Here is a 69,395-nt window from a genome sequence, read left to right as displayed (position 1 = left end):
CGGCTCCGCTTCTTGGGAGAAAACGCCTCCCAATCTGTGGCTTGCGATGGCTCCCAGACAGCGTCCCTTCCTCTGGCCTCTCTCCGCTCCCGAGAGCAACCGGGGCCGAAGCCCCTCCGTCGCCCAGCCGCGGGTGCCGTGGGGCAGTGCTGGGCTCCGCTCCGCGCTGCTCCCTCTCCTTTCCCACCCTCTGCCAGTGAGAACTTTGTTACGCGGAGACGGAGGGTGAGAGAGAAGCGGCGGGCAGGGTTTGTCGTTTCTGCCCGCTGATCCCCTCCCCTGTCGCCACGACTTCTGCTGTTTGAAGGGCTGCTTGTACCCTCAACTCTGGGAAGCGTATGGAAGGGGCCGCCTGACTGTTCCCTGATCAGGGAACTGCTGCGCAGCCCCAGGCACAGATCTGGCCGCCGGGGAGGGATTCAGTGTCAGGGCAGAGGAAATGGTGTGCCGGGGGGAATGACTGATACCCAGCTTCTTACCTGTGCTACGCAGATTAATATATCAATTATGTGAAGAGAAAAAGGAAAAATCAATGAAAAGTCATTTAAAAAGAACAGTTGGAGAGTTGATGAGCAGCTTCTGGAACAAGTGGGATCCTCCCGGAGCAGGACTAGAGCAGTGACAGCAATGTGGGGGGAGAGGGATGCAGTAGTTTAATGTGCAGGATGACGAGAGAGAGACTGTCTTGCCTGAATTCCCTGTGGCCTGTTAGATCTACCTGAATGGCTGCTATTGAGGCCTATATGTGCCTGACATGCAGGGGCAGAGAAGATGGGGCAGGGGCAGGGGGGGCAGGATGGGAGCTGGTGAGGTGTCGGAGACTGTCTGAGTTTGTGCATGCCCCCTTGCTCCAGACAGCTACTGGAGCTTGGAGACCTTCCCTGATTTGTGAACTTTTGGGTTCAAGGGGATCAAGAAGTGGGAATGGGAAGAGTCGAGCCAACAACCAAGACTCTGGGGAGAAGGGCTAGGTTGGGAGGAACTCCAGTGAGCTGGGACTGGTCCTCAGGTGCCATAGACATGTATCTGAGAGCTGGGGTTGTGGGCCAGGGAAGTAGAGAGGTTTTTGCCTATAGCTAATCTGGATTGCCCAAAACCAAAACTTTTCAGAACTTTTGAATCCTTTACCAGTGGAAGAGATCAGTAGGTGGGAAGGGAAGTAAAAGGGGGCTGTGGTTGTGCTGCTGATGGGGTTGTTCCTGGGGTGAGTAGGACTTTAAATAAAGCTGAGGAAGTGAGAAGATGGGGTTTCTTTCTTGTTTTTGCAGGTTGTTTGACTTGGATCCTGACCTGTTGCCCCTTTTCCAGTACAACTGCAAGCAGTTTGCCAGTCCTCAGGAGTGCCTCTCTGCCCCTGAGTTCCTGGATCACATCAGGAAGGTGAGAGAGGTGCTATGGCATGGCTGGAGCACAGTCTCCATGGAGGAGGAAGCCCTTAGGCAATGACTCGAGACTGTGGTGTGTCTTACCAGGGAATGCATGGGAAGTTTCCTCCTGAGACAGTAACTGCAGAAGGCACTACTGCCAGGACAAAGTGTCCTACAATAGTGGGGAAGGGATGAGGATGCGGGTTGTGGTGGCTAAGAAGCACCATGCTGATTTTCATGCCCGTGTCTGAGAGTGAATTGCCTCCTGTGAAAGCTGGAAGCCTCCTCCTTCTACCTGAGTGAGATGCCTCAAGGAGCTCACTTCTGTCCGGACAAGGACCGAAGCCCTCTGCTTGGCCACATGCTGACCAGGAGTTGGCACAGAGCTGGGCAGTGGGCAAGGCTTGCATGGACCCATTAATGTGGAGAGGCTCTTGGTGCAGCTGCAGAGCCAGAAGGCCCACAGCATCTCTGAGAGAGCCTCTGAGCACAGCCTTGGCTTGCAGATGCCTTCATAAACTGCCTGGTTCCATCTTAAACCACTTTGGTGCCTTGCTTGCCTTCCTCGTAAGAGGCTGTTTCAGGACTGTGCTCCTCTGATAGCTGCAAGCTTTTTATTGCTTTCCAGCCTCTGTTTGTTGGCAAAGTTAAGTCCATTTTTACTTCTATTATTGCTTTGAGCCGACATAGCTATTTGCTCTTGTTGGAGATAAATTCTCTGCTGAAATTATAGGGCAGAATTCTATTACCCCTTGGCTTTGCCAAGATAACCATGCCCTGGCTTTAATCTCTTCTTCTAATTTTGTATGTCTGTTCCCTTCATCCTTCATTGCATTTCTCTGTCCTGTTTCCATTTGGTTCTTGATGCTCCTGGGAGACCATGTGGTATGTGCTTTACCAACCCAGGTCAAGAGACCTGGCTGTACTATCAACCTCATCTCTTCAAATACCTTGGCAGATCTTAGAATCAGAGCGGCCTTATTCACAATTGCACTATCTTGGTAACTCCTAGTTGGAAACTCCAGTCCTAGCAACTTCCCATACAGTTGTCCTGGGGTCCTAGCAGTTGTAATGACTGCATCAGCATTAGGTCTTAGCCTGCAACTGCTCTGCTATAGGGCTCTTTACCCTCTCTAGGACAGGGTGGTTAGCAGTGCTGCTTGCTGTGCACCTCTGGCAGTGTCCCATGGCAGGATGTGGTGTGTGCTGCTGCCAGCATGCCTCACTGATTTGACACACGGATCACAGTAGAGCAAAGGAAAGCTCAGAGGGCATCTGCTGGGCTGGGAGCGGGTCAGGCTGACGAGGGTGAAGTAGAAGAGTCAGACTGTTCCTCTTGCTGTCAATGCCATTCTGCCTTTCTGCTCCTGCACCAGGTCATGCTGGTGATTGATGCTGCTGTGAGCCACCTGGAGAACTTGTCTTGCCTGGAAGAGTATCTCTGCAACCTTGGCAAGAAGCACCAGGCAGTTGGTGTGAAGACCGAGTCTTTCTCGGTGAGGTGTCCTCTCTTGTTCTGTTGCAGCTGTGTTTGTGCACCCCTGCCTGCAGCCCTTGGCTGTCCCCATCCTTATCCTGGGTTCAACTGGCTGGAGAGAAAGCTGGTGGCTCAGGGCATCCCGCCCAAGGTGCTGATAACCGTGTAGTGATATTTGCCCAATGAGGGAAACCCTTGAGATCCCCTCATTTTCTGTCCTTCCCCAGTAAGCCCAGGGAGAAAGGACAGATGGGTGCATGGCATTTCCACTGAAGAGGACCATGATTTGGGGCACTGCGGTCTCTCCTGTGATACAGGGCTTCAGGCTCAGCCTTTGCCCTGGATCTCTGCATCAAATGCTCTGGGCAAACCTTGCCACATCTGGAAAAGGGAGCATCCACTTCTCTATATCTGCACTGAGATGGGGTTGCTGCACCCCAGCCCCTTCTTCCTCCATGGCAGTAAGACCTGAGCATCTTACATATTAAACCCTTGCTTACTCCTCTCCTGCCAACAAACATGGACAGAAATGCTGGATAATTCAGCAGGGAACGGCAGGTTGAAGAAAAGGTTTCTAACCAACACATGGCTCACTCCTGATACTGCTAGTTTTTGTCCTCTTCAGAGGGAGCAGGACGCCTTTTGTTTGTGGCACCAGCCCTGCCCTCAGTGTGTGGGTGCCCCTGCATGGGGTTACTCATAGCTCTGTGAGGGACAGTGCCCTGTGGAGAAGCCTGAGAGGCATCAAGGCAGGCCCTAAGCATCCAGCCTGGGATCTGACCCGCTCTCCTGACATCAGGACATGGCTCAGCTCTGCTGCTTCACTGCTATGCCAAGGGGTGGGGCCGTCTACTTGCATGTGGAAGCCGTGGAGGATGGATGTGTCCCTCTCCCCTGGTGTTGCATGTGTGGTGTCAGCCCTTGCTCCCTGCCTTGCCCTCCCCAGTCACCCAGTGTGTGGGATGAGGGCCTGCATAGGACAGGGAAGGGGATGACATGGACTGGCTCTGGGTCCCCTTTGAGCTGCCTGGTACTGCTAGTGGAGGAGGAGCAGGTGCCCTGCAATGGGAGAAGTCAAAAAAGGTGGTGAAGTGAGACAAGGGACTGCATGTCATCCCCTGCTGCTGAGCTTGACACCTCCCTCTTTGGTTTGCAGACTGTTGGTGAGTCCTTGCTGTACATGCTGGAGAAATGCCTTGGCACTGCCTTCAGCCCAGAGGTGCAGGAGGCTTGGAGCAAACTCTACAGTGCTGTGGTGAAAGCCATGCAGCGCGGCTGGGACACCCACCCAGAAGGGGACTAGATCTTGCCAGCCATCCCCATCCCTGACCATGCAGCAGTCCTGAGCACAGGGAGCACTCACACCACACTCTCTGCCTCTCCCCACCTGTCTCTCTCTGTGCACCAGCCCATTGCTGTCTCCACTAGTCACATGTGCTTTGGGGCTCTCACAGTGATTCAGCCTTGCTTCAACACATCTCTGCCTTTGCCAAGGGCTGGCAGCGTACGTCCCTGAAGTGAGGCCTGGGTGTGCAGCAGCACAGGTATGCCACTCTGCCCCAAGTTCCTTTGGGCTAGTTGGAGCACCAACACCCATGTACCTACTCTGGTTTTTAGCTGGCTCGTCTTCCTTCCTCTGACTACCCACCCTAGTTAGGTGACACCTGGCATAGGCCTCTTGGGCTTATTTGCCCGAGGTCCTATTTGCTGTGCCTGTACTTGCCAGGTCTGGCACTGCTTGCTCCTCCTGCACTGCTGTGTCTGGTCCAGCTGTGGCAGTGATGGATTTGGCTCCCTCCAGGGGCAGGGGCAGAGGCAGCAGAGGTGAGGGCTGGTCACAACATGAGGCTTTTCCCCCTTTCCCTTCACCAACACATCACTAACAGATGGTTAATCCTGGTGCTCTCTTCAGTCTTGCCTCTGCCCTAGATGGGATCCATGGTTTTCCCTGTGTCAGGTTGGCCACAACTCAGTAGGTTTCCTAGGGATGATTCAAGCAGTGGTGTCACATTAGTCTGGGCTGCCAGCTGAAAGGCTTTGTGTTGGTTTGGCCAGTTGGTTTAACCTTAGAGCCACCTGAAATGCAGCAGCAGTGTCTGTTTACTGCTTTGTGTTGAGGAGAATAAAATAAATACAAGGCAAAGATGTCTTAAAATAAAAATGAAGGTTGCAATCATGTCATGGCAACAGCTTCCAGAAATTCTGGCTCTTGGCCAGAGGAAGCATAGCTGGAATCTTTCTGCTGATGCTGTCAGAACCTGGAGTGCTTCCCAGCTGCACACAGTACCCATGTGCAGAGTTCCTCACAGGAATGAGAAGATGGCATCTGCCAGAAGAAATCCCAGAAAATGTCTGAGAAGCAGTACCTGAGGACTCTGGGGGAAGCTGAGCTTGAGCACTTTAAGGCAGTGTTCATCTTTATGTGGAAGTCACTGTGGAACAGGCAGAACCATGTTTCTAGCCATCACTAGCCCCAGAGCAAGTACATGGAGCAATTTTTCAGTTACAGGGGTATGGACAGGAGGAGTCTGGTGTTGAGGGCTGAGATGGTCCTGTTCTGGACACACATTCCTCCAATACTCAGATATCCTCCAGGATGGGGCAGGAGAAGGCTCCCAAGCCCATGCCATGGAGGGAATGATGGGTCTCTGATTTCCTGATACCAGGCCTGATGGTAGCCATGGACTTCCAGCAAGCAAAGAGCCTTCCAGCTGTGTTTGGTAGGCAAACTGAGAGGTGTTGTAGATCAGGCAGTGAACATCCCCATGTTCATTGTTCTCCCCATGGTACCATGTTCTGCTTCTGCAGTGCTACAGTGTGGTGCTGTGCATTCTGGCCTCTGGCTCTCTCCATCTGCTGGATGAGGCGAAGTCCTCCCCATTCTTGCACCCAGCAATGAGGGATGGAGGACCCAGGCCTGGAGGGAGGCACTAGCTGTGATGGCATGATATGGGGCAGGAGGGTTTGGGAATGCGAATGTCCTCTTTGCAACCCTGTTCTGGGGCATCAGCCTTCAGCATCATGGGAGTGTGACACCTTCTGGCTCTGTGTGACAAGTAGGCAGCTGTGTGATGGATGGGGTGTAGGTGTTACTGCCTCAAACCATCCCTGCCCCCTCTAGCTTTCCCAGCTCCTTGACTTCTCCTTTTCTGTGCCACGTTTTGTGTAACTCCCAAGAGAACTGAACTAGTTTGTGTGCCTCTTATACCCAGCTGTACTGTTTAATAAAGAACAAGAGTGTATCTTAGCCCTTTCTGATGCCTTATGTTTATTTTAATATAAAAGGCCCAAGCAGGCCAGAAAAGGAGTATGACAGCGGGGTTTACTGGTTTCTTGTTGGCTCTAGCTTTGGAGATACTAGTCACTGGGAACACTTGTGTAGTGCAGCTAAACTAACGTGAGAAGGCATCCAGCAGCAAATGCCTGTTGGAAGTTTTTGTGCATGGTAATTGAATGGGTGGGCAGCGGAGGGGCTAGCAGAGACATCCTGCTACTGATTACTCATTGCCCTTCAAATATAACAGCCTCTAATGGAATTAGAATCTTAAGCAATCAGCCTAAAAATCCCTTTTCTGTTGTTCAGCTGCTGCTTTTGTTTTTTGGCATAGCATCGGCTCACCTGGTGTTGGTCACCGGCTGCTGGTTGCCAACAGCAGCAGAGCATGGCCTCACAGTGAATTCCTGCCTTCTCCATGCAGCATCCACCCTGCCAGCTGGACTGCAGAGCTGCCCCATCAGCCTTGCCCAGGGAGCAGCTGGTGAGGATGCAGAAGGTCCTGTCTCCTCCTTCTTGGGCATGTTCCAGCTTTGACATGGTGGGTTTCCAGCCCTGGGAGAGTTCGGCACTTGATGCTGAAGAGCAGTGCCTAGAGTGGGGAAGCCAGCTCAGGGTCTGTAATAGCATCTCGTAAAGGCTGCAAATCCCAGCCCTGGCACAGGAAACAAGGGTGAACAACCTGGGAAAGGCATGCTGCTCTGCCTTGGGGAATGTTTAGGATGGGGCTTGTTCCACGGGGCAATGTGTGAGGGGCTGTGATGGGCAAGGAGAGCAGCAGAGACCTTAATGCAAAGAAATCCCCCCTTTGGGCCACTGCTAAAATAAGTTTTCCAGCTCTTCCTGGCCTTGGAGCACAGCTGCCAGCCTCAGGGCTGGTAGTGGGACCCCAACTCCGGTGCTGCAGGGAAGGGCCAGGGCAGCAGCCTCCAACAGCAGCATCATCTTTGACTGCCTGCAGCAGCATAGCTGTTTGCCACAGCTCCCACAGACTGCCCCTTTGCTTTGGCTGCTGCCTGGTGGGGATGCTCCTGTCATTGCCCACGACCAGCTGGCACAGTGGGAGACTCCATGCAATTGATTGGCCCTGGCTGTGAGGGACTTCTGAGTGTGCAGGCTGCAATCAGGCAGTGGGTTTCTGAGGGCCGGCATGGCACAGGTGTAGCATGATGGGGCTCACAAAGCCTCCTTAGGCTGTGATGAGCTTCCCCAGTGGAAGGGCTGGGAAAGCCATGAGCCAGAGGCAACTACAGCCCTCGCTCACAGCCAGAGCTCCTGCCCCAGTGTTTAGCCCTGTTTATCACTCATTATAAACAAGGGGGGGCCTCTGTAGGGGTGTGTGGACTGGGATTTTAAATTTTCCAGTTTTTCACCTGAAGGAAAGCCCTAACCATGCCTTCTGCCTTTCTGCCTTTCTGCCTTCTGCCCTGTGCCATAAGCCAGAGTGGCCAGGCAGGGCTCACCTTGGAGGAGCTGTGGAGGAGCCAGCAGGAGGGACCTGCTGAAACCAGAGGCAAATCATTCAAGCAGGAATTCAGGTTTAAAGAGCAAGTTTTGGGAGGGATGAGGGGAGTAAAAGAGTACTGTCTGCTCGAAATCTAGAGAAAGACTCCAAAAATGTTGTTCGCTCCCTACCATGGGACTTGCTGGTGGGCAGTTCACCTTTGGGACCATCTGACCCAGATGGGATGGGTCCCTGCTGCTCCTGCTCCTTGATGTGGTCCCAGAGGGGTTCCAGGCCACCCTCCTGCTACCTTCAGGCAGTGTCTGCACCTTTGCTGGTGTTCTGAGCCAGCCCTGCCAATGGAGAGAGTGCTGACAGAAGGTGTGCAGGGAACGCACATGACTGTCCCAGGGCTGCACCCCATCCCCAATGTAGGGATGGTGCCAAGGGCTGTGCCAGTCCATCTGATAGGGTACAGTGAGATGCTCTCCTGCTCCTGTGACTTTGCTGTTTCTGTCCACTTGTTGGGGTTTGTTTCTGTGGGGGCCATGGTGAGTGGCAAGGTGTCTCGAGGTGGGGTGTCCAAGAAGTTTCCTTGCCACTGAACCCTCTGCAGAACATCCCAAGGCAAGGCCAAAAGCAGTCCACAGGTGGGAAAAGGGGATGGAGTACTTCTGCAGGCTCCACTGGAGAGGGTTCCCCCTATACTGGTGCCAGAAAAGACAGGTTGGGGTGATGACGCCAGGCAGCAGCTGGGTGAAGTCGTTTTATTCAAGGCACGGTCATAGCAATAAATCACAAGAAGGTACAGACCTCTGGCACATTCCTACAGTGGGGCAGCCAAGGGCAATCAGACCAGCAGCCTGAGCTCCTGAGGACACAGTGCCACTCACAGGCACTTGCTTCCACCCTCAGAGAGGCCACCAGCATCCCCCTGCCCTGTTTGGGGCTGCCCCTGGAGCGGGCAGTGGCTGAGCTGTGGGCAGCCATGGGGGCATGTGGGCAGGAAGCCACCAAACCCCTGGGATACTTTTTGGGGTTGGGAGGGAGCAGCTGAGCTCAAGACTCACCCGAGGCAACTGCTTGGGTAGATAGTGTGCTGCAGCCACTGCCCTAGCATGCAGGAGCATGGGTGGGACTGGGGCCATGGGGTTGCCAGCCGGCTGGGCCGAGACCCACCAGCATCACAGGAATGTCCCAGGGTCCACTTGAGTCCAACTGAAACCCACAACTCGCTTCTGGGCTGTCTTTTAAATCCCCCCCCGCCCAGATCTGGCACACTATGCCCCCCCCACCAGTGGCACCACTAATACTGAGCAGTGCCATAGCTGAGCACCTGCCTTCACACAGCAGCACTCACCATTCCGGCAGCCCCAGTGCCGGCAGAGCTGCACTATCCTCCCTTCCCCACTCCAGGATGGTGGCAACTTGAGTTGCTCTGAAGCTAGCAGAAGAATCAAGGACAGGAAAATCAGCCCTGAGGCCTAAGAAGGGCTGAGCAAGGAGCCAGCACGCCCAGGTGGGCTATGATGGGAGAGGGACTGAGCAGGCTGAGGATAAGCCCTCGTCCCCCAGCGGCCACCACAGATACTCTGGCCGAGCTGGAAAACTCCAGGGATGCTGTCTGGGCAGGAATTGGTGCTTACACTAACCACAGCAGGACTCACACTCGAGAGGCAGTGTGGCTGCTGGGGGAGCATCCCACAGCTGTGGCTTGTGGGTGAGGGCAGGCAGGATGTGGTGGACCAGGAGGACCTGGAAGTCTGGGTCCTGCTAGCACTCACCCTGCTTTTCTGTTGCAACAGGACAGAGCCATGCTGGGTGTCATGGGCAGCCCCAGGGAGAGCATGAGCACGAGGGGGATACTGGCAGGGGAGAGGAATGACAAGGAGCTGCTCTTGTAGCCATCAAACAGACTTGTCCCTTGACCTCCCACTTCTCCCCCCAAGAGCCCAAGGGTGTAGGCATAGTGTAGCGAGATGGAAGGATGGGGTGAGAAGTTGAGAAAGAGCTGGGCTTGCATTTGATGCCTACCTTGGGGCAGGGCCACTGGTGCTCAGGCAGATGTAGGAGCTGCCCTGGGCACTCACCTCCTCCACCAATGCACACGCATGTCAGCAGTCTCTGCTTTAATGGGCAAAGCAGGGGGCTTTGAGATGGCTGCCTGAGCAGTGGGTGGGTGGGGTGGGATGCAAGGGTTAGAGGTGGCCGTCCTCTGCCACTGAGGACCCACAGGACCATGTGGTGGTGGGCACATTCGTCTGTGCTGTCTGGGCTGCTTCCTTCTCAAAGAGGGGCAAGGGCCTTCCTCCTGCCCCCAAAAGCATGGCCTCTCAGAGAGACCCTCTCCCTATACTGCTGCACCCCCTCTTCCCCACTGTGGGCTGGAAGAGGCAGGTGGTGACAGGGGGACATTAGGGGGCTCAGCCAGTCCAGGCAGCAGAAGGACCAGCAGAGCCTCCTGCCACCTCCCATGCAATAGGTCTCCCCCTCACATCAGTCCTGTCACCCCCTGTGCCATCAGAGAGATGGCCCCCACCAGTGCTGGGAAGGCTCCTTCCTGCCCCATGGCACATCCTCCATTCTCAGCACGGTTGGTCCTCAGCCGGCACCATGGATGTTCACTGGTAGCGAGCCTGGCTCTCCATCACAGGGCCGCTTCTGTACTCGCCCTCCACTGTCTCCAGCTCTGTCTCAAAGCTCTGCAGCCCCCCATCCTCCCCATCCTCTCCTGGCTCCAGATGGTTGCCCATGGTGCCATAGGACTGGTGTGCCGGAGAGGCCGCTGGCGTCAGGCTCAGCTCAGGCTCCTGCAGGACAGTGGCCACAAAAAGCTGCCCCGGGGGGCAGTGGGCCATCAGGATGCAGAGGAGCAAAGGCAGGAGTCAAAGCAGGGCTGGGGAGGGGTACTCACATTGGAGTTAGGGGTAGAGGAAACACTGCTCCGCTCCACGTCATTGAAGCTGCCCTCAGACTGGTCAGACATCTGAGGAGAGGGAGGCCAGGAGGAAATGGTGCTTTGGGAGTCCCAGCTTTGGCTGGGGACAGCCAAGTGCTGCCTCAGACTCCCCATGGCAAATGAACCCCAGAGATGCAAGGAGAGGATGCAGTGGGGTGAAGGAACAACGTGGGCAGCTGCCTGCACTCACCTGGTAGCTGGAGGGTTTCCGTGGCTGCAACTTCTTCAGGCAGAGGCCAAAGAAGGAGAAGATGATGCAGGAGAGGAGGACCACAAAGGTAAAGAGGGTGACAGGCCGGGTGGGACCTGGAGCACAGAGACACTGGGGCAGCACACGAGCCTCCAAGAACCTGCTACATGTCCAGCTGAGCCCCTGGCTGATGCCTGCTTTGTGTCTCACAATATCTTTGCCCCCTACCCAAAACACTAGCTGACACCTCCCTCAGATGCCAGGTCTCCACACCACACCACCTTCCCCCTTCCCATGCCAAACTCAGGGGTGACACCAGTGGCTTGCCATCCCCAAGCATGACCCTCAGCAGTGGCAGGGTGCAGCCCCGAGCTCTCCCTACCGAGGCGCAGGACAGAGAAGAAGAGCAGCCAGAACATGCAGAGGATGGGGGCCACCACGACCTGGCTGATGGCGGCCACGTGGAGGCGCTGGTTCAGCTTGGTGGGGATGTACACGTAGTAAATGTTGTACCGGTCAACCATGTGCTTGAGCAGCATGTAGAGCAACCCTGGTGGGACAAGAGGGGCCATTTGGGAGGAGGGCAATGGGGACAGCCAGGTCGCAGGGAGAGCAGAGCAGGCCCTGGGGATGATGCCCAAGAGTGCCCTCCTGTACCATGCAGGAAGCTTGCACTCCCATGCCCCTGCTGGTGGTTGGGACAGGCTGTTCTTGGTGTGGCTGGGACCATGGGCATGGGATCACACTCACCGAAGGGGACGATGATGGGGCAGGTGATGCTGTAGGTCATGACAACAGAGAAGATACAGGAGGTCCAGGCATACTCTAGTCCAAACTGGAACTGGTAGGCTTGGCTCTGGGGCACAACCAACAGAGTCATTACTGCCTCTGCAAAGGCTTCACCTGCCTTTGCACCCTGGCTCACAGGATTGCCTCATCCCCATTAGCACCCAAGGGGAATCCTGAAGAAGTCCCCACAAGCATCTCCACAGGACCATGACAGCCTGAGTTTGCAGCAAGCGTGTCTTGCTGTGCTGGGGGTTGTGCAGGCTCAGATGTGACCAGAACCACATACCCGTTTGACATGGAGCCGTTCGGGCTCAGACTTGGCAAAGCAGAGGCGGGCAGTGTAGACAAGGAGGCCTGGGATGCGCAGCAGCTCCATAGCTGTCCCAATCAGGCTGGAGGTGACCACATAGTTTACAAAGAAAGCGCCGTTGTCTGGGAGGAAAACACACCTGTCCCAGGGACAGACAGTGTGAGAGAATGCTCAGGCAGGCAGCCAGGAGAGCTGCTGGGGGCTGACAACAGGTGCTCCCGCTTGCCTGGGAAGTTTGGGAGCTTCCTGCTACTCACTGGAACTTGATTTCGGCTTCGTCCAGAAAGTGGGTGTCGAAGAGCCAGCGGAAAAACAGGTCCAAGCTGGAGTGGAGAGAAGAGGAGCAGCTCAGAAAGAGGGGGAGCTGCAGAGCAATGTAGGGGACACACAGTGGGTATGTGCTTTCCCCTGCCCTGAAGGGCAAGACCCTCTGGACCCTACACTGCCAGAACAGCCCCTTCTGCCACACAAAACCACTGTGGAGTGGGTGCTTGCCTCCTGGACAGCCAGGAGCTGTAGCTGGGGCTATGTAAATACCTGACCAGGTCCTTTCAGGGTCTGCTGAAGGGCTGGCCCCAAGCAGCAGCTCACCACCACCAGCACCCTTGGGTCAGCCGTGGCAAACTGGCAAGCTACTCTATGCCGCTCCTCCACAGGGAAGCTCTGTCTGTGACCAGCTATGATCAGCTTGGCAGTGCTAAAAGGTGTTTTTCTCCCCAGAGACTGCTGTGTCCCAGTGGCAGTGGGACTATAGCCCTTTGGGGCTGGCTTGCAGGGCTGAGGGGCCTGGGTGTGATCCTGGTAGCTAGGGAGCATGGAAAGCAGCATGGCAGGGTGGCCTGTACCTGCTCAGACCCAGCGAGGGCAGGATGATAACCATGAACACCAGGAAGAAGAAGCACTTGTGCATGGTGATCTGATTTTCACTTGACCTGCAGAGAGGGGAGAGAAGAAAAGAACATTGTACTTTTCTGAGGAAAAAGCAGCTGTGGGGCAAGGGGCTGGGCTGGGTCTTGCTCTTCACCAAGGAGCTACTCCCAGCCCCAGAAAGGCATGTGTATTTGTTCTGTGCATCTACTGGGGCCTTGAAAAGCATCTCCCAGGCCAGGGGGTGTCACCATGAGGAATCTGGTGTAGCGAAAGCTCTTGTATTCCAGCCTCTCACCTCCTTCGTCCTTGCCCTCTCCCACCATCCTTGCTAGGGTAGACACCCGACAAGAGGCAGATGGGTGTATAGAATGGGTCCAGGAGCCCCTGTTTCCCCCAGGAAAAGGAAGGGAGCTCGTGACAAAGCACCTGCAAGGACTTTTTAGACCAGGCACAAAGGTTGGGGCCAGTAGGGGGTCAAGACAGAAGAGAGCACATTGTAGGAGCTGGGCAGTTTCCTCTACTAGGAGACTTTCAGCACTCTGAAGCCTTGGAAGGTTGGAAGCATGCCTGGGATGTGGCAAACAAGTCAGCCTTGGAAGGCTGGAAGCATGCCCGGGATGTGGCAAACAAGTCAGGATCATGGCCCTGCTGCTGCCAGTCCACCATCACATCACACCTTTCACAAACTTCTTCAGATCCATCTTAAAACCATCTGCCTTTGACAGTAGACTGGAAGCGTTCAGGACTATGGGAAGGAAATGGCTCCTTTGGGCACAGACTTGGGTTTTTTCATGGAGAGAAACACCTATTGGGCTCTGATGGGGTCTGCTGCTCCACTGCCTGCCTCCCTGCAGGTTGGGTCCCCCTTCCACTGAGGTTCCTCCCATCTATGGCAGCCCTGGGGACCGTGGGGGCCAGCCTCGTTACCTTGTCCAGTGAGACTCGAAGAATGCTGAGTAGTAGACAAGGAAGGGCAGGAAGACAGAGAAAGCCCAGAGCAGCAGCGTGGGGAAGAACTGGGTGATGATTGGGTTCTGTAAGAGGAGAGATGCCAGACACCCCTCAGGAGTCCACCAGAGCACAGTCATGCTGGAGATAGCTCAGTGGGTCTCCTGGCACAGGATGGTGTGTGCAGCAGGCAGGCCCCCCCTGAGCAGGGGCATTTGTTTCAGGAGAGAAGAGCCTGAGGCCAGCCAAAGGCACTACAGCCATGCTCTGAGCTCCCGTGCCCACCCAAAAGCTCATAGGTCAATGAGCAAGAAGGAGATGTGCTGCTGGCAGCTCCTAACATCTCCTAGAACTCTTCTCAGACCTTTCCTCATGCATGGACAGCAACCTGCCCACCCTCATGGACACCAGTACCAAAACATGTTTGCACAGGTTCCTCAGGGCTCTGCCACTGGAAACACAAGGAGGGGATGGATGGCAACCAGAGGCATGACCACTCCTTGTCTCTCATCAATGCCCATCCCAGTGATGGCTTGTCTTCTTGGGCCAGTGTAGAGCTGGTACCCTATCCCTCTCACAGACAAGCCTGGAAATGGTGACCCTTTAGGAAAATTGGCATGGGGTGCCAAGGACTACCTTGAGGCTCTCCACAGGGTGTGTGACATTGAACATGTCCATAGTGTTGACAATGATGGCCGGCGTGGTGAGGAAGAAGAGAAGGACGAACAGGCAGATATTAAGGAGGATGAATCGCACCCACCAGGATGTGCCACGGACTGACAAATTCTCCCTGCGAGAGGAAAACATGAACTGGACATGATGTAGAAGAAAAGCCACATGTCCTGGGCCTCCCAACATAGCTTCACAAAGCTCTGCCTCCTGATATCCACACCAGCCATTCTGGCAGACACTGTTCTGAGCTCGCCCTCTTCCCCTCCCAATGCTGCTGTGCTGTCACCTGCAGAGCCCCCTGGACCAGAGAATAGCCACAGAGGAGGTCTGTACCACCAGGGGGCTTTGGAGTCAGGCTGGAGAAATTTGAGTCTGGCATCACCCCAAACTTCAGCTGGCTGAGCTCTGCCTTGGGGTGATGACCCCTGTCACTCCTGCTGACTTCTGCTATGGCAACAGGAGGGATTGTCAGCTCCTGCCACCCTGGGAAAGTGTTCTGTAGATACGGACACATATCTATATTCTTTCTTACAGCTAAATGGGCTCCCTACAGCTATGGGCATGGGCTCCTTATAGCTATGGGCATGGGTTCCCACCACATCTGCTCGCTCCCGCTTCCTCCCTCCCTCCGGCCACGGGGGTTCACCAGATGATATCGCTGGGTGCAGGGGCATAGCGAACACCCCAGTGGTGTGACTTGACCACGGTGGTGACAGAGGATTGCTGGGGGTGCTTGCGGCAGCGGATGTGGCTGTAGTCCTTCAAAATCCTGCAGGAGTAGGGAGCCAGGGGTCAGGTCTCAGTTCTTGTGAGAGCCTTCCCGCAGTCCCAACAGGGCGGCCATCTCTGCAGATGGCAGAGGCACAGAAGAGACAGACCCACTGCCTGGCTTTGGCTGGAAAAGCCGGCAAGATGCCCCAGTTTCCCAGCAGTGGTGGCCATCAGGCTGCGGGATATCCCCGTGTCTGTTGCATGAGGGGCACTCACACAGCTGTCATCCGCTCATCCTGGAAGGTGACGAAGGCCATGTCCAGCCGCTTGAGCGTGATGCGGTTGCGCTCAGCATTGAACTCATCTGTGAGCTTCTCCTCCAGCTCCCCATAGTACTGCTCAGCATCCACCTGCAGGAGCAGCCGGAGCTCTGCTGCGCTTGCCGAGCTAGGGCACAGGCAAGCTGCCACGCTCTGCCTTGCCTGTGGTACATGTGTGCTGCTTGCAGCCCTGCCCGTACCCTCCTACCTGCTCAAAGCCACAGAAGCGGCAGCAGAAGATGTGGGCGCAGGGGTGGGTTTTGATCATGATCTTCCCTTCTTTCTGTGCCTTGGTGGTGAAGTAAAGCCGCCCCTTCATTGCCTTGCGCCTGCCAGGAAGCCAGTAGGGGTGAAGGTCATGTGGGGAGTGGCAGACATACAAACAGAAACATAGCCTGGGGCCCCTGACATGGTGTACCACTCCCACCCACAGAGGCAATGTGGACGTGCAAGCACTCACCTCTCTGCATCCAGCTTCATCAGCTTGCGCACATCGAAGCAAAACTGGACATTGGTGATGGTGCAGCTGGGATAAGCCTCGCTGCAAGCACAGGGACATGTTGGCACCAGGAGCCAGGACATGAGGACAGCCCTTGCCACCTGCCTGCCACTCAGGCAGCGAGGCTGTGGCACACTGCTACTCACTGGAAATGCTTGATGATAAGGGAAGGGTCTGTGATCTCCTTGGGGATGTGGGTAACCATCAGTGTCCGGGCGACCTGGGTGAGGAGAAGGGGCAGAGGGGGTGGGTGTACAGGGGATCTGTGGGACACATCACTGCTATTCTGCTCATCCAGCAGCGAGCTGGAGCACTGACTGTCATCCCCAGGCCAGTCAGCACAGGACTCCTCAATGCCTCGTCCCAAACCCTGGGGGCATAGCCAGACAATGTCATACCCCAGACAGATGGAGACAGCAGAGCTTCAGTCTCAAGAGACAAGAGAGCAAGAGAGAGAGATCTGTCCCCAGGCTGTCAGACTTTCTCCAGAAGCTGGCAAAAATCAGATACACCTTTCCCTGCCTGCCCAGTCCCAGGCTGTTTCTAAAGCTCTCCCTACCTACTGGGACCAGCATTCGTGCAATGCAAAAAGTTGTCCATTAGTGCTGAAAAAGGCAAGGCTGGAAGAGGGGTGGTTGCTCACCTTCTCGTTCTCTCTGTATTCTAGGTGGACAGAGTGGTGAGCCATGCAAAGAATGGTGAGGATGAAATAGATGAGGGCGAAAATGCTGTGCAGCCACAGGAGACGGTCTCTGGAAGAGGGAAAGAGGGGATCAGAGAGAGCTGTGGTGAGCACATGGCATGGGACAAGCCTGGCACCCGGTACCTCACCCATGGCCACCCCTTTCACCCAGCAGGACCTCCCTGTGCCAGCTGTCAGACCCCTAACCCCAGGGACTAGAGGGGTAGCACCCAGTGTGTAGGCTGAGATACTACAGAGATGAGGCCATGCAGCCCCTGTGAGTGGCTGTGCTGTTCACATGGACCTCTGCCTGTCCCCAGCACGGGGCTGTGGTAAGTGCTGTGCCTGTGTGCTCCCAGCAATGCCCACCACAGCACCAGCACACACAGCTCCCCTGCATGTGGGAGCACCTACTGTGTTGGGATGTTGGCGATGGTTGTCCGGCCAAAGTGGGTGGGATTGTGTCCTGCAGAGGAAGAGGAGAAGCAGAAGGTTAAGGGAAATCAGTACAACGTGCATGTCCATGTTTGAAGTTAGTGGCTCTGGTCTTTGCTCCCTCCTTTTCCATCTCCCAGGTCCCCGCCAAGTCCTCACTGCCCTGAACTTCCCTGTCTCTTGTGTTCCTCTGTCCCCCAACTGATGGTGGGTTCATGCTCCCTTGAGGGCTTCTGACAGAGGGGTTCTTCTGCCTTTTGTCTCAGAGGCATAGTGCTTGCCCCAAGGCTGGGAAGCTTGTACAACACTCCTTCCGTAAGTAGGGAAGCACCTACCAAGGAGATCCCCTGAGAAGTTGACGGGCAGGATGACAGCCACGGAGAGCACACAGACCAGCATCAGCAAGACCAGGAGGTGCCGCTGGAAGGAGAGGTAGGTGGTGGCATCGATCCCACACTTGCTCTGAATCTCCTCGTCCCTGGGGAGAGGCAGGTGGGGATGAGTGCTGGTGGTTCCTCCCCACCACCTCCCACCACAGGAACTCTGACTGCTCCAGTCTCCAACAGCCCATACCAACTCATGGCATCCTGCCTATGGCACAAACGATTTAGGCACAGAAGGAATGAGGGACAGAAGCACCCTTTGGCTGCCATCCCATTACAGGACTGGTTCCTACCACAAGAGGTTGAAGCCCTTTTCTTTGGGATAGGATCTAGGGGCCAGGGGAAATGCGGAGATGAGCCCTCTGCTCTCTCTTCAGGGTGGATGTTTTAAGAGGGCTCTCCTCTGCCGCTGGTCCCAGCAGCTCCGGGTGATGGGCCACCACCTGTGGACACCAGCTTCCCAGGGGTGGGCAGCAGTGGGGCATGGCCTAATGCCAGGGACACACACTTACTTCATTTGGTAGATAGAAATGGCCATAATGCCAAGGACACACACTTACTTCATTTGGTAGATAGAAATGAGCCAGGAGCAGAATCCCTAGAAGGCAAAAGTCAGGATGAGATGAAGGCAACCAACCCCACCTCTCCAGCAAGGAGCTGGGGCACAACATATGCTAGAGACATACAGAGCTGATGCAGTGCCTATGGCCAGGGAGATAAGCAAATGGAGGCAGTGCCCAAGGCAGCTCAGCAATGCTCAGCTCAGTGGCAAAGGCAGCTGCCTTGGGAGGAGCAGGAAAAACACAGCCCAAAGAGCTGGTGGGAAGCTGAGCACAACCTCTCTTGAAGGTGATGAGAGCCCTGAGGGACCATGCAACCTTCCTGAAAGTGGTGATAAGAGAATTCCTGTGAGTGGGAGCTGGAGGTCTGCTGGGGCAGGAGTGTAGATGGACAAGGAAGTCTCCCTGCAAACATCAACCAACAGGTCATGGCTGTCAGGTGCATATTTTTGGCTGCAGAAGGATTTGCAGAGAAAGCTGAAGTCAAGCACTAACCCATTGTCCCAGGGGTGACTTCCTGGACCTCAGCTTCCTCTGAATATTAAGGAGCATCTCTGTAACAGGCTCCTGGCTCCCAGCAGCTCCCTTCTCTGCCCCTTTCCTGACAGTCCTTAACATGCAATGCACTTTTTTGACCACTACCAAGCGCTGAGCCAGCACTGCTGTAAAGTGATACTGGACAACCTAAGTTCTTGTGTAATAGCTTATTCCCTGTCACCATGTATGCAATATTAGGGGGTCTTCTCCCCTACACATTATTTTACGTTGTGCAAACACTAGCGTTCATGCAAGTTCAAGGTGCCTCTGCAGTCCTCCTGGTCACAGCCGTACCAAACAGCACTCAGCCATCTGGCCTCTTCACTTTACCACTTTCTGGAGGATTTATAGAATCATAGAATTGTAAGGCTGGAAAAGACCCCTAAAATCATTGAACTATTAACCAAGCACTGCCAAGTTCACCACTAAACCATGGCCCTAAGTGCCACATCTACACAGCCCTTAAATACCTCTAGGAATGGTGATTTCACTACTTCCCTGGGCAACCTGCTCCAGTATCAACCCTTTCAGTGAAGAATTTTTTACTAATATCCAATCTTAATGTACCCTGGTACAACTTGAAGCCATTTAGCTCACCTGTGTGGGTGAGCTTGCACTGGAACAGGTTGCCCAGAGAGGTTGTGGAGTCTCTTTCACTGGAGTTATTCAAGAACCGTCTTGATACAATCCTGTGCCATGTGCTCTAGGATGACCCTGCTTGAGTAGGGAGGTTGGACCAGATGGCTCACTTTGGTCCCTTCCAACCTTACCCATTCTGTGATTTTGTTATTCTGTACTTGCTTTCATGCTCTCTACAAACTTCTCCACAAAACTGCTCTTCTCCCCTCTTAGTGTACTTTACATCTAACCTGGCAGAGATGAGATTTTTCCTCATTTGTGAACAGTTCAACTTTTTAAAGGATGTCTTCTTACTTTTAATAATCTCCCTTAATCTGCTCCTTAGAGTGATGGCTTTCCCTGTGATCTTTCTCACTTATTTTTTGATGAGCAATATACATTTGCCTAGAGCATCTGTTACAGAGGCTTTAAACAGGCCTCCTGCCACCTGCAAGGGTCTTGTTTGTTTTGCTCCTTTCCTGCCTAGTTTTTTTTAATGTCATGACAATTTTTTTCATAGTCACGCCAGTGACTGACTTTTGAGCTTTTGCTCAAAAAAGAAAGAGGCAGTAAAGTGTGTCCATCTGTGTTTGTTTCCAGCAAAGCCTGGTATGTGCCTGGTGTGACAGAGAAACAAAAGGTTACTTTAAAGTCCCGGCATTCAACTGTGCTGGCAGAGGAGGAAATGTGGTGCAGGGGACTCTGTCCTGATGGTTGAGAAAGATCTCTGCAGGCATGCACCATGGCTTTGGCCATGCATCCAATTAGGTTCCCATAGCTGCAAGGATAGCCATGCAGCTGGGAGATGCTTGCCCTGATGGGGGCATCCCCTCAGAACTGCCATTCAAGACATATGCCTCAAAAGAATCCAGGACGAAAAAACCCTTCAGGTTCAATTTCTCCTATTTAACTTCTGACCTGGGTTTCTGATAAAGAACAGGACAGCCTGGGCCAGGACAAGCCCAGTCCAAGCTCCCACTGCCACAGCCACTGGCACTCACCACATCCTTGTTGTCGGCATCCAGGGGGCTGCTTTCTGACGGGGACTTCTCCTTCTCGCTCTGCTCTCCATAGAAAAGCGAGGTCAGACTTTGCAGTGAGGGGGGAAGAGGAGGGGTGAGGTAGAAGAGAAGCAACAGACAGGAGAAAATAAGCACCCTTGGAGAAGTTCTCTCCTAGGAGAGCAGCGCAGGAAATGCCTCCCCCCCTCCCTGCATCCTGCACTGGGGCTGGACCAGTGACTACAGCTGGGCTTGGGACAGAGGGGTTGCATCTTGCTGCCTCTGTGCTGACAAGTCTCCACAGCTTCTCTGTGGCCCTGACCCATGATGGGGTGGCTCACAGAGAATTAGCCTTAGCTCCAGCATAAGGGCCTGCTAAAACAGATATTTTCTATTCCACTGTTTTCTGACGTCTCAAACGGTTTTACAGTAAAAAGAAATGTAATCGAAACTTGCATTTTAATTCTTGATTGCCCTTTGATCTCCCCAGTGAAGGGAAACATCACCTGTCCATTGCCTGACTCAGCTCCAGAGTCCAAGGCCAAGAGGAACTGGAGAAGTGAGAAGGCAAGAGTGGGCCAGTGTTTGCTCTTGAGGGCTGCCCAGCCTTACAGAGACCCCACCTGTGTGCACCTGCCTGTGCAAAGAAAGATCCTTTGCTGCCCAGGGTGAGCCGTGCTCTGGCAGGCAGGCAGTTGTGGGAAGCACAGCCCACCTGGAAATCTCGTCTGGCCTCTACTTTTATTAGAACACTGCTAATTTTTGTGGGATTCTGCATCTGGCCCAAATGACAGGCCAGGCAAGTTGTAGGTACGTGAGAAACAGTATTATAGCTGTGTGTCTCCCTCTGCCCCCTCCCCCAGCCTGTCTTGCTCATCCCAAGAGAGTGGCAGGAGAAGAGGCAGTGGCTCATGCCCCACTAAATAGCAGCTGTTGGGCTTCTGTCCTTCCCAGGACAGTGCCCTCAGTGGCACCCAGAGCACTGTCACCAAATGCTACCAGCAAGAACGAATGAAAGCTCGTCCAGGCTTTCCCTATCTCCACAGCAGATGGTGCCTGTGTCTCCATGGGCAAGGACAGCCAGGCCATTCCCAGTGGGGAGGAGGGACAGGAACACCTGCTGAACTTCTCTGTGTGCCACCCTGCAGTGCTGGCCTTCCTTCCAGCTCTCTTGAAGAGAATGGAGCCATCACCCACACGGGCTTTGCATCCTCCTCACCTATCATTGTCCATCAGCAGCGCCAGGCGCCCATAGTCCCAAGCCGCTTTCCGAAGACAGGAGAAGACCAAAAGGAGAAGCTGAAAGAAGAAAGAGGAGACCCCATGGGACCTTCTCACATCCCTCCTTTTTGCTTTCTCACTCATGAGCCCAAGCTCGTGCAAACTCTTGCCTCAAGTCGAACTGTTCCTGCTCTGTGATCTCACCACTACTGCCCAAGTGCTCCCTGCTGCCCATCAATGATGTGGGCAAAACCTTTGGTCCCTTGCACTCACTCCCATTCCCTGAGTCAGCTGTATGCACCGGTGCATGGGCTGCACTTGTGTGTGGTTGACAGAGCACCCAGGGGCTGCAGTGCTGGTAGAAATGGCACCCTCCTGGCCCACTCACCAGCCAGAGGATGAAGTTGATGGCAAGCACAGTGGGCACTCCCCCGAAGGGCAGCCCTTCCAGGACGGTGCTGTGGGAGCGGGCACTGAAGCATTGCTCCTCTGTGCTGTTCACTGGGGCATCCAAGAAGATGAGCATATCCAGCGAGGTGGGGGTGGCACCATCAGGTGCCGGCTCCACTGAGTACACGCTCTCCATCAGCGCCATTGTGGGGTCTCACTCTGCAACACAGAGGCATGGTATGGATGGAGAAGCTTTTGCTTCATGGCTCTTCCAGGTCTCCTCCATCAAAGTCTGAGGAGTTCACTAAGAGTAGGGCAGAGAGAGGACTGGTTGGTGACCTTGGAGCATCCCCAGTCCCAGTCTCTCCCAGGGAGTGGCCGTGGGACACAGGGCAGGAGGTGATGCTGAAGAAATCTCACAGCTACTTCCTGCCCTTTCCCCACCCCCATGAAACCCCATGCTATTTGGTTGTCTTTGTCATACCTGAGACAGGTCTCTCACCACCTCTGCCCCTCAGTCCTGGAAGCTGGGTTGAGTCATGGCCACCCCAGTGCAGTCAGCAGGCAGGAATGAGGAGCTGAAGCATTTGCTTGAATTTCTGAGAAAAAGAGCAAAGATGATGTTAACAACTCAGCTGCTGGGCTGCACTTGCTTCTCTCCCCACAGCCAGAATATGTACTGCCTACGGAATATCCCTAAGCCCTCTGTCCTCCTCTAGCATCACAACCTCCCTTTCAGCTTTCCACCTGAGCAGAATTGCTCCTTCCAAGGTATCGTCTTCAGAAGAATTAGTTTCTCAAAACCCTAAATGCTAAGCTTCCCCCCCACCTTCCCCGGGAGCTGATACCACAGGCTACAGTCCTCACTGACAGAAGACACTTTAAGGCCATTAATGGCCAATACTGTAGCTTATTTCCAAAACCTGTCCTACTACCATGCTTTAGGTAGGCGAGGATCCTCTCCAAACATGCGGTGCCTGGGAACCCTGGGAACAAGCACCCTACAGCAGCCAACATGGCTGTTACTCATGGGGATGCCACAGACCTGCGTGCCAGGACACTGATGAACAGCCGCTGCACTCACCAGAAGGACGAGAGAAGAGGGAAGCAGCACAGCAAACACTAACAAACATGGGGTGGGGACAAGGGGGCCAGAGTCTCTTTTCCTCATATGCCTGTTGTGCCTCTGTGCCTTAGAGACCCCCCTGGGCACCTTCAGACAGCTGCTTCTGGTGCCTGGAGAGCTGTGCAGCCTTCAGAGGAGAACAACTATGTCTATGGTGACACCAAGCACAGTCTTTGGAGGCCTTGAGCTGCCAAATACAATTTTGAAGTTGTCCTGGCCCTGAGCAAGGGCTTTTATTGGATTACCTCCAAGGGGGTCCTTCTAACCGCAATTATTCTACATCCCGATTCTCAGGAACTTGTACTCCTGACAAGAACATCTTCTGGCATGCCTGAAGTTTATAAGGAGCTATATAAGTGCCTTGCCTTGCAGACATGCTGGGCACAGTATATTATGGCCAATGTATTGTGACCAGGGCAAAGGCCACATGAAAACTCAGAATGGTGTATTAACATGTACTCCTGTGAGCTTTGCATTCAAGCCACTGGGCATTCATTCCTCTCCTTCCTTTGTATCTATATTCCATCCACAACTGGGACCCTGCTGCAGTCCCCACAGTCACACAGACATGGGTGATCCCTGCTGGAAGATGCTCAAAGCCCACAAGGACAGGATTAAGAAATGGAGGACGATGCAAACAAAGACAGCTGGCACCTCCAGGGATTTGAAGATGTGAAATGTTTATGGCATTTTTTTCCACCAAGACCAAACAGCATCAACTCTTCTTCAGCACCAAAGAAAACCTGATTGAGAGGTCCTTGGGGAGCACAGAGATAGCACACACAAAATGTCTTGGCTTAGAAAGGGGATCTTCCTGAGCTCTACACAGATTTGCTTTTGTTGGGAAACATTTATTTCTGCCGCGTCAGTGTGACAGATGGGAGACTACAGTAGCACGTGATTTTATATACACTGCTGTAACCTCAGCCTCTCTCTCTTAGACCATACAGTTTGCTGCTTGAGGAGATTAGTCCTGCCCTAAAGCTCCTGAGAAACCCAGACACCCCTACCCCACAGTTGAGCAGAGCAGGCAGGCTGAGTGTGCTGAGGCAGGAGCTGACACAGGTTATATGCCTAAGAGACTGACTCTCTTTGATCTCCTCATCCAGGGAAAGAAAAGGTTGAGGAAGAAGGAGGTTTTCAAACACAAGAGTTGACAAAAAAAAAGGGTTCTGACAGTCTGGACACTGGGGATTCCCTAGGGATTCTCAATCCAAGCTCTCAAGAAGGTTGCAGAATTTAAGGACTACTCTTGGTGCCTGCAGTTTCCAAATTAAAGACAAAAAAGATGATGACTTCTTTATTTTTTTATTTTATTTTCTTAATTTCTAAAGCATAAATTTCATCCCAAAGAAAAATCTCCACTGGAAGTCTACGAGTGGCTGGGATGATTGGACCAAGGCTATGAGCCCAGAAGAGCCTGAGGCTCACCTTGCTCCAGGGTTAGGTTGGCATCTGGCTATCTGCAGTCCCTCCTACTGTGCATACGGTGCAGTGTCACCTGAGTCTTGGGCTTCAGTGTCTGCTACAGATCTGCCCATCCTGCCTACAGCATCTTCAGTTCTCCTCAGAGGTCCCTGGCCATATACACATTGATCTGGCCAGTCCATGGTGTCTGGAGACATCACAGCCCACGCTGGGACAGCTGAACATTGGTGTTACTCTCAAAAGAACTGCCAAGTCACCTGAGATATGCTGATACTTCTCTAAATGGCATCCCAGTAGACTTGGGGCTGAAGTACCATCACTGCACCCAGGTGTGAAGTGATGAATGGGCTGGCAAAGCCTCCCTGTGGTGCCCTCATTCATGTCCTGCCCCCCAGCCAAGGTTGGGAGTCCTGTACTTCAAGGGCCAGCATGGCCCCATCAGGATACAACCCCTGACAAGGGACCTCCAACACGAGGAGACCTGTGGGAAATGAGTGGGCTACTCTGGCAAATGGCAGCTGGCTTGCCTGCCTCCTGCTTGCCATCAGGCAACCACCTGGGCCACCAGGACTTCTGGCCAGGGTCTGCTCTTTGCTATGGAAATGCTCTCAATCTGTTCCTCGCAATGTGCATATCTCCCTTCCTCTCTCCCCTCCTCCTGTAAGCAGCAAAGCCATTGCCATCTGGCATTTTCAGCTGCTAAATAATTCACTGCCTTTTTGTTAACAAGGAGAGTGTGTCTTTGACCGACAGAGCTGTTAGACCTTCAGCAAATAAACAAGGAGACTCCTGGCAACTTCCAAGTCCCTTCTCTGCCACCACCGCTCCACCACCCAGCGGTAAGATCCTGAAGCTTGTTTCTAGGCACCGTTTTCACGCTTGTAGGAGGAACATCCTGTTGGAGGATGGCAGGGTGAGGGGGATTTTCACAGAGATCTGTACAAGTTGTCTTTCCCTATCAAGTGCTTGTTGCTATCCCCTTCCCCCAGTAGCAGATATTTTGCTCCTGGTGGCCAAAAGCAATGGGTTTCTCCTGGAGATGGTACGAGTATCTCCTGTTCCAAGCTCTCCTGCCTCAAAATTTCCCAAATGCAATCCTTCACCCTCCCAGCCCAACCAGTTCATGTCTCTCCACCTAGCACTGCTGTTTCAATATTAGGCTGCGGAGAGAAATTTCAGGAACAGAAGGTACCTGAAGACCCAGTCCAGCTCTTTCCCCTCTCTCTTAGGCACCTCCAAAGGAGCTCAAAGGAGCCATCATGTCATGTTTAGGCCTGTAACACAGTGTATCTCAGCTCCTCTGAGGCTGATGCCCTTTCCCTGGTCCCTTCAACCCCAGATAACCAGAGAAACTTACCTCCAAATACCCAAACCAGTACTTTTCTAGACCATTCGTTCCAGCTAAACTCACCTTTTATGGTGCTGCTCTTAGAAAAGTTTATACAAATTATACAGCTGCAGCATTACCATTAAAATAACTATCGGGAGCAACCAGCTAAAAGTAAATCATGTAGCTGCTCTAGGTTCAAAACATGCAGCAGAAACAGTGAGAGCAGATTTCTGCTCACGCGCACCAAGAACAGCTTGAGCTCAGACCTGTAGGACATGTTCAACTTCCCTCTGGTTGGACAGCTACATTTTTTGGTATACAGAGTTATAGATCACAGGAACACTGCAGTTCACGAAGTCACTGTGAAACCCCTAACCTAAATTTTCACACCACACATTTTGCAGTACGCAGGTGACAACACTCTGTGATAGTATCTGAAAGGTTCAACCAAACTCACAGCATTGCCAAAACAGTTCCTGTTCCCAGCTATGCCACTACTACTGTGCTTTTTCCGATCTTAAGGGCCAAAGGAGGAAATATGGTTGCAAATAACAGAGCTGGGTGGGTACCTTCACCTCCAGAAGGCGTCAGGACAGCTTCCCGTTAGCTGTGTATGAGGCAGTGCCTCTAGATGCCAACCACAGACAGGTGTCCCTCATCCGCCCTGTTCCGGAGAGCAACAGCAATGGACTAGTCAAGAAACACAAGAGTGGACAGGGATGCAGTTGGGAAAATGAAGCAATAACATAAAGCCAGAAATTGCAATATATGATCTATTCATTATAGGTCTTAGAGGAAAGATGCTAAAATAGGGTTAGCAAACATACAGAGCAATAGAGACAGGCACTCCTTCTTTCTTCTCTTCTTGATGGCTGTGAATGGACAATGAGTGTATGAGATTTGTCATCAAAACTGATTTGCTGGATAATTTCTATGACGCATTTTCAGTGTATAAGGTTTGCCTTGAATATTCAGTGCCCTCTTTGTTTTGTTGATATACCAGCATATGTTTATTCTCTCTGGTTGGGTGGGCACTAATCCAGAGAATCAGATTTCCAATTAAAAATAAGGCATGTCTTAATTGCGAATACAATTTTTCAAGATTTGTCTTTCCCTTGAAGCATCCTGCCAGCAAACTCATTTGCTAGGGGATTCACAGACAGCTGGAGTAGCAAAACATCAAAACAAAGTCTTAGGAGCACTGAGATGACTAAGCTGAGCTTTCCAGCATGCCTACACACACCCAGCCTCAGTGTCCCACTCTGGTAGGGAAAGGGTTAATGATTTTGGCTGGTGGGTGGGCAGCCAGAGCACAGGGCTGCTGATGGAGCAATCGGTGGCTGAACAAAACCAGCAGAAAAGCCAGGCTGAGGACCTAGACCATGCCTCCTAGAAAACAAGCGTCTGTGCTACCCGACTGCCTCTGCATCCTTCTTCCATCACAAGTCGATTTTGGCCAGGCTGCAGGAGGGGAAAACAAGGACCACTGTAACAGGGAGATCACGTTCACGCCTTGGTGTGCACAGAACCAGGCAGGGAGGCAAACCTCCAGTGTCCCACCCCGCGGGACTGCAGTGACCGACCTTGCAGGACTGCAGCGAGAGGGCAGGACACCTGAGCCACTGCCACTGACTCAGCACGGCTAACCAAGTACCTCAGGATGGGAAAAGGCTCATCAACATTCTGCACTGAGCTCAGCACACACCCCAGTAAAGACAAATACGGAGCACGGTGACCTCTTATTTCTGTAGCTCAGCGCATGGCAGAACAGGCCACATTTGTCTCTAAGAGAGATGAGCACAGAGGGGATGGGACCACAGACAGAGCCCTCCAAAACCCCACAGAAGTCCAAGGCTCCCTGATTCTCCCTTCACCCTTTCCTCTTAGACTCATGGCCTCCAGGTCCAAAAGGCAAAGAGAGGTTCTGGCTGCTCATGGCCTGTGAAGTGAGCACATGTGGGAAAGCAGCATCCCTGGGCACAGCTCTTTCCACCTGCTTCAGTATCCCCAGGAAAGGCACCTGTACAGGAGACCAACACCACTGTGGCAGCGCTCTACCTCCCCTGGGGCTGTGACCACAGAGACTGAAGCCAGACCCTGCTGGGGAGCCAAGGTGCTGGATGCAGAGAGATTGATGGCACAGACTATTGGGGTGTCCTGTGCAGGGCCAGAAGTAGGACTCAATGATCCTTGTGGATCCCTTCCAACTCAGCATATTCTATGATTCTATGACACCGACACTGGTGTGAATGCTGTGCCCACACCCTGCGAGGCCATGGCATAGACAATCCACCAGCAGAAGACCCCATCCCATCACCAGTAGGACATGGGACATACACCAGCCTGTTCTGTTAGCCTGCTGGAAACCAGATTCATCTTCCAAACAAGGAGAACCAAGAGCAGCAACATGGCTGGTGGGCAATAGAGGCTGGGGTTAGTAGGGTTTGGAGGCAAAGGACCACTCTGCAGCAACAGATGACTCCTAACAGGTATAAAACACCTGCTCAAAGACTACTTTTGTCATTGCCAATGAAGATATGATACTCAGAGAGGCCAGGAGGACTCGTTCTCATTGATCCCACTCCCTCCCCACCCATACCCACCACTCAATGAGTTCAATGAGTGTGCGTGCACGGCTGAGTGCATAAATCTGCTTAAAAATGGTGTAGATAAACTTCACCTCCACCAGAAAGCTCTGGCACTGCTCTCCCACTGAGAAGCACAAATGCCTGCCAGGCTCATTGCCAGCCGGGGCAGGAATGCAGGGGGAACAGCCAGCCCATGAGCCCACTCAGACCCTGGGGATGCAAAGCCCATGGCGAGGTTCTTCCCCTCAGTGGTGAGCCTGCCTTCGGCACTGCCACTCCTATCCCCAGTGCTTCACCATTCCCAACCTGTCCTGCCAACACTGTCCATATAAATAATGTAACCCATCAGGAGGCTGAGACTGATCCCATTTTGGGGAGCCAAGCAAGTTTTTCTCTGCTCAGGAGTCGTAGGTTGCCACTACCTTCAGGAAACCCTGTGCAGGGTCATGCTGCCCCAGGGACTCACCTGAAACCAATACAGCATTTGAGAGCCAAACCCTCCCCTGCCACGTCCCCCTGCAGTGGCTGCCACGTCACCTCCAGCTATCTGTTCTCCCCTTCTTGCCCAGCACCACCATGTAGAGTGGGGTTTTGGCACTTGGACAGATGAAGCTCCATAAGTTTTTGAAGGAGAAGACATTCCACTCCCCAGCCTCCCTTGAGACTGTGTAGGACAAAATTCTGGCCTTCCTCTGTGGTACCAAACAGCCACCTGCATAAGCCCCTTCTCCTGTGGGCCAGGCTGATTTGCTGCAGCGCTCCTCAGCACAAATATAAAGCCAAATCCCAGGCAACCGAGAGCAAACAGTGCTTACAGTGAGATCTACAGCCAGAGAGATTTGTTTAGGCCAGTGCGTGGGAGATGCTGTGCACAGAGCAGCTCTTCTCCAGCGCCTCCTCCACACATGTGCTAGCCAGCGGCTGCTGAAGCCAGCACACTGAGATTGGGAAGGAAGAATCGGAGCGGAATTTATTCGTTCCACCCCCAGCCATTTTTGCCACAATTGACTAAGCTGCCACTGCAGGCTGGCTCTTAACCCATGTTTGGTTTGCATTTCCCTCTCCTGCTGTGCACACAGTGTGCTGAGCCCCTCACACCACACTTTGTGTGTGCAAGGCACCAAGCAAACATGAGCTAACGGGGCTGCAAGCTCCTAGGGCAGGCGCCCGTCACTCATTCTGTATCGTGCACCCTTGTCCTCTGATAACACTTAAATCAACACTCTTCAGCACAAAGGATTACGTGGGCCAAGCGCAGCCCAAGCAGAGGGTGGGGAGCTGCCGGGCTGCTAATAAGCAATGGCTGGGAGCAGAAAGCCAGAAAAAGCAGCCTTATAATAAAGATGGGACAGACTTTTAAATAGGGCCTGTAGTGACATGGTTTTAAACTAAAAGAGGGTAGATTCAGACTAGACATAAGAAAGAAATTTTCTATGATGAGGATGGTGAAACACAGTCACAAGTTGCACACAGAGGTGGTAGATACTCCATCCCTGGAAACATTCAAGGTCAGGCTGGACAGGGCTGCGAGCAACCTGGTCTAGTTGAAGATGTCCCTGCTCATTGCAGGGGGGTTGGACAACATGACATTTAAAGGTCCCTTCCATCCTAAACTTTTGTATGATACTATGAAAAAGCCAGGGCTGACAGTGGGGGATGGAGACCCAGGTAGCTCACAAGTGGGAAAGGGGCAGGGTATCATCCTGGGGTTTCCAGTTAGCATACACACATGTGCATGCACTTCTATTCAGAAAAACAGTACTTCAGGAAAACACTAACCCTGGTACCACCACATTCCTGCTCCAAGCTGGGACGCTGCATGCTCTTCACAGTCCTTAGAGCAACCTCTGCTCTTGCAGTTAATTAATGATGACACATGCAGATGAGGACACCTCCCAGCCCCTGCCGCCTTTGTGACTGAGGGCCATGGCAGCTGGCCCTAGGGAAGGGTTTGAGTTTCCCTGCAAAGGGTATCTCTGGGCTGCTTATTGCTTGCCAGCTCCAAGACCACAGTATGTGCCCACATACAGCCAATCTCACAGAGGCAGCTTACATTTGGCCTTGAAGACTAGAGGAAAGCACCTCTCAGTACGGCTTCAACAGTGGTGGGATGGCTTCTTCTGCCACCCAGGTAACTGTTCTCACACAGAAGAGGATTTTAAGGCCTTTGTGAAGGAAAGTGCCACCTCCACTGGGAAAAACACTCCCTTGTGGAAACCTATATACAAACCAGGAGCAGCTGTGCCTTGGTCAGACCCTGAAGCTGTCACTGTGAGTCACAGGCATCTTTCACAGTGCCACAAGATGCTAGGAGCACTGTGGTCCCTGGAGATGGGGGAAAAGACAGGATGAGATAGGGAAAAAGCAGCTCTTTCCTGCCCAAGTCCCTTCCGTTGTTTGGGGAGCAGGGAGCTGTGGAAGGTAGAAAGGAGAGTGGGAGGTTCATATCCTGCCTTTTATAAAGCCACCCACTGCAGAGACTGCCAGCTGCAGGAGCAGCCAGCACAGCTATAGCCATCACTAGTGAGCAGAGGGAACTTCACCCGAGGGCAGAGGGAAGGAAATGGCAAGGAGGGGACTTGGATTGTGCATGAAAGGGACACAGATCGAGAAGCCCAATATCACACTGCTTGGGACAGGTGATTCTGGTGGCTTTGCACCCCAGTGTCCTGCCTGGCCAGGATGGCATGGGCCACTTGGGGATGGCAGAGACCTCACCACTGAGCTGGTGGAGAAAGCAGGTGCATTTCAAGCCCTTGCACAGCCACTCTCAGCTGCTGAGCTCCAGCCAGCCCTCCTCACAGCTCATGGCCACGAGCCTGTGGGGTGAGCATGGGCACATGGTGGGCTACCAGGGGTCTGGCACTCATGCTGCTGGGCCCAGCTCTGCTCCACTCCAGCCTGCTGCTCCCTGACAGTACTGGGACCTGGGAGTACTCTCCCACTGAGCACCCTCATCCCACAGCCTCCTAGGAGTCAGTGGGCAGTGTTATGTTGATCTGTCAATCCCCTTCTCCTGGGGCCAGCCATGTACCTTTCTCCACACTGCTCTGGGGGATGCCTTGGTGCCCAGCTACCACCAGCCTCTCCACCCTTCGCTCCTCCCCAGCTTCAAGCAGCCACAACATCTCCCACAGCTGATTCTGCTGCAGGAGCAAAAAAACACTCCTGCCCTGCCCAGCTCCCCTCTCTGCAAGCACAAAAGCTTCCTCCCGAGAGCAGTTCATTACAATGCTATATATATATACACATACACACACACAAAATACAATTTTAGAGCATCTGCAGAGCTAGAACATTTCTATTGCCTGTGCTTGGTGCCAGGAGAAGAGTGAGGTTTGGGCTGCAGCAGGAGACCATGAGCACACCACACACCAATCCTGGCCTTGACAAGGCTTTCCTCCCACCTCTGCCCAGCTTCCGAGCAGATTTGGGTAACACCATATGACTGGGATGAATCACGCCACCCGGGGAGCACGGGAGCTGGCAGCTCAGTGAAGGCTCTGGCACCAGCGAGTTGCACAAGCAGGGATGGCCCCAGAAGATGCTGTGTAAGTCGCATCCAGTCGTGCCAGAGGGATTAGCTCTCAGCACACTGGTTTGAGTCAACAGTGCATCAAAGGGAAGGGAAAGCCTTTGATGATGTACACAGGTGCCTGCAACAGGAGCACAAGGGGAGAAAGTGCTCCCCAAGGCCTGGCTTGGCCACCTTCCTCCCCTGGGGATTCATCCATAGGGGAACAATCAAATCACCACCTATTTCCCAGAGTGTAAGCAAATTTGGTCCTTTCAAAGAAGGAGAGAAGAGACTGAGCCCATCTCATAGTCTCAACACCAGATTGCAGTGCCTTTGCCTGAGCCATGGGCCAGCTGCCTGCCCTCCCACCAGATCCTGCCCCCATGCAGGGCAATCCTGGTGCTGCTTTTCACTGGGGCAGCAGAGGGAGCAGGCAGTCACTCTCCTCTGGTCACTGGGACACACATCCAGCCGCCTTTGCAGCCCACACAGCCTTTGGGGGAGATGAAAGCTGTTGCTGCTGCAGCCAAAGGAAGGTGGCTCTCCCAGGCACATGTGGAGCTGCAGACACATGGCTCTGCAAAGCACTGACGTTTCAGCCTCCTCCCAGTGCGATGGGTGCTCACATAAGGTGACAAGACAACTTGTCACCAACATTTCCATCACCCCTGGGGAATTCCCCTCGCTCCAGTCACGTACCTGCCGCAGGGCACAGCAGAGCCAAGCAGAACAGAGCAGACAGCCCATCACACCCACCAGCTTACTCCCATCTCCTCCATGGAGAGGACCTGGAGAGATGGCCCTGGAGCATCAGAGATAAGGGGGAAATCACAGGACTTTTGGGGCAAAGACTGGGGTTCAGGATCCCCCCCCATACACACATATCACGGGCAGGTGGCCCAGAACACAAGATGAGGGGGACACAGATGGTCAGGAGGCAGACTCTGTTGTGCCAGTGCTGGAGGCTGGCCCTGCCCGCATCTACCATGCTGCCTTCCTGCCCGGCTCTGGCTATGCCCACTGGCCAGCAGCTGCCCACAGCCAGCGCAAGGGGCATTGGGAGTAACAGATGTGATGAAGAAAAACACAAGAAATGGTTTCTTTCCCTTCAGGCAGAGAAGGAAGTGTCACATCTAGACATGTACAGCAGCCAGGCTGGGAAAGGGACAAGGCATTGGGAGGAGAGAAGCTGTGGGCTGGGAAGCACAGCATCGCCCAGAGGATGTGAGACAGATGGCAGATTTGGCAGCAGGGTGGTCACTGAGAGACCTGCAAGCTCTTTCTGCTGCAAGAGCAAGCAGAAACACAACACTGTGTGAGGGCTGTCAGCCCAGCCTGGCAGGTTTGCTGGGGGGGTCACATCCTTTCAAACGAGCCACATCCAACAGGCAGCATCAGACACTTCATGGGCAAGTCAACCTTGGGAAAAGGCTACCTAGGATTGGGGGGAAATGGGAGGGAAGGCAGAGAGATTGTCCTTGATTTCTCTTCACAAGCCTGCCTTCCCTGCACACAGGGCACACAGCCAGGCTGGCACTCAGGGAAGGGCTGAAAGCCCCTGCGCTGCTTTGCCCACTTGGCCAGCAGTGCAGGGTCCCCAGGCAGCCAGCCCCTGCCCTCCACATCATCACTGCTCACATGGAACAAAAAAGAAAGGGAAATTAAACACGAGGCACTGCAGCAGACAGCTGCAAAAGGAGCTTCCCCAAGTTCATGCCCCCTTCTCCTTCCAGGGCACTTTGGGCACAGCAGAGCCAGCAGCAGGAATGCAGCCGACTGAAGAGACCTGGGGACCCAGAAGGGATCAGTGTCCCAGCAACAGCCACTGCAAGCCTCTTCACAGCCCAGCAGCTATTGAGACCCCACCACAATTAGCAGGAATCAGACAGGCTCTATGTCCATTTCAGCAGAGATGCTTGGGGATGGAGCATTGATATGGAGGTGTTTGCAGAGTGGCTGGGTGTCCTGGCCCTGTCCCACTCAAGGCTCTGCTCAAGGAGGGAGAGAGCTACCATCCCGCTGACACAAACACTCTCCCCGCTTTCCATGTCTTGAACAAGGTGGGCCCTGAGGAGCAGAGAGTGTTCCCCAGCATGTTCAGGGAACATGCAGCCAGCCTCCAGCACTGTATGGTCATAGTTTCTATAAGTCCAATTACTAAAGTTTTGCATAGCGAGCTTTATCCAGCCCAATCAGAGAATGGTATTTGCAAAAACATCCATCCCCTGACTTTCCTGAAACAACTGAATGAAATCTGAAAGTCTTTAAAATACACCATTCTCAGGAGGTGACGCAGCCACTGCAGCTCTTATTATCAGTATTTGCTTTGTTGGGGCTTTTTTCTTGTTTTTAAAGAAGGAAGAGTTTGATGAAATTTCATGGAAGAAAACATAAGAAATTAAAAACTTAGATAAAATAATACTAAACTTGATGAAAATCTCCCAACAGAAAAATCCAATGAAGCTGCTTGATGAAAAGATTAGCAGCAGTAATATGAAAGGAAAAAGCAATAAAGAGGACTTGGAACCAGAACAAATAAAAGAATTATGACTCTTGGAAACATACATCTGACTTAAAAGTAATCAGATTTTGTCTGAACTAAAAACTTTTTAAATTAAAAGACAGCCAATTTAAAACTGGAAGTTCTTACAACCTACACGCTAAGACCTTAGATCCCTCTCACCAGTGAAAAATAAATCAGTAGAAATTCATGTAGTGTGTCCTTGGTGCCAGATCTGCTCATTGGGAGCTAAAGCCTGATGAACTGCAAAAATGGCTCTGACAGCATCAATCTTTTTTGAAAGCAGAGGGAAAAAAATGTTTCAATTAACTTAGTACATGGATTAGTTTAGTCAAAGTTCTGAAAAATTACTGCAGGTTAATGCAGGAGAGCTTGGTTCCCTTTCAAAGCCCAATGAAGATGAAGTGTGAGAGGATAACCTCTACTAGTTCTGAATTCCTAAATGCCAGAAATAATCAGGATATATCACTGGCTATATTTTACATCTCCTCTAATAAAATTCTCTTCTTATGATATGGTATTATAGTAATACAATATAGTATAGCAGTATAGTATTGTTAAATTCTTTACATATACAAATAATGTTTTCATAAACTTTTTCTCTTTTGTTTTGTAGATCCATACATTTTAAGCAGTTTTATTTAACCAATTAGAAACCACTTTTTAAGTGCTCGCTTTCTGCAATTTGAATTGGACTTCATTTTCCACTGAAATACAGCTGGACCAAATTTATAATAATGATGTGATATCTAATAAGAAATACAGCACTCACCATTTTGTAATGCAAGTAGTATAGACATTAAATATCTAAATAGCCATATATTATGCTGTAAACCCACTCACATAAGCATGGTGCAGCCTCCTGCTTAGCCCTAAGTACCACATCATACTCATCAGTGAGAATCAACTTGTCCTTAGCAAAAGAGCAAAAGTGTACAAGCATAGCGAGATTAAAAATAGGTATTTAGGTTTTGGCTTTCTGATCATTAATTTAAATTGTGACTTTAATACATCCATCCTACTCAGCAGAAGGTCAAGAGCCAAATGAGGCACAGATCAAACTTATTCTGAAGTCTATGAAGTTTGGTTTGTTTTTCTGCCCTCTTTGCCATTACACTTCCATATAGTTCTGCCCTCCCTGAGAAAAGTAGCCCAGAAACACAACGACTAGTGCATGTCACTAGCCTGGAGCCTGCAAACCCTGGGAGTCTCCTACTTGTGTAGCTCGCATACTCAGGGGAGCAAGGCAAACCTCAACTTCTGGTCATTTCTCCAATGCTGCCTTGGTGACTGAATTTGTCAGAAGACAGAACAAATAAGCACAGAAGTGTTGAGGCTGAAGAGAGATCATCTAGTCCAGCCTTCCTTCTCAAAGCAGGGTCGGCTAGAGGAAGTTCTGCAGGGCCATGTCAACGTAGGTTTTGAATATCTCCCAAGTATGGACACTCTGCTCCAAACCACAGCAATGCCAAGAAGACCATCCCAACCTGCTGTTGGAACCAGATCCACCAGCCAGGTGTGTCCTAAGCCCCATGTTACTAGGGGCTGTCCCAGTGCCAGCTGGGATCCCAGCTGCTCAGGTGCCCTGTGGCCACAGCCAGCCACTTCCATGCCTCACAAGTCACCCCTCAGCTTCCCAGCCCTCAAACAACCTCAGCACCTCAGCCTGTGCCACTTTCCTGATGTGTCATCCTAGTGTGGGTAACCTTGCTGCATGGGTAGCAGAGCAAGAGGATTCCTCCACAAGGGTCACCTTGGCTTGGCCAGTGCAAGGTCCCCAGTCCTTGTCTCAGGATACCACAGGCTTACTTTGGAGAACAGCTGGGAGCCACTGCCCAACTACCCTTCCAAACCTGAGGTTTGCCCTAACTCGCCCCACGCAGCTCATCTGAATTTTAGTCTCTCCTTGTCCATCCAACACAGCACATTAAGGGCCTCATTGTCTCAATTTCCATCACCTGTGCCCCAGCTGCCTCCTACCACCAATTCCCAGCTAACAATAAAGTGCTCTCCAGTGAAGCAGGTTCCCTTCCTTTCTGTCAGGAGGAATTAAAAATTACATGATGATGTATTTTTCCACCTTTCACAGCCTGCTTTTCAGCACTTGGGGAGACAGTAGAGCTTGGCTTGTTCAGATCCTGCCTTCCTCTCAACTCACCCACAAATCTGCAGTGACAAGACTTTGGTGCTGGGGATAGGGGAATCGGGTCACCCAAAGCTTCTGCATACTCCCACTGAACAGGAGCACTGAGCCTCTCTGCTCTGGGATTCCATTTTAAACACATCTTTATTTGAGATCAAACTACCACTATGAAAAGCCCCTCCTTGGTCAAAATGGTACCCACAGCTTCTCACGGGCATGCTGCTGGGAACTACACAACTGATTCCTGTGTTGAAATGCTTCTATGCCACGGTGTTCATGCTCTCCAGAGGCTGGGCAACATTACAGCAATTTCAATTAGGAAGTCAATTTCTCGGGCAAAAAGGTTTTCTCTGCAGCCCTTAGCATGGCTGCAGCTCTTAAGCCAACACAGCTATCATCCAACAGAGGGCTATACCAGGACAGACAAGGCAGGACAGCACGGGGGCTTAGGTAACGATCAAAATGAGTCATAAAAAGCAAACCTGTTGAGGAGGTGCGAGATCCAGCCATGGCTGAACTGCCACAGAGTTGAGGGTGACACATGGACCAGGGCAGAAGGCTGGGAGAGAGAAGCCCATACCCCCTGTCAGGCTACTCTACCTCACCTTCCTCTGCTTCTGCACAGACCCACTGTGCCCTTTCTCCCCCATTAACCAGCAACAATAGTAGACTGGACGATGGGAAGGGCTATGCACCTCCCTGGACTGCTGTCCCATTGTTCCTGTAACAGTGTGAGTAAATTGCTGCCATTGTCCCCACCTAATAACAAGGTGTGATCACAGCCTAATTACCGTCTCAGACATATTTCAAGTAGTAACTTCAAGCCAGCTTTGAAGAGGTGTCTAGGCACCTTAAAGTGCAGGTAGATGTCAAGTGGGATCTTCTAAAGCTCTAAGATCTTGTTTGAGGTTGATACCTGGTTAGGGACTGAATGTGATCAAGTTATAGCTGAAGGAAATTGGGACTGGAGCTGCTTCTCCTGAAATAATCTCAACGCAAACCTGCTCTTACTCTGAGCACAGTGTATCAAGCAATGCAATGTTTTCTTCAAACTTGGAGCTAGGTACACAAAATATATTTACAGCAACTAAAGTAGGTAAGAAATGCATAAGTGACAACAGTAGAAGGCTTTGGTGTTTATAGGACTCATGAAGGAGTCAGCATTTGCACAGCACACTGATGTTTGCCTAAGAGTTTAGGTGATTGATTAGTTTAATATCAGTTGAATTCACTTGTGGGTGTTAGAAACATTTCTCCCTCTCCTTGCTGCTTTGGGAAAGCTCTCACAGTCTGTTAAGAGAGGAGTATTTCCTGTGAGAAATATTTTAAAGCAGTGACACTCCTTCTTTTACAACTCTGCAGATGTAGGCTCTGAAGCTGTGCTGAAATCTGCCTTACGTTCCTTTGGCCCAGAAGTCTCTGCATGGAAGGAGGGCAAGTATTTATCTGCGAGGGCCTATGCACATCCCTGATCAGCATCCCCAGAAAGCACTGCTATTTCTGTTCTGGTTTGCAGGACCACCCTATGCTTCCCATTGTCAGCAGACAGCAAACCAGAGATAAAATAGTTAACTTCGGGGAGAGCTTTAAAGAGGGGAGCAGTTACAGAGTGATTCAAGTGTTATCAGGCAAAAAAAATAAAAGAGCTCAAAGGCATTAGAATGGAGTTTCAGGAGCCAGGATGGAGCCATGGGAAGAAAGCAGAGGTTTAAGCTGAAGGGAAGCCGGAAAAGCCCATATGTGCTATGGAGTCAGAGGCTGCAGGGGTGCCGGCTGCCTCCCTGCTTTTATTTATTACTTATTTGTTTGCCAGTGGCTGTTTGCCAGGATACTTAAGACAAATCCTTCCTGAAGGAGCTGCTTCTGCTTCCCTCTCCATCTGTTGCCCAGCCTTGACCACCACTTTGCAGGGCAGCAGGAAAGGCAGTGAGGCCAAGGCTCTGATCTGGTATTAGGGTCATTCTTTCTGCTTTCTATTTTTTCCACTTTCTCCCCTCTGAACAAATACTGCAAACCACTACAACAACACCTTTATCCCAAATGGCATATTTTGCTGTCTCTCTGCTGCTCAGACAGGCAGCCTGACGCTCATACAGCATCATAAATCCCCAACATGGGGCAAAGTGCTTTCTCATATCTTGTTTGCCCACCTGGTTTTCCCACCACACCCTGCTCCCCCCTGAACTCTCTGAAAGGGGAGAAGGCAGGTATGTGCAACAGTCCTGGGGATGGTGGCTAAACAGTTAAAAGGAAAAAGATGTTCATGCAGAAATAATATCTGCCAGCCAGACAAAGGTCTTTCTCTCTTTCTCCTGGATAACACTCCTTCTATTCAGGTTTCTGAATAGCAAACCTACTGTGCTAGAGAGGATGGGGAAGCAAGTGAGAGAGAAGGCAGGGCCTTGATCCATGGACAGATCTGGATGAAGTTGTAAACTGGGGGAGAGCAGCTTGGCCAGAGCATTAGATCATCCCGATCCAACAGCTCTCTCAGAGTCATCAGTATCACAAAGCTGGAGGGAGAAATGGGGAGAGGTTCCCCCTCCTCTCTCCTGCCCGTACAAAGCAGATATAGCACCATCAGGTGTGGCTCCCAGAAGGAGGATTCTGTGGCCAGGATGACGTGGGGACCAAGCAGAAGCCATGACATGACACAGTGGTGGAGTGACATTTTATCTCGCATCACAGGACAGTGGTGCAAGTCAGTATGTGTGCACTGGGAAAGGACACTGAGGGGCTGGGGCTCACTCCCTGCTTCTGCCACCAACTTGCTCCAGCAGCCCAGGGAAGCCACTGCACCTTGATGGGCCTCAGCCACCCATCAGGCGGGCGGACACAAGCATTAATTAAAACCACTTTGCTACGTGGTCCAGGATGAAGGCAGGCAAACGGTGGCTAAAGAGAACCAAGTACCCAGATATCTTCCATAAAACCAACTCGTTCCTGACTCCCGGACCCGCAGAGCGGCCCCCGTGCGCTGTCCCGGGGCTGCCCGAGGCGATGCTGGCTTACCCCCACGGTGAGCATCCCCCGCCGCAGTCCCACGCGGCAGGCGCAGCTCGGCGCGGGCGGACCAGGCTCAGCCCCAAGCACGTTTCCCCCCCACCCCATCCCTATAGCCAGGTCGCGCCCCCTGCCCGTCTGCATCCCAGAGCGCCCCAGTCCCCCCTCCCGGAGCCCCGCCGTCCCGCCGGGACCCCGCCCGCTGCCGCGGCGCCGCCGGCGAGCCCCGCCGCTGCGCTCTGCAGCCCGACATGCGCTCCCGCCCTGCGCCGCCCCCGCCCCGAATCTCACCTGCTTGGGCCCCGCCGACGCTTACTCCGTGCCCGCGCCCGCCGTCCCACACCCCGCAAGGCTGCCCCAGCAAGCGGCCCGGCCCGCACCGGCGGAAGGGGATAGGCGGCCGGAGCCGGCCCCGCCCCGCCTCCCCGCCCGCCCCGCTGCGCGGAGAGCCGTGGTTCCCGGGCTGCTCTCGCCGCCTCGCCGGTCCTGGGGCCGAGGGCCTGCGTGCCGAGCTCTGGGCCCCGCGGGACCGTCCTCCGGCCCAGCCCCGCCGCGCTCCCTCACCGTGTGTTCCGCGGCATTCCGAGCGAGGGGGCGAGGCGCTGGCCCGGCTCGAGCCGGGAGCTGCCGCGGAACCGCCTGGTGCGGGTAACTGCCGCGTCCTCAGGCTAATTTCTGGCTGAGGCTGATGCCGCCGCATTCCGCCGCTCATCAGCTTCCGCGGCGCTCAGGCTCCTGGATGGCCTGCCCGCGTGTCCCTGGGAGAGCGGAACGCGCCTCCGGACGACAGCCAGCGCGCACGTGGGTACACGGGGGGTCAGCCTCCGACACAGTGGCAGGGGCAGATGGGTGGGTGCATATGAGACCTCAGCAGCGTTTGCAAAACCTCTCCCCTTGATGCAGCATTGCTCAGCTGCTTGGCATGGGGGGCGGCAGGGGTGGTAGCAAAGAAACTTGCTAGGGGTTTTGTTCCTGCAGAGGGTCCGTGCCTTCCTGTCATCAGGAGTGACCGGCAGGAGGGACAGGGACCTGACCCCACCAAGGTGCAAAGGGGCTTTGAGAGCCTCGTTTTCCTTAGGCATCCCACCCTGCTCCCCATTTCTCCAATCTGTGAGGATGCAGGCAGTGCACTTTATGCTGGAGAAACGGACAGCAGCACATCCAGGGTTGCAGTACTGGATGTCTCGCATGGCTACCAGTGTTCCCCAACGATGGTCAGAGACACCACCTGCAAGTGAGCTACCAGGCTACAGTCACCAGAATGTGACTGCAGGGAAGTCTCACTGATATCCCGGTTGCTTCATTGCTCCCGCCTCCTATGGGTGGCTTGGGGTCCCACATCTGTGGCTTCTCCAGATGCCGAGTAAACAGTGTTGTTCTGCAGCATCCTCTGAAGGCTTGTTTGGGCTCATTTCATCTCTTTATGGTCTAAGAAGCACAGTTCAGTGATTAAGCTCCAGCCATTTAAAGAACCTTCCAGTCTCACAAGCACAGCCATGAAAACCATGAGAAGAAGCATCAAGAAACTAATGGAAGATAATAAGCTGCCATCCAAGAACCTTCCTTCATACTGCAAGTGGAAATAGGCTGGCACAGCTCATGGACCATGAGGAACCAAGGGGTGAAAGCAAAGTGGCCCCCATAGCGTCTTTCTTTTTTCAGGCTACCGAAAGCCGAGGTAGCACTCAACTGATTTCTGGTCTGCTGACGTATGGTAAAGAGAACAGGTGGGCTACAATGCCTATTCACTATTCACAATGCTACAATTCACTATAAAGGAGACCTTTATCTCCAGCCAGTGACTTCTAGGAGCTACTATAGCCAAAGCAAAATATGCCTGAAACTTTAGGGAACAGCCAAATAAAAAAAAGACCTCCAAATCACTTTCACTGCCATCTTCTTCAGCCATATGTATGATGTGAATAATCCACACAGCTTGCCCTCTCACTCCAGACAAGCCAGTGTCAGTCCTACAGCATCACCAAGGCTTGGAGACCTTGACTGCTGCCTTGCATCAGGGGACACTCAGGAGAGAGCAGACATGACTGTGCCAGCTTAGTGCAACATGTGCTCTGCAAACACTGAGCAACAGGGGCTTGTGGGAGAAACAAATCTGGGGGGATTTTCTAAAATGTCTCGTGACTGTGATCTGCCACTGGGTCCCCAGTATTTGATACCCTACTTCTCAGAGAGTGAAGATTGTGTTTTTCATAAGCCATGGCTTCTCTGACCTACTGAATGGAAACCAACATCCTCCATCACTTAAACTGGCAAATGCTGCTGGGAAATCTTGACTGCCGAGCAGAGCTGGTAACCTTGCTGCTGGAATGCTGCCCCAGTCCCAAAAGAGTGAACACCTGCTCCCCCTCCTTTGGCCTACCAATACATCAGGGATCAGACAAAGCTGGACAAATCTAGCCTGTGCATAAGCCATTCCCTAGGGATATTTATTCTTCCTGCTTCTGGCACAGATTGTGCCTAGTTTAGAATAGAATAGAATAGAATAGAATAGAATAGAATAGAATAGAATAGAATAGAATAGAATAGAATAGAATAGAATAGAATAGAATAGAATAGAATAGAATAGAATAGAATAGAATAGAATAGAATAGAATAGAATAATAACCCAAAAAGGAAACATAGAGGAGCTCAAACAAGGAGAAAAACTCCTTTGTTCCTTCAGTGGCCATGATTTTGGCCCAAGAAGAGCCTTACAGATATGGTCTCACAAGGGCTCAGCATCCCATGGTTTTTAAGTCTCTCCATACGCCTGGGAAGCATAAGCAGTGTGTGGCTCAGCCTCCAGCTGTGTGTGTGGAGGAGCTGATTACCTCCTTCCCACATTGTTTCTAACCCTGCAGCAGTGCAGGAGAGACATGGAGCTGCAGCCACAGGCAGCAGGGGGATGAGGCACAAGGAGCTGCTTTGCAGCTGGGACTGTAGCACTGCATCCTGCTTGTCTGTGTGATGCTTCCAATCACAATTCCTCTTTTCCATCATTTGTGGCTTTAATATTTAAGCTGAATTTCTCCAGGCAGGCTCAGGGACTCTGGCTGAATTTGTCTAGACACATTTCAGGCAAGATAGTGCAACTGTTCCTGAGAATAACATCTGGAGAAAAAGACTAATGTGTCTATGTTTTTTAAAAAAGCTGTTGGTTTCCCCTTGGGCAGCACCAGTGTCTCTGAGGTTTGGAGCCAAATACTGGCAAAGGTGTGGCCTTTAGCTGGGGATGTGTCTGAATACCCCTGTGGAGCTGGTGCATGTGGAGCTGGAAAACTGCAGTTTGCACAGACTAGGGGCAGACTTGAAGGGTCCGGGAATGAAAATACCCTTTAGTCCCTGATCCCTGCACCCAGCCAGACTGTGTGTCTGTGTCCCTGGCTGACAGCCCAGACTGGTATGGCATGGCACTGCTGAGATGTCCCCATGCTGGCTGCTCCACAAGGATGGGTGGGCCAGCTGCAGTGCAGCAAGCGTGGCCTGCAAGCCCTTGACCGGTGTTTGCCTTTAGGCAACCATCAAAGAGAGCCCTGACCTCCCTAGTGCGGGGGTGGGAGCCAGTACGGGGCTTCGTGGGGCTCTGTGGTGTGGGCAGGGCTGGACACAGCACCTGGGAAGCAGGGCTTGGAATGGGCAAAAGCAAAATGGCTGGTGCTGGCATAGCACAGCCCTGGATGTGGTCCCAGACTTTCCTACCTGCAAACTGCTTCCAGGACAGAATTGTCTGTTTCCTTGGAGGGCTCATGGAATTATTACATTTTGTTCATGCTTCAAAAGCAGGAATGAATTTGTTCTCATCCCTGGAACAAGTGGGGTATTACCCTCTGTGTAGAGTTGAAAGCTCACACCTGAGGAGGTCGGAGCTGCGCCCACCCTGCGGTTCTGGGTGGCTTCCCCCTGGCAAGGGCTTCCTCTCCCCAGACCTGCCGGCCTTTCCCAGCGCTGCCTGCCTCTTTCCCGAAATACCTCCTGCCTGCCGTAACTAAGGAAACGGGGCTCCTGTCGGCAGCAGTTCCTCGTAGTGCGGACATTGCTAAGTCTCGGAGCGCGGGGGAGCTGCGGGTACACTGCGGGCTGAGGCAGTGCCAGCCCCAGCCCGGCCGGGGCCCCCGGGCTGCCCCACAGCCCGCTCCCAGAGCCCGAGTGCGGGGCAGCGCCTCCCGCGTACACAGAACCGCAACCCCTGCGCAAGGGAGGGCTCTGTGCCCTTCACTGGGCCTGCCTGGTGGGGACCTCCGACCTCAGGGAAATGCTTCTCCCTTCCCACAGGAGACCGTGGGACTCACGCTTTGCAAAAGGAGAGGCTGGCAGAGCTGCAGCAGAGGCTGAGCCATCATCACACCAGCCACCTCAGTTCCGTTAATTAAAAAAGTTAATTTCTTAATTTTCAAGTGCTCACCCTGGACCTTCTCAGGGCTCTTCGAAGGCAGCTTGCCATTGGGAATAGCTGAGAAACTGGGACCATAGCTGCTACGCTGGGAAATCATCTCTCCCCCATGCCGGCTCCCTCATGGTTTGGTGTCTGCGTGCTTATAATTTCAAATCTGCTTCAAAAATCACCTACCACCTAGGCTGCGTGACCATGCACTAATCAGTTACATTAAATATGCTAATTGGCTCTTCCCAATTGCCTGTCAGCTGGGACGGTGTGGTTCAGTGCTTGTAGGCACGAGATTTCTCTGTGGCTCCAGATCTCAGTTTTTTGGCTGACCTCAGTAAGCAGGTATTCCCGTGATGCTGCCCAAACACAAAGACATCTGCCTTGCTCCAGAAGACACCCTGGCTGGGCCCTCAGCACAAGTTGTCCAAGTGTCTGATGCAGCTTAAACCCAGCATGCCCATCTAAACAATTACCATCCCCAGCCCTCCTGGCTGTCAGCCACTACTGCCTGCAGCAGTGCCTCTGTGGATACTCCCACCTGCTCCTGTAAAACCACAAGCCACTGATGCAGCTTCTTGCTTGGGGCTTTCCTCTCTTCACCTCAACATCCTGCCACTAACCAAATGTTCATCCACTTTTCCCTCCCCAGATCCTGCCTCTCGCAACATGGAGCACTTTGCTCACCTTTTTGAAGAAGAACCCATTGGAGAACTTCTCCTAGACATTCAGGTTTGCACTTGATAGCACCAATCCAGCTTTTGTTCATCAAACATCCTTTGTATTGCTCTGCAAATAGCTAGTCTACACTTCCCCAGAGGTCAGACCAACTGCTCACCTACCCTGTCAATGCCATTCTGACCTAGCCCCATGTCTACTTTGAAAGCCTAGGGAGTGCCATGTTGCTTCTTTGTGGTCTGGAAAGAGATGCAGAAAGGAACATGAGTCCATTTACTCTGTGGAAAATACATCTCCCTCTCTTAGACATATGTCTGTTAGAGAGAAACAAATTAATGCATTGTTATATGGAGCTTGAAGTGGAAGTCATGGATCAGAGCGAAACATTTTCTGGAAATCTCAGGGAAATGACCCCTCTGCTTCAAGAGGTGCAACTGGCAATTCCTGACAGAGTTAAAAAAGATCTAGGCTGAGCACCTGACCTTCTGAAGGTCAGAAAATGGCATTTCCTGAAGCAGAAAATGGCATTTGTGATGATGTCTAGAGCAATGAAAGATTTATTGCAGATATACCAGGGAAAAGTGATGGTAGTTTTAATGAGAATATCAGTGGATTATAGATAGGGGAAAGATGCAAGCTAGCAGGCTGAGCTGGGAGAGGCAGTGAGGAAGATGCACATCAGGTAATGAACCATACTGTTCTGGCCAAATGCAAGGGCTCTGCATGCAGGCTGTGTCTCTGCCCACATGCCAGCCTTCCTGGGAGAAAACACTCAGTGCACTGATGTCCTCCCTGGCTAAAGCAGTTGCCAGCAGCACAGCTAGCTAATGCATGGGGGCACAGTCCTTTGTGAAAGTCATTAACACTAAATAGGCTGTCTCATATACTAAATATTCAACAAAACCATTTTTGCTGAGTAGCTCATTGGCCTTTCCTTTATGTACAGAATAGCATCAGAATTAAAAAAAAATACCAAAAGAAAAGAAAAAGAAAGGGCTGTTCTAGGTCAGAAAAGGGATTTATATAGGCTAGTATTTTGTTTCTGAAAGTGGCTGGCAGCAAATACCTTGAGAAGAGCATAAGAACAGAGCAGAAGGATGATGCTCCTATAGTGTCCTCTCCGACTCACCAGCAAATGCATCATTCTTGAAAGAGATTCAGAAGCATATAGAAGGTGGGCATCCATAGCACCTTGCAGCAAGGTGTTCCCTGGTTAAACCACATATTGTATGAAAGGCACAGTGTCCCTTGTGGCTCTTCTGATCTGAGGAGCTACTTTCACCCACTTCTCAGACTGGATCATGCAGTCAACATTTGAGCCTAATTGACAACAAATAATTATTAATTTCCCTGCTCATGCTGCTGTCTTTACCTGTGGTTTTACTGTGTGTATAATTTATCATCTTCAACTAATTTCATCTTTTATGAAGACAGGCTGAGAGAACTGGGGTTGTTCAAGCTGGAGAAGAGAAGGCTCTGGGGAGACCTTACAACAGCCTTCTGGTACCTAAAGGTGACCTACAAGAAGGGTGAAGAGGGACTTCTTACAAGAGCATGTAGTGACAGGACAACAGGGAATAGCTTCAAATGGACAGTAAGTTTAGATTAGATGTTAGGAAGAAATTCTTTACTGTGAGGGTGATGAGGCACTGGAACAGGTTGGTCAGAGAAATTGTGGTTGTCCCATCCCTGGAAGAGTTCAAGGCTAAGGCTGGATGGGAATTTGACCAACCTGGTCTAGGGAAAGGTGCCCATGCTCATGGCAGGGGGTTGGAACTAGATGATTTAGAAGGTTCCTTCCAACCCAAACCATGCTATGATTCTATGGTTCTATCCTTTGCAACACTTTTCTCCTTCCCCTCCTTTCAACGTGCACTGAAATGAAGGCGTCACTCAGGTGGAGATAATGGGGAGTTTATCAGGATGGAGTTACACTGGGGGGGAGCTGGGAATGCTCAACTGAACTGAAACCAGAAGGGAAATGTGAATGAATGACATGCAATTAATGGCTAATACTGCCACCCCATGACAAGCGGAGTCCTGAAACACTGGTGATCACTGCTGATCGCAGCCTTGTTTCTGGTCCCTCATCCACCTTCCCACTGCAGCTCCCGAGCAAAAGCTTGGAGGACTCCTGGGGCACATTTAGCCGTGTTGCAACAGAGCATGAATCACTGCAGCCGGTAAGATTCACATCAGATGCATCTTTTGTCCTTCTGTACTGCGGACTGCAGTTCTCATCAGTGACAATTTGGGGAGCTGTGGGTGGGGGCTGCTCTTCAGGTGGATCCTGTTCTGGGAGAAAGTGCTGCCCTCCCAGGGGAGATCACAGCTGCAGGGCTGGGGACTCCCCAGCAGAGCTGGAGAGGGCAGAGATCTCTCTTGTGCTGTGATGCTTGGCTTCCATCCCACGACCACAAATGACCTCCATGTGCGAGACCGTGGGCAGGCCAGCGCTCCCGTCCCGTCCCTCCTCCCGGCCTCTTCCCTCTCCCCTCCTCCCGGAGCTCCCGGCGGGCTCCCAGCGCCATCTGCCGGCTCGGCCCGGCACCCCCGCCACGCCCGCGGCCCGTGCGGTGCGGAGGGCTGTCCTCTCCCATGAGCCAACCCATCCCCAGCATCCCGCGGGCTGTTCCTCAAGAGGCGACAGACTCACAGTCAGACGTGGACCTGCAGCTCTTGGCTGCAAACATGTCGGAGAGAGGCCAGCGGCAGCCCTGGAAAACCGTGCAGAGGGCGGTAGCTGGGTGCCCTGGGAGGTCCGACGGAGAAGGGTCGGGGCTGAGAGGGTGCCTGGAAAGCCAGTGCCCCCTGCTCAGAGCCCCTCTCATGCCAGCGATCGCCCCAGTCTGCTGGCTCTTTCTGGCCCCGACAACCCTCATACTTTCTTTCACATCACACCGAAGTTCTCTCCATCCCAGCATATTCACCTCTTTTGCTCCTGTTTCCCAGCTCATTCCCGTTCTGCCCTCCACACCCTGCCAAGACTCCTCCTGTCTGAGCTCTCTACAGGGCTCACCTTGGCCCTGGTCCCTTCGAACTCCCAAAGAGACTGTGCCCCTGTTGTGCAGCCCTTGCTCCCTCTGCTCCCTGGGTGCAACGTGCCTGCTACCCCCTTCAGCTCTATGGGGCAGCACCCTTTCCCAAGCTGTGAGTGAAACAGATCCTGGCTTCTCCTTCTGGCAGGCATTTTGGAGACCTAGGTGCTGGCTGTGCTTAGCCGATATCCACCAGACAGGAATCTGAGAGAAGCAAGTGAAGAAAAGTCTGGAGAAAGTCCAAGTCTCACTGCTGTGGAACTTCTCCCTTATATTTTTTCCTCATTTTTCTGTTTTCTCCCCTAACTCCTCAGTGGGTCTTCAGAGGAGAATAATTCATCCTTCTTGCTGTTAACACCGTGATCTTCAGTAGTCATCCCCTGCAGTCGTCTCCTGAGGAGAACCACCGCTTCTTCAGTGCAGTCCTCTGTTTGATTTTCTCACTCAGTCACTGTTCCTGCAGGGAGGGAGAGTATGGCCAGAGGTGCCATCCCCACAGCAGACACCACAGTGACTCTGTAGGCCTTGGACTACGATTGTTCTTTGGAGATGTCCAGAAGCTTGGGGATAAGGGAAATTTCAATCTGATAGATGCATGCTCTTTCTTCAGGCAGACTGATGTGTAGTTGCCATTGACACAGTACCATCAGCCTAACCTTGATCTTACTCAAAGCAGTACTATGGTCTTCATTTGTTTGATATTAAATACATCAAGGGGTTCCTGGAAACTAGCAAATAGCTACCCGTGATCAAATTATGCCTTTCTTTTCCTACAGCTGAGAAAAGAAAGCAGCATCTCAATTAGTTTTTCTTCGCTCATCTGGGGACATAATATTTCTGGAACAAGGTTTACCCTTCAGCCCTGCCCAGCCCTGAGGTGGAATTGGCCTCAGGGGCCTGCGGTTTGCTCCCAGCATTTGTAGGGATAACTTGCCCACCCAGAGCCCCATCCCCCTGGCACAAAGAAAGAGTTGCTTCCTCTGGAAGTCCATATGACCTGGGGGCTGGGAAAATGTGAATGTGGGGCTGCCTTCAGCCTCCTGAGAAGAGAGCCTGGTTCTGCCTCTCATCCTCTTCCTAAACAGGGCTTCGAATTTCTTCTGTTAAAGCAAGCCAGATTTGCTGCAGGAAAAGATGCTGTTTCTCGCCACTAGGGACAGAGAGCTGCCCAGAGGGTGCTCTGGCTAGTGATGGAGCTGGACAGGTGTCTAGTTCAGAGCTGCACAGAATGCACCTCCACCCACTCAAGCGTCAGTGTGGGAATCTCTTTCATGTGGGCACCTGGCTGGCAGAGATAATGGCCCTTCTTCTGCGCCAAATCCAGGGCTTAAACATGTGCTTGGAAAGTGAAGTACCTGGACTCCATCTCCTCCTGAATCTCCCACAGTTTGAGCCCAGTGTCTTTCATACCAAGTTGCTTGATGGGATGGGATGGGACCATCTCCTTCAGTGGAGCTTGTCAAGCTTGTGTATGGCATATGGGAACAGAGAAAGGCAAGCTGGCGTTTTACGTGGCATTGGGTGGCTGAAGGCATGGTCTCTCTTCCCAGTGCTGTGAGTGTATCTAACATAATAGATCATAAATGGAAACTGCACCCACTGGGGCAGGTGGAAATGAAGCAGGCAGGAGTCTGGCCCTCCATATAGTAATCAAGTAGTCAGTTAAAATCATTGCCACTTGGAGTGTGGCTGGGGTGGTGGTTGTGTGCAGTGCATGTCGTGCACTAGCTGATAGCTGGCATTTTCACAGAGTAAAAGTAATTTAGAAACTGCTCTTACAGATCCACTGGAGGAGCATCTTGATAGCAGGAGCAGCAGCCATGTGACAGTGGGGAGAGAGATCGCTTCTCCCAGAGCGCTGCTGCAGCAGGCAGGAGGATTAATCCAAGTCTATTTTCTGGAGTTGGTTTAACACTGTGTTCGTTTATCTGCAGCTTCTGCAGATATGAAACATTTCATATTTCAGGTCTGATTTCACTGTTTCCAAGGCTGAAAGGCTTTTTTCTCTAGGGAGCAGCAGTTCTACAAGAGAACAACAAATAGGAGCCCTAGGGAAGCAGCAGAGGGAAGGAATATTTTATCTTTAGTAACTGGTCATTTCCATTTTGGAGGCAGTGAAAGAAGAACCATCTGGTGCATGCTGAATATTCACAATGTAAACAATTACTTGGTTATGAATATGTGCATGTGTTATTGTTATTTATTATTTATAGGATTCCCTAGGTGTGCATGACACTTCACAAGCAGAAAAGAAGACCAGGGCTCCTGCACCCTGATGTGGCCAGCATAAATTTAACACAATGTTCAACAGCATCAAAAGACTGCAGACGAGGGTTGGGCAGCTGGCTGGGAGTGAGAAGGAAGATGCCAGCCCTGTGAAAAAGGGCAGTGCACAATTTCTGGAGCAGTAGCTGCTTCTGCTGGCAGAAGATTGCTTCAGGTGACCATCCTCACATATTCATGCCTGTTAGTTTGGGATTTAATCCTCCCCTGCAATAAACACCATTTACATTTGTTATTTTAGTTTTCTACTCCTTAAGACCTCTTTCCTGAAGTGTCCTGCCTGGAAATGACATAGAATGTCAGGAACCTCGGTCCAATACTTTTCCTTGTTGTGGTAGTCACTTGGGAGTAATGAGACTGCTCAGTTGGCTTGAGCTTTATGCCCCAGGACCTTCAAATCAGTCAGCTGAAACAAATGTTTTTAAAGATGTTTTATTGCGTACTTTTCCTAATAGTCAAAGTATCTTGAAAGCAAGGAGAAGAGTCCAATCAAGTCCCAGGAGGACACATTGTTGTCAGGGTGTAATACTGAAGCCTGCTGGGTATAATGGGAATTAAAGAGCACTCAGATACCTGCAGAGGATGTTCAGAGGAAGGAAGAAATGCCTGTAGTACTTCCACCTTCTCATCCTTCCTTTTCTTCTCGCTTCCTGAACTTTTTTATAGGGGTTTTTGCCCCAGCATTCAGCCATTCTTCTGGTGCTGAGCTAGTATTGTGGGCAGGGTTTGATGAAGGGGGCAGTTGTAGGCACTTGAAGGGAAGAATCTTGAGTCTCTTAGGGGAAGACTTCCCACACTATTATGGGGACAGAGCTCAGGGGCATTTGCAGGGCCAGGGGGATGGAGGAGTGAGTGGACCACAGTGAGGGACAACAACCCCAGCTTGGGCTCAGGGCCATAAGTGCCTTACCTCCCATAACATGCCCTTCCTGCCTGTCATCAAAATTTTCTCTTCCTGCTGTTACGCTCTGATACACTGAACTTTACTTGACTGCAAAACTTTGTTTCCTGTCACCACCAGCAAGTAGCAAATGAGTCAAATGTTGATTTTTGCAACAGCTTTCCTGACACAACAGGGTGCACCATAAATTCTGACTTAGTGCACTTGTTTCAAACAGACCTGGTGCCCCCTTGCATGGGCCAGCTAGAATGGACTACAGCATCATGAGCAATCCGATATCCCAACTTTTTGGAAACATGTTGGCCATTTGGTCTTTCTCCTCTACTCCCCCAAAAATATTTAGATGACTAAATATGACTCCAAGAATGAGGGAGATAAGTTAGGAAGGACAATGAAACATGTAAGGACTTTCACACAAGACAAGACAACGTTAGTGACTGCTCTGATTTTTTGTGGCCAGAGCTCTGTATTCCTGTTGATCACCTGTAAACAGCTGGCATCTCACAGTCATGGGACTCCTCCTGTTAGTCACCACCAACATCAGAGGAATGTAGCCATTGTGACAGCTCCATGGTTTCAGGAGAAGCAGTCCATGCAGCCAGCACCAGCTGAGGTAGAACATAGCAAAGCAAAGTCAGCTAATGTTTTGAAGGATGGTCTTGCTTGTACCCTGGGCATCACATCCTGTTTAAAAATAAATGCTGTAAGTTAGAAGATCACTAAGATCATCTTAGAAACCAATTAATTTTTTCCTTGTCTAAATATACCCTCGGTGCTCACTGTACTGGGGACATCTGAGTCTTGGACATTTTGGCAGAAATGACAACAACCTGGTCTGTGGGGAGGCATTGCTGTTCAGATGTTCAAGAGCTGGGTTTAGTTTGATAGGCATAAAACATCTTTTACAGACTACTCAACAACTCATGCTTCATTGGAGGCAATTGACCCTTTGCCAATAAATATTTCACTTTGTCTTCTGAAGTGCTAGAAATCCATTCACTAAAGAACATTTTTACAGGGAAAGGTGGAGAACAAGCCCTTTTGAAGAGTGGAGTTCTAGATGTATTCCCTCTCCCATTCCATTCCTCTTCTTCATTCACATGGCTTCTTGACTTGAAAATGTCTCTCAAATACAAAGATACAGTAAACCACAGATATGTCGTCAGGTGGCAGATTATTTACTCATTTACTTTTGGAATTTCTGGATTAGTTCTCAATGAATGCCACTATCTTGAATCATTACGTGTCTCTGCATAAAGACCTTGCACACCAAGCATTATCTCCTGGCTTAGTTCTACACTGAATGATAGGCTGGGAGATTTGCAATGAGAAAACAGCAGCTCCATCAGCCTGGGGAAGGTTCAACACATTGAGGCAGGAGGTTTGGCTGTATAAATACCCTCTCTTTCTCAACACTGTCCTTGAAGGAAGAAGGGGAAGGCAGTTTAGAGATTGGCCAGATGGGAGCTGAAAAAGAGGTTCAGTAGTTTAAGTCATAAATTGAGATACAGCACATCTTGACATTGTGCTAAAGTCATGACCTCAGGTCAACCTTCCCTTTTTAATAAACATCTTCCTCATAGAACCCCCCAGCACAACTGGCAATCTACATCAAAATAATTAAAACCCAGCTACCTAAAACCATGGCATCAATCTGCCTGACCTCAGTGCTGGGTGCCCCTCAGCTCTCAGGTATATGTATAACAGGAAAAATACTCCAAGATCTTCTCTCTTTCTTTCAGAGGTTTTCAAAACACAAACCAAGAAGAAGTATTGAGGGAATTGGGTGGCTTCATCTAGAGAAGACATGGTAGCCACTTTCAAGTATGTTAAGGACCGCAGTGAGGAAAGGATTAATCTTTCTCTGAATCCACTGGGATAAGGATTAAGACCTTAGACTGCTGCAAGGGAGTGTCAAGCTATGTATGAAATACTCTGAATGAATAACAGTGAATTGAATGGATTGCCCGGGGGTGGTGGAGAATCTGCATCACCTGAGATCTTCAGGACCTGATCAGACTCTTGTCAGCAAGGGACAGGTAAGCTTGGAGCAAGAATATGGAGAAACTGGGAAAGATGTTTAAGTTGGCCTCTGAAGGTCATTTCTCACTGTGAGTAGAACCTTAGCATTAGATTTGTTTCAGGAAGATCAGGTCCTTCCTGGCAACCTAAGTAGAATAATGCAGAACTGAGCGAGGAAAGGACTGAGCTCCCTTTTGCTTCATGCCTCCACCTAGGCAGATTTGAGGCTGGTCAGCACAAAAGAATGCAACTCTGCTGCCAGCCATACTGTATTTGTTTTGTTGCTGAATTGAAGACATCAGGCCTCCCCTGTTACTTTTTGTGGCCATTCAGCTTTACCTAACCCAACAGGAAACCTCTCCAGACATTGTGGGTCTTCAAGTTTTGGAAGCTAACTACCCAGACAAAGAAAAAAACCCAAAAAACACTTAATAAGGTTTGTAGTTAAGTGATAATTTAAAGCAAGCAGCGCCTGGTTTACCACAGAGAGCATTAATTTCTTCCAAAATATCAGAGCAAACAGCAGAGATTTACTGACTAATTTTGGAGAAAAATCACCATCAGACTGTATCCTGAACACTAAACTAATAGGACTGTCTGAGGCAATGCACATTTTGGGTTGGAAGAAATTATACATAATTTGGGATGCAACTCAAAGTGAGATCTTGAAAGATGTTGAGCAGGCTGTATCAGAGCATGGCATCAACTGGAACAATATTTATTCTGTTTAAAATCTCTGAGCACAAGGAACTAGGAGATCTGGAGACAAAGCTATTAAAACTGTCATCTGCTAGTCATTACCAAGAGTAGCCCAGGTGATTGAACTAAAGGATGAAATCACCAGCTGACAACTGTATAGGTTATGCCAGTGGCTTCCCACCCCACTTGCTAAAGGGACATACTGGGAAAGAGTCTATACCAGGGAAAGTCCCCCCACACAATTAGCCAGCAGGGGAGAGTGGAGTAGTGACACTCAGCATCATCATGTGTTCTTTATGTCCAGCTGTGAAGTTCTTCCAGAGAAAGGCATATAGCATAATCCCTGCTCCCTTCTTGTTGAAAAACAAGAAAATCTTGACACATGAGTGAGGTGATTGACCTTTGGTTGAAAAGCAGAATGGGGAAATACTCTAACTCTCGGGTCACAAAAAGATTCGGACAAGAAAAAGTGAGATAGTATTTCTGAGTGTCACACATTGAAATTGTCTCATGATATTGGTTTTAGAGCAGGAGAAAATCCAATTCATGCAGTAAATGTTTTTACTTTTAAATATTTGCTCCAAATTAACTACTGTTCCCATTTTTCACTTACTCCCTGTGGTAATCTCCTTATTTACCCATCTCTCTCTTATATATGCGCATGCATAGGCAAATTCATCCCCAGTCAACTTCTCCCTCATCCTGTAAACAGCTCATAATATCAACACAACAGCATTGAAAGAGGATTTATTTACTATATAATAAAATATGAATCCACTATTTTGACAGTGACAAACAATAAGCATCAGTTTGCAGGAGCATTTTAATGAGAATGTGGGGAATAATCTGCCTCACCATTCTTCAGTTCCAGTGGAAAACAGTTTTTCCCCTTCCCTTCCCTTCCCTTCCCTTCCCTTCCCTTCCCTTCCCTTCCCTTCCCTTCCCTTCCTTCCTTCCCTTCCTTACTCCTTGCCTTCCTTCCCTTCCTCCTTTTCCCTTCTTCCCTTCCCTTCTTCCCTTCCCTCCTTCCCTTCCTCCTTCCTTCCCCTTCCTCCCGTCCCTTCCCTTCCCTTCCCTTCCCTTCCTTCCCTTCCCTCCTTTCCCTTTTCCCTTTCCCTTCCCTCCTTCCCTTCCCTTCCCTTCCTTCTTCCCTTACCTTCCCTCCTTCCTCCCCTCCCTCCCTTCCTTCCCTTCCCTTCCCTCCCTTCCTTCCCTTCCCTTCCCTTCCCTCTCCCTCCCTTCCCCTCCTTGCCTTTCCTTCCCTTCCCTTCCCGTTCCCATTCCTTCCCTTCCCATCCCTTACCCCTCCCCTCTCCCCCCTCCCTCCCCTCCTCCCCTCCCTCCCTCCCCCCCTCCCTCCCCTCCCCTCTCCTCGCGCCCTTCCCTCCCCTGCTTTGGCTACAGCTTTTGATGTTCCCTATGCAGGCAGGCTTAATGTCTTTCATGAGATGCAGTCCCTTCAGTCAGGGCTCTTTCATGACATGAAAAGCTTTCTCTGTAATTTTTTTATTATTATTTTTATGTAAGCTGTTAAAACATGGAGAAAACACTGTCTGATTATTTAAAGATAAAATCCAGACTGGGTCACATATCTCTATTGCAAGACTCAGTCTACTTTAAATTGATGAGCTGAGGGAATATTGGAGGATTTTTATTCTCAGTAGTCGTGACAGGCGAATGAGGGAGGTGGGAGTGAAAGCTAGATGGGTTCTGAGCAGCTTTTCCTCCAGTTCTGCCGGAGGTGTCTCTTAGCTGTTCATCACTGTAGATCCAGTGCCTACAGTCTTGGTTTGCACTTGCTTGTATTATTGCCACTGCTTTTCTCAGAAATGTTGAATCATGAAAGTTATCTGGGAGAAAAAAAAGAAGTTATTTCTAAGGAAGAACCCTTGAACACTCGGTTGCTGTAACCACCTTCCGTGCTAGTGCACGTGCAGGAGACAGGCACAGCCACTCTCTCCTCAAGGCCTCTCTCCCTAGAAACTGAGGCATGAAAAACATTTCAGTTTTGCTCTGCACCTTCAGGCAAAGGGAGAATCTCTTGTGGAGAAGCAGAGTCTGTGCTGAGGGGCTGGCCAGTAAGCATAGGACCTCAGTTAGGCAAAACATATCTTTATTCGGCTTTTGACCAGTGCAGAGTTTGACTGTCTGCAAGGGCACAGCTGCAGCTCAGCAGCCCTCTTTTCTCCCCTTCTCCTGTCATGTGTGGCTCATCTGTGGAGGGAGAGAGGGATGCTATTCATTGGAGCTGGGAGGGTGCAGCACGTAGGTGTGTAGGAGAAGGAGCGGCTGTGCACAGCGCCTGTGTAGACAGTACAAGGACAGCGTGGGTGGGCAGAGGGGGGTGAGGGTGTGCAGCTGTCAGAGAGCAAACACGTTTCTTCAAAACTTTTACCAGCATGTCATACTGCCCAGGCTCCACTTGCCCAGGTCAGAGCCTTTCCTGCTGTTGTGTTAAGGTGCCTGCAAAGCTAGGGAGGCTTTAAATCTGCAGAGACTTCCCCTCACGTTTCTCCTTGCCCCTAGTGCCCCTAGTTCCCCTAGTGCCCCTGGTGTCCCCTCACCCTGCCTCCCTCACCCACGCCGTGAGAAGGAAGGGTACTCCACAGGCTGTAGCAGCAGAACGCCCCTTCCCACTCCTCTGCTCTCCCCGTGGGACTTGTCAGAACCTCAGAGCCCCAAGAGCACACTTCTCTTCTCCAGGGCCCAGGTCGTCCTCGGAGGGAGACAGAGGGACTAGAAGCAGATGCGGATGGTGCTGAAGGGACAGCTCCGGCGGGGGGTGGGCAGGGTCCGACCGGGGACAGGGACATGGGGAGGGTCGGGAAGGGAGAGGACCAGACAAGAATAGGACTAGGGAGGGAGATGAAGAGAAGGAGGGAGAAGACCAGACTGGAGCTGAAAAGCACAGGGACAAGTACAGAGACAGGGAGAGACGGGAGGCATTAGACGCAGAGAGACAGACACGGGGCAGGGACAGAGAGAAGAGGAACAGGACAAAGCCGAACCGAGCAGGACAGAAAAAAAGCATGAGGGGAGAGGGAAAGGGAGAGGGAGGGAGAGAGGGAGAAGGAGAGACAGCGGCAGACGCGGGCTGTGCTCCGCGCTCGGCTGCCCATGGGGATCTCGGCACAGCCAGTTGTAGCAGCGGCCTCCGCCGGCGCCAGAACGCCGGGGTAGCGGGCGGCAACCCGCCGCGACCTGGTGGACAAGGGACTGGCAGGTGGCAGGCGCGGCGGCCGCCGGCGGGGAACCCCTCCGTGGACGCCGTGGCTTTGCAGACACCGCGGCGGCTGGGGAGCCCCTTGGGGCGGCCGGCATCTGGGGTGTTCGGGGTTCCGGGGCACCTACACGGCCACCCAGCCAGCTGCCCGCCGCGAGTGGTCCTTCCGGGCTTTCCTAGAGCCCTGACGATGCCGGCTGTAATGCCCGGGTGCCGGGTAACCGGGCCGGCGGAGTGCCGGCCCGCCCGGCCAGGATTGAGCCGTGCCCACCGGAGCCGCAGTCTTGCAGCAGCGGGGACGCCCCGGCCCGGTAGCCGAGCGCTGCAGGTTGCCTCTGGACACACTCGACCAGCTGTTTTGTACATTTTCTAATTTCGTGCAGAACAGGGCAGCGGTCATAGAGGTAATCTGTAGATCCGTGGCTTTAAGGGATAAATTAGAGCACTGGATTTGATCCGTATTGCAGTGGATTAGAGCAACCTATCCCCCCTCCCCTTCTCCTCCTCCCACCCCTCCTTTCCAATTCACTCCCCCCTCCTTCAGCACCACCTTTTTTCCTTTCATGCAATACCAAAACTGATCCTGCCTGGCAGAGGGACTCTGCTAGGCGAACAGAGCGGTGACCACGTCGCCTGCACACCGCGGGAGCCGCCTCTCCCCTTCCAGCCGCCGCAGCCCCTCCGGGGCATCGCTGCTGCAAGTTCCCCGCGAGGCAGGCGCCGAGTTGCTGCATAGATGTCGTCCTCCGGGGCGGCCGGGAGGAGCAGTCGCGTTGGCCCACGGGCTGTCCCTTTGCCCCGGCCCGGCCGGGGCCGTGAAGCGGCGGCGAGGGAGAGCAGTCCCCGGAGGGCATTTCCCAGAGGCAGCGGGGCCGGGACCTGGCAGGAAATGGAAGGATGAAGTGTGTAGCCGGAGCGCTGATGTTCCTTCTCTTCTTGCTTTCCCCCGCAGGAACGTAATCCGCAATGCTAGTTCTCAGGTTGCTCAATGTTGTGGCTCCAGCCTACTTCTTGTGCATCTCCCTAGTGACCTTCGTCCTCCAGATCTTTCTCTTCATCCCCAGCATGTTCAGAGACCCTTCCACCACCCCACTTTTCTCTCCTGCTCTGCTGCATGGGGCCCTCTTCCTCTTCCTCTCAGCTAATGCCCTGGGCAACTACGTCCTTGTGATCCAGAGCTCCCCCGAGGACTTGGGCAAGGACTTAAACTTGGGCAAAGGAGGCGAAGTGGCGGACTGGCTGGATGGAAGCAGGTCCCCTGGCTCAGCCTTGCCCAGCACTCACTTCTGTAGACTGTGTGCCAGAGTCACCCAGAGGCATGACCACCACTGTTTCTTCACAGGGAACTGCATCGGGAGCAGGAACATGCGAAACTTCATCATGTTCTGTCTCTACACCTCCTTGGCTTGCCTCGACTCCCTGGTGGCAGGCATGGCTTACATTTCTGCTACACTCTCCATGTCCTTTGTGGACCCACTGGCCTTCCTCACTCTTCTGCCTCACTCTATCAGCCAGTTCTTCTCAGGTAAGGACTCCTTGCTCAGACATAAGGAGTGGGTTCCTCCTCTAGGGCTCCTGAGATGGGGGGGACCTGATCTTCCTTGGATAGCCGTGTTGTGGAGAGGTGGTAGGGAAATGGGCAAGAGGGGCAGTTGGCCTTCTTTGGAGGCTAGAGACAGCCTTTGCAAAGGACTTTGCTTCACATGAAATAGAAGTTGGGACCTACTCCTGGTTACAGCCACAGCCCTATTCCTAATGCATTAGGCTCTGGAAAATGCTCCGTAACCAACCTGTTGGTGACAGACTAGGGCTATCTGTTGTGCAGGACATATATTGCAATTAGACAGAGGAAATGGATTTCACTCATTGTTCTGCAGGTGTGGGGAATCTTTTTCTGGTCTTACAGGCAAAGATGGGGGGGTTCTGTAGGTTTTTGTATCGTACAAATCTGCAGGTTCTCCGTATTCCAGCAGATATGCCCTCATTCTCTTTGTCCAGGTCCACTCAGCCCCTCCACTGTCACCCACCTCCCGCCTCCTGGCAGTGCAAACTTACTGAGATCTTTTCATCCTTTCAGCACTGGGAATTGGGATTCAGGCAACAGAAACCGAGAGAAGAGTTAATGTGACATGATTAGCCACCTCTTTTGTGACCCCAGTCTGAGACACAAGTCCACAGAGAACCAGAGGAAATTCTCTGTGCTCACTCTTTGCAAGAGCTCCACATCAAAAGCAAAAACCTTCTCCTTGCTGCCATCCTTTACTTTTCTTTCTGCTTCTTCCCCTTTCCCCTCTCTCCTGGCCTTTCCATAAATCTCCACAACCCTTCTCTTTCCCTCTCCTGATGTTGCTCCCATAACTCATCCTCTGCCCTTCTGGCCTTGCCTCTTCACCTTGCAACACACCCTCAGACTCTCCAGCCTCAACCCTTTCTCTGTCCAAACCCGAGAGCTAGAGAAGAGACTATACAGACAGTTTAGACTGTTACTTTGCCCTGAAAGCAACTACAGAAAATTGACATTTCCCCCCATGCAGTTTATGCCTTGTACACTTAGATCAGCTTTCACTAGGTTAAAATACGTATCCCATATATTTTAGCTTTGCAGATTCAGCTGAGCTCAGTAAGAAGGGAGCCTGTTTTGGCTTGTGCACTGTCACCAGAAGTGTTGATTACAATCTGAGTGTGGAGTCTCCACTACTAAGGATACAGGAGCCAGAGAGGCTCCAGCTTACTTTTCAGATTCCAGGCTGGGTTTGGAGGTTTGCCATCTGAAAACAAACAAATATCTCTCTACTTGGCAAATTAGCAGATTTGTCATGGTAATCACTGAGAGACAATAAACATGACATCCTGCCATGACATTTTTATGGAGTCATTTTTCCATCTAGAAGAATTTTTGTAAATAATATAGCATGAGCTTCACTAGCATTAGAAACACTGGGAGTGATTTTCCCCTGTGCCTAAGCTCTGGTCAGCACAGCAGCCTGGGAGGGGGAGCAGGGATGTGGGAGATTATCAAGGAATTAGTTCTCTCTGAGGGCTCATCTCCACTGAGCTGCGTCCTAGCACATCTTTGCAGAACCACTGAAGTGACCCAGCTCTGGTGTCAGCAACTGCAGTGCCAAACACAGCAAGTGGGCAGTGTTTAGTGGGACACGATGGGGCTGGGTGCAGGGTTGGGAGCCAGAGCACCCCTGACAACCTCTAGTTCTGCTGGGATGAGAACTGCTGCCTCACACAGCAATATACAGGCATGTGGTGTCTTGATTGCTTGGGAGAAAGGACCTACTAGGCTTCTACCAGCACATTTAATCTCCAGTTCAGGTAAGAAATACACAGTCTTGAACAGTTACCTGGAAGGGCTGCCCACACAGTATTTTTCATCTAACTTAACTATTACTTAAGGGTTGTTATATGATCCAGAGAATTGCTGCAGCAGGGAAAAAGCTTTACCTTTCTTCTTCTCCATCATGCCCACTGTACTGCAGAAGGAGTAAAGGAGGATAAAGGGTGAATCTGCTGGTCTTACGTCCAACAAGTGTTCCCTGTTTTCATGCTGGGAAAATTTTCAGCTGGCTCATTCTACCCAGACTGTGCTCAGGCATGCATTTCAGAATCTGACCCAAAGTCTATAATTGCAGCCTATGATTCAGCTTTTCTGTCATGGATAATGTATGGCAATAAGCTTGAAATCATACCAGGTCACTTAGAGCAAAAGTGGATCCGAGACTAAAAGAGACTGTGGTGATGAGGAACAAATGGAGAGCACTTTTGTAAACATAGGTCAGATTGGATCCACTAGAGAAATTATAGAAAATGCTTTATGTAGGTAGCCTGAAGAAAAGGTTAAAAAAATCATGTATCTGAAAGGGATAGCTCAGAGATGCTTAATATTTTCAAGGGGAAACAAGGGTAATTACTTTCTGGATGTTGAATTTCATCAGCTTATATAAATAAAGCTTACAGCAGCCTTGCAAAGGTTCTAAAGAAAATAGCTGTATTTCTCCATATCCCATCTGAGTATCAGCTATAGGAAAGAACAAATGTCTGTCACATTCTGGTCCAGTAAAAGAGGGACAGAGAATCCCATATTAGGCTTCCTACCTGGTAGATTAAGTTATTCTGGCAGAATTGGTATGAGGATTTGTCATTATCCTAAGGGGCTTGTTCTTCTATTGCTGTGTTGCATACAGAGCCCACTGAGCTGAATGGGGTCTAATAAGAAGGGAAAGATGACACTGCATTTCGGAAAAAAACCTGAATGACTCCTGAGTGTTTTTCAAGTGAGGACAATCTCTGAAAGCTTGAGGCTGTAGTCAGTGTCCTTACAAATCATCCTCAGAGGAGCCTGCCCCAATCTCTCACTTACAGCACTGCCAGGTGGAGAAGCCAGGATTCACAGATTGCAAAACCAGATGATATCACCTAATCCAGCCTTCTGCAGAAGAGAAGGAAGACATGCATATCAGTGACCCTTATATTGAACTTAAAAACTGAAACAGCCATGTACCTGCTCCACCACAGTTGCTCTTGTAGGGCCCATAGTCTTCCAGAGGGACAGGAGCATGTGAGAGATGTTTTATTTCTAAACCTTGCAGGAACCGGTGAGAGGATATCAGCTATTTATACTGGTATTGAAACACATTTAACTCCCTTTGTGTAAATATGGGTGTTTAATAATACAGCAATATACACAAAATACGAGTGTAAACATCATATGGGCACACAGAGAATATTATATTAATGGGTTTAGATTGGCTTATACACTGAAAGGTCACTCAGTGATACCTGCTGTTATACTAACATTTTCCAGAAGGAGTTCTAAAATCATTGTAGAGGAAAGGGCCCACAGAATATTTTTATTTAAATACATTAATCATAAATATATACTAAAAAACTCTCTGTTGAATTAGGAGCTTCAGATATACAAAGTATTTTGACTATTCTAGCAGCACCTTATAAAAGGAATTTGGATTATATTTTGGAAAGATTTCTGTTTCTTTCTTGCATTCATGTGAAAACTGCCTTTGCCAAAGGTAGGAAAGTCGTTATTGATTTTTTTTCTTTCTTCACACACACACACACATATATATATGTATGCATACACACGCATATAGTGGAGAAAGAGAGAGAAAAATGGAGAGAGAAATTTCAGATCTTTTTGCCTCGTATTAATAAACACAGTAAAGTTTCTGGAAGCACCTACATGCTGTAGGATCCACTTCCCATTTCAAAAACCTAGAAGTCTTAGATTCATTGTGATGAGTAGATAAATCCTTAAATAAATTAATCATTCTTCAAAATAGTGCTGGACTCTTACAGACATGCTTAATTTCTGACTGACTTTGGCCCTATAATCTAGATCCTCACATTAACAGTAAAATGAGAGGTGTGGAGAGACCATTATCATTTTAGTATTTCCCCAGGGAGGTCCATTGCATCAGATACTATGAAGAAAATAAATTAACATATTTAGAACAAGCAGCCTGTCTTGCTCCTACGTCGCCTCTTGTGGCCAGAGGCTTGTTGGTTCTTGGAGCTGAGTGTTACACTGCGTGTGAGGTGTGTCTAAGCTCTTTCTTCTGTTGTCCTCCCTCCCCCTGACTCTTGGTCTGCAGGAGCTCTCCTTAGCTCTGAGATGTTTGTCATCCTCATGCTCTACCTCTGGCTTGGGATCGGACTGGCCTGCGCTGGCTTCTGCTGCCACCAGATGCTGCTGATCCTGCGTGGGCAGACTCGATACCAGGTGCGGAAAGGGATGGTGGTAAGAGCCCGGCCCTGGAGGGAGAACCTGCAAGAGGTCTTTGGCAAGAGGTGGCTGCTAGGACTTCTCATCCCTGTGCTGAATGTGGAAAGTGACTACCGTAGGCAGAAAGAGAAATAAAATACCCACGTGCGGGTGTGCAGCCCGTGCACACAACGCCTCCTCTGTTCTCTCCCACTGTCTCCTGGATCACTAAAAAGCTGGGCTACTCCATGTCTCGGGATTGCAGCTGCTGTGGGAGGAAAGGATGGGCTATCAAACAGAATAAATTTAGCATATTAACATGGAGATCACAAAACATGTAGATGAGATACTGCAGCTTAGTAGTCACATCACTGCACCTGTGTATGTGGCAACAGTCTTTGAAGTAGCAGAAAAATTAGTCAGACCTTCTTGTGGCTCCCTGCCTGACTCCTCCAGTCACCAGCCCCATTAGTCACCCTACATAGTCCTAACAAACCACAGCAGGAGCTTTCAGAGAGGCTGGACTGTTGTGATATACTGTAAAAAATGGTGTCTGTTCCTTGGTAGGGTTTTGCAGGGTGCCAACATGAGGCAGGGTTACACACTTGAGGTAACTTCATGTGAGAGCATTCTTCAATGAGCATTGTTCAAGAAGTGTTTGGACAATGATCTCAGGCACATGGTAGGATTCTTGGGGTTGTCCTGTGCAGAGCCACGAGTTGGACTTCAGTGATCCTTGTGGGTCCCTTCCAACTCTGGATATGATTCTATGATTCACAACACTGAGAAGCGCTTAATGCCAGAACTACAGTGCAATCAAGCTGCCCTTGATTGCAGGCTATGCACATGGTAAATGTGACAGGTAAACCTTCTCTCCACAGCCTAGAAAATCAGGAGGAAGACAAAGAGAAATTGAGAATTTCTCATTTCTGTTCTTGATCTGCTCTCTATGCAATGATATGTCAGGACTGTAGCTCTGCTACTTATTTTTAGTAGTCCTTTGTCCAGTGACAGAGTCCAGGCAAAGCTGCCCTTCTGACAGGGAGCAGCAAGCAGATAAATCCTGATCAGATGGAGGCACAAGGAGAGGAAAGCACAAGGTGAATGAAAATGTGTTTGAGAAGCTGTGTGATGAGGCAGGTGATGCATGCCTGTGAGAGACAGAGGGAAGTGTGGACACACAGTGAGCAGTTGGGAGGCTGCCAAGAGCCTTGCTGCTATGTAAGAGCCCTGATGCATCACCCTCTCACAGGGGACACCTGCACCATTAGTGCTGTGAAGAGTTCAAAATCCCAGAAGACAGGAAGGGTTTCCAGCCTATCAGGACACTTCATTTTGCACTAAAACAAACAGAAAAATGGTTATCTCAGACATCCCTGCCACACTGTAGTTACAGGCTGTCCAGGGCAATTCCCTCTCGCATTGCTGCAAAGGGGTAAATTCATCCATGTTATAACTCCATTAAGGAGGTTAATAGAATTACTACAGGGATTAATCCACTTAATGTGTCAGTTGTTTTTTAGCTGCAGCAACAGTCCATGAGACCCTATGCTAATAGGTGCCTTAAGAAAGGATACCACGACATCTCTACCAGGATCATAGCGCTGGATTCCCCAGCAGCTCCAACAAGCAGCCTCTGTTTTGGCAAACTGCATCACCCTATGTGGGCTGGATAGGAACCCATCGCTTCTCTCTAATAGGGTGAGGAGTATGCTGACAAGCTGTGAGAAATGTTATTTCTTCCTCAGAAATACTCTTGGTGCATCCCAGGTAGGGGAATGCACCTTACTTTCATCCTCGAGTTTCTCACAAGCCAGTGGCACTACAGGCTTTGTAAGCGTCTTTTACCATTCACACTCAAATACATGTTTGAGTCAATAAGAAACAAAGTCTATTGTGATGAGCAAAGTAACCTTGAAAATATACTGGAAAAACCCTTAGCTGGATAATTAAAACATGTAGGATCTATGTCCTTCCATGTTGTGTGTGTTCGCATGAACACACCACTGTTTCCATGTGTAACACGCTGTATTTTCACTAACAGTGAACAATAAAAAGTGTTCTGATTTTTTACATGAGCTCTATTGTGCTTTTTGACAGTTAGTTGTCATTAGCTGTCTCTGTACATTTGTTACAGCATACACACAGACATGTTGAAGGAAGAACTTAGGATTTGTTTATTGGCTTTGCCAATAATTCATTGTGTGATTTTTGACAAGTTCTTTCATCTTCCCTACTTTAATGTAATGACCAATCTAACAATGCATCTAATAACCAATTTGCAGACCCATTCTAATTTCTATCTATAAATTACACTATCAACCTCAACTGAAAGGTATGGGAAAATTAAGCTATTATCATCGCCCACAAACAGCATCTCGACATAAATTATTCCTTACTGGCAAATGGCATCAAGGTGAGCAGACAGTCACCTTGATGCTGGGACTAGAGCCAGAGTCTTGTGCCACACACCTAACCTTGGAAGGATTCCCAAGATTATTCTTATTCCACAGACTCAGTGATCCAGCTTCTTCTCCTTTATATACTTAAAGAAAACAGGCTGTCAACATTTCAGGCAGCAGCTACCTCCCACCAGCAGAAATTATGGTGTGAAATCTTTGCCCTCTGCTTTTGGTGTTTGATGGCCTCTGCAGTCTTGGGCAGTTCATGGCACTTGGTGCCTGCTACCACAGTGCCTTGGGCTGTAAAACTCTTTGGAGCCACATACTGAGAAAAGCAAACAAAATGAGAGTTTCAGTGGGCCACTCTGCATGGACAGAATCCGTACAGTACAACAGGATTAGTTGCCTGAGAAGCTTGTTGCCTGTTCCCATCAGGGTTGGATCCTGCCTGGCTCCTGTGTCAGGGTCACAGCTGTCTGCCCTCACCACAAAATTTCAGTCCTTGCAGAAGCACAGATCCCAGTTTGAGTCAGCACAGCCCAGTCACACATAACTATTCTTCCTGTCAGGCACCTGTGTTCCCAGACGTGAATTGCTGCATCACCATTTTATGCAGCTAAATGGTTCCTTTGCAGTAAACTGCTGGATTCCAGTAGTAATGGTGGGACTTTCAGATGGATACAACCTTTACAGTTATGATCCTCTGGGATGGAAAGATCTATAAAAATAGAACATTAGACTGGCCTTATATATTGACTTATTTCCCTGCTCATTCCCAAGTGTGTGGACTGCCCTGTTTTGGGTAGCATAGTGGTTCTGCAGGAACTGTTGAGAGTAGCTCTTTAATTAGCCAGCTGCCCTGCCATGCCTTCCTTGCCATACCTTTCTGTACTTGTAGAAATCCTTGGCAAGAAAATGTACCAGGGCTCAACAACTATGAACAGAACCTTTTCTCTTTGCTATGATTTAGTAAATGGAGGCTGAGCTCAATGGCAATGTCACAAAATCTAAATCTGTTCAATGGCTTTCAGGTTTTCTAAGGATAAATAATAAAAGCTTCTCATCCTCTGTGCTTACAGAGTCATATACTTACTATGTGCATTTCAGTACATAGCACCTGTAATAGCAAATATATTTTGGAACATGATTTCTTGTAACAATGCCGAAATACTTACAAAGGTTATAAAAATAAAGCACTTAAAGCTTCTCTGGCTTTGGAAAATCAGATGACCACCATTTCTTCTCTGATAATGCTAATGACTGAAGTAAAAGCTCCCTGTTGCTAAAGATCTTGCACAAAGACCACAGACTTTTGCTTAAGTGGCTTGTCTATTTCAAATGTGACTACCCGAAAATATGGTGTCACCTCAGAGGTCTCAGAAGCCTTTGCAATGACAGTGTAGAGCAAATCAGGGGATGCAATTGTGAAATAAACCAGAAGTCTGTTCTTACATATAGTAAGAATCTCATATAAAGTAAGTAGTAGGTGATTTTCCTCTTCATACTACATTATTGGGCAGCCCTGAAGGCCTGCATGCAAAAAGTCTTCACTAGATATTCTCAGAGGATACAGAGTTAAAACATAAGAGTCTCAAGTAATAAGGCAGAGGGAACATAAGAGAAGAGATGACATGAAATAGCATTTATCTTAAGAAATAGCCAGCTCAAGGGAGATGATCACAGTCTAAAAATACTTGCAAGGAGACGGACTAAATGAATGAGGAGACTCATTAACTGTAAGGAGATAGCTGGAGGAGGACAAGCAGTCCTGGACTGAGAGAAAGAAAGAAAAGCTGAGGTCAAGAGCAACCAGAGAAAGTGGCCTCAGTGAGAGCAGAAGTGTATAGGGATTATGAGAGCCATCAGGCAATATGAGGCATGACAACAGAATTCAAGTTATCTTCACTGATTGTTGACTGAATGAACACAAAGTTAAGAAAACTCATTGGTAATCACCTCCTGCTCAAAAAAACTCAAAACCCCAGCAGAGCCAAAAGGGTTTTTCTCTCTTGAACAGCAAGTTATAAGCAGGAGATGCATGGATAGAAATCATGAGTAGCAACTGCAGAGTCTACATAATTCTCTTTGAGTTATTTAAAGACTAACCAGAACTATCATGGTTGGAGTGAAGCAATGACCTACTTGTTCAAATAAATAAATAAACAGAGAAGAAAATTTAAATCATATGTGGAGTCTCTGTACCCTGCTAGATATTCAAATCTATGGAAACATGATGTCAGACAACAGTAAGATGGTCTCTAATAACAATGTGTCCACATGTGGGGTCTCTGCTTTTCCAGTTCTTTTCCAGAAAGCCAGGGGAATGAGGAATCCTTGAAGATTACACCAAAGTCAGCAAATATGGACCAAGCAGTTCTTCAGTCCTTTTATGGAGCCATCCTGGCAGCAGCCTTGTCTTCATTACACCAAAGAGCTTTCAGCATTGGTTGTCCTACTGAATCTGACTGGCAAGTGATGTCAGAGGTCTGGCAGGCCAGTCCCATGTCTCTTAAGGCTTTTGGAGCAGATTCCTCTAGTATCCCCAGATGTTTACAAATAAAAAGTGCAAGTTCCCAAGTACCAAGTGTCATACACTATTTGCACAGTGCCTCATTTAACATGTTGTCAGTCACCTTAATAGTAGTTCCAGAATTGCTATCAATTAAAAATAAAGGGACCACGTTAATCAGTTTACTTCAAAAGAGGCAAGGCAGTGGATGGCAATAGCAAGTTCTATGTGAAAGTTTCATTTGTCTGCTACTGATTTTACTGTATATATACCAGCTTAGAGGAATGCACAGCCCCTGGCCTATATTTCAGCTGTTTTGCTCAGTCTGTCTTTATCACCATTCATTCACAGATTCATGTTATTATCATGCCTGACTGGAAAATTTTCATTAGCTGTCAGGTCAGTGTTTTTACTGCTTGTATTGGACAAGAAGAGATAAGACCTGAACTTATGTATCATCAGACTACTGAAAAAACAATAGATTGGTTTGTCATTGCAATACCCTTAATAATCTTATATGTTCACTGTGCAAGAGAGTTAACACAGTGGACACACACGAGAGTACCCTAGGAGCTAAAAAGCAGCTTCTGAATGCAGCCATGTCACAGAGGTTATTATCAAGGAATTATGTTCTCATCCAGAACTGCTTAAGACCAGAGATGAGCTTTATGGTCAGTGACAAAAAATCCAAGAAACAGATCAGCAAGGACTCCTAGTGGTTTATGATTGCTGGGAGGAACTTGTTGACCAGTACAACACAAGCAATCTTTGTAGGCCTATCAGAGATGCAGTTCATAGAGACCTAAAATCTCTTTTAAAGCTCTGGAAGTAAAGCTTAAAAAATAATTTCATGCAAGGAGGAAAGGTGAAACTTCATATCAAACTCTAAGACCCAGTTTCTGGCTCCCAGAACTGGAGTGTTTTTCAGGTGTATGGATTCAGCCCACCACCATCTTAGATCATTCCACTGCTTCAGGATAGACAGGGATGTCAGAAGTTTGACTACATAATCAATGGAGCTGGCAGGCACAGTCAGCCTGGACAGAGCCAATATCCTGTTGCAAGAGATGCCATCAGCTCAGAAGGAAATGTTATTATCCAGGCTGTCAAAAGGCCACTAAAAGCCCCTTAGCTTTCACTAAGCTAAGGTAAGGATTTTTCCTGTAACACAGAAGCTTCCTATCAGATCCAGGTACAGAAGAGAAAGAATTCTGTAGTCAGGTTGGAGGTCAACACCACATTTCTCCCGTTTGCAATCTCTTTTTGGCTTTGTGTATGGACTACTCATGAACTAATTTGGCCAAAACTTGCTCAGCATCATCCAATCACCTATTGGCATCTACTGGGAAGGGATGAATTTCAGCAGGGGCTCATAAGGATACATATTATGTTGATGGGAAAAGAGAAGAAATGTGTGAAATATGTGAAGGAGTATGTCAACCCAGCCTGAAAATTATACCATGATGGACAAACTCAATATGAACCTGCAGAACAAGATGTCAGGATTTCATGCTGCATATGAAGAGGAACGCGAAGCAAAAAAATCACAATAAACCTTTTCTATCATTCTTTAATGCAGTGAAGACATGGAATATTATATTTGGCATTGTCTTCATCAGTCAACCAGATGGAATTCACAGAAAAGCCACAAATTATTAAGAAGCTGTAAGATTTGAAAAATTGTTATGTTTGTTTACCTTGAGAAATTACAGTTAAAGTGGATGTAAGGAAAATGTGGCAACCATGCATGTATTTTGCAGGGTGGGAGAAATAATTCTTGTTGGACACACAAGCATCAGTTAGAAACAGTTCAATTTAAGAAAAAGAAATGATATGTTAACATTTCAGGAAATACTTCCAAATAGCACTTCTTCCACTCTCAGCCTTTAGAATAAACTTAGGTGGGAGAAGCTGAAATCTTCACATCTAGGGAGCTACAGAATGAACAGGGTAAACTGCAGTGAATAGAGAACTGCCTGCTGTTGCTGGAAAAGTAATTAATAATAGTGGGGAAAAATAATCCAGAGAAGCTTCTATTTTCTACCTAGACAGTTGCTCAAGCTTGATCCAAGAAGAGCTACCCTTTTCTTTTCTGCTTTGCACTTGTTGCCATCTCAGCCGGGTTTGAAATATTTATTCATACTAGTGCTAATTTATTTAATGGAAGTAACATGAAATACAAATAGTTGTGCAAATAAAGTTATATATAGGTGATATG

General features: G+C 50.3%; 3 protein-coding genes across 6 annotated transcripts in view; 2 read left to right on the top strand and 1 right to left on the bottom strand.

The window, feature by feature from the left end:
• The window catches only part of NGB (neuroglobin), a 7,287-nt gene extending 1,196 nt beyond the window's left edge, over window positions 1-6,091 (top strand). Inside the window, exons 2-4 of the mRNA XM_008925036.2 lie at window positions 1,269-1,380; window positions 2,744-2,863; window positions 4,001-6,091. Of these exons, the coding sequence (XP_008923284.2) occupies window positions 1,269-1,380; window positions 2,744-2,863; window positions 4,001-4,147 (379 nt within the window). The 3' untranslated portion in view covers window positions 4,148-6,091. The remainder of the gene's footprint in view (window positions 1-1,268; window positions 1,381-2,743; window positions 2,864-4,000) is intronic.
• Window positions 6,092-9,707: 3,616 nt separating this feature from the next.
• TMEM63C (transmembrane protein 63C) lies at window positions 9,708-39,905 on the bottom strand. Of its 4 annotated transcripts, none has more exons than XM_029964325.1 (24): window positions 39,878-39,905; window positions 22,142-22,256; window positions 21,656-21,876; window positions 21,266-21,345; window positions 20,047-20,134; window positions 17,891-17,928; window positions 17,283-17,425; window positions 16,927-16,978; window positions 16,474-16,582; window positions 15,977-16,050; window positions 15,792-15,872; window positions 15,540-15,660; window positions 15,288-15,421; window positions 14,947-15,069; window positions 14,265-14,418; window positions 13,608-13,714; window positions 12,656-12,742; window positions 12,068-12,133; window positions 11,787-11,949; window positions 11,462-11,567; window positions 11,094-11,261; window positions 10,712-10,827; window positions 10,477-10,548; window positions 9,708-10,396 (listed from the first exon to the last, which is right to left on the bottom strand). In XM_029964325.1, the coding sequence occupies exons 3-24, from the start codon at window positions 21,860-21,862 to the stop codon at window positions 10,184-10,186; spliced, it is 2,502 nt and encodes an 833-aa protein (XP_029820185.1). In that variant the 5' UTR covers window positions 21,863-21,876; window positions 22,142-22,256; window positions 39,878-39,905; the 3' UTR covers window positions 9,708-10,183. The 4 variants fall into 4 exon arrangements, with proteins under 4 accessions (XP_029820185.1, XP_008923202.2, XP_029820184.1 ...); XM_008924954.3 differs by lacking the exon at window positions 39,878-39,905 and adding an exon at window positions 26,111-26,194; XM_029964324.1 differs by lacking the exon at window positions 39,878-39,905 and having other exon boundaries at window positions 22,142-22,444.
• Window positions 39,906-57,327: 17,422 nt separating this feature from the next.
• ZDHHC22 (zinc finger DHHC-type containing 22) lies at window positions 57,328-63,142 on the top strand. Its single transcript, XM_008924956.3, has 2 exons — window positions 57,328-58,063; window positions 62,157-63,142. Exons 1-2 carry the CDS (start codon window positions 57,505-57,507, stop codon window positions 62,420-62,422), a joined length of 825 nt encoding a protein of 274 aa, XP_008923204.1. The 5' UTR covers window positions 57,328-57,504; the 3' UTR covers window positions 62,423-63,142.
• The last annotated feature ends 6,253 nt before the right edge of the window (window positions 63,143-69,395 follow it).

Source organism: Manacus vitellinus, unplaced genomic scaffold (assembly GCF_001715985.3).
Source record: "Manacus vitellinus isolate BGI_N305 unplaced genomic scaffold, ASM171598v3 scaffold_6_pilon, whole genome shotgun sequence".
In the NCBI taxonomy this organism is placed as follows: Eukaryota; Metazoa; Chordata; class Aves; order Passeriformes; family Pipridae; genus Manacus; species Manacus vitellinus.
This window is presented reverse-complemented; position numbering and strand designations above follow the sequence as displayed.

What these genes read in the sequence shown, in the direction of transcription:
- TMEM63C (XM_029964325.1), bottom strand. Translation starts at nt 21,862, where the DNA reads ATGGCGCTGATGGAGAGCGTGTACTCAGTGGAGCCGGCACCTGATGGT. An exon ending in AATACAGAGAGAACGAGAAG is followed by an intron (nt 16,051 to 16,473) that starts GTGAGCAACCAC and finishes CTCCTCACCCAG; the next exon opens with GTCGCCCGGACACTGATGGT. An exon ending in GGAAACCCTCCAGCTACCAG is followed by an intron (nt 10,549 to 10,711) that starts GTGAGTGCAGGC and finishes CCCTCTCCTCAG; the next exon opens with ATGTCTGACCAGTCTGAGGG.
- ZDHHC22 (XM_008924956.3), top strand. Translation starts at nt 57,505, where the DNA reads ATGCTAGTTCTCAGGTTGCTCAATGTTGTGGCTCCAGCCTACTTCTTG. An exon ending in TATCAGCCAGTTCTTCTCAG is followed by an intron (nt 58,064 to 62,156) that starts GTAAGGACTCCT and finishes CTTGGTCTGCAG; the next exon opens with GAGCTCTCCTTAGCTCTGAG.